This window comes from Cryptomeria japonica, chromosome 9 (assembly GCF_030272615.1).
Source record: "Cryptomeria japonica chromosome 9, Sugi_1.0, whole genome shotgun sequence".
Taxonomy (NCBI): domain Eukaryota; kingdom Viridiplantae; phylum Streptophyta; class Pinopsida; order Cupressales; family Cupressaceae; genus Cryptomeria; species Cryptomeria japonica.
In genome coordinates, this window is record NC_081413.1 from 16,783,829 (window position 1) to 16,855,917 (window position 72,089).

At 35.3% G+C, this 72,089-nt stretch overlaps 1 protein-coding gene across 2 annotated transcripts; it reads right to left on the bottom strand.

The window, feature by feature from the left end:
• Window positions 1-23,757: 23,757 nt before the first annotated feature.
• On the bottom strand, window positions 23,758-29,419 carry LOC131051163 (uncharacterized). 2 transcript variants are annotated; one of them, XM_059211376.1, is made up of 12 exons: window positions 28,987-29,419; window positions 27,354-28,873; window positions 27,200-27,265; window positions 26,965-27,083; window positions 26,685-26,858; window positions 26,525-26,611; window positions 25,738-26,436; window positions 25,400-25,652; window positions 25,253-25,303; window positions 24,912-25,043; window positions 24,417-24,808; window positions 23,758-24,327 (listed from the first exon to the last, which is right to left on the bottom strand). In XM_059211376.1, the coding sequence occupies exons 2-12, from the start codon at window positions 28,609-28,611 to the stop codon at window positions 23,899-23,901; spliced, it is 3,660 nt and encodes a 1,219-aa protein (XP_059067359.1). In that variant the 5' UTR covers window positions 28,612-28,873; window positions 28,987-29,419; the 3' UTR covers window positions 23,758-23,898. The 2 variants fall into 2 exon arrangements, with proteins under 2 accessions (XP_059067359.1, XP_059067360.1); XM_059211377.1 differs by lacking the exon at window positions 25,253-25,303.
• Between the last annotated feature and the right edge of the window lie 42,670 nt (window positions 29,420-72,089).

A 72,089-nucleotide genomic window follows, 5' to 3' on the forward strand; every position in this document is an offset into this window, starting at 1 on the left:
CAAAATTACTCTTATCACCTATTGTATGATGAGAGCATTCCATGTCTATCACCCATTCATCTTTCCCTTCAACATGTGCAACCAAACCTCTTTCCACATTCATGCAACTAGCAGAATTAGTAGACATGGGTTCATCTTCCTTGATAGCAACAAACATCCATTCATTATCACTTGTATTTCCCTTGTCCGATTAATCATTTGACACACCTTCATCAACAACATAATAACACCTCTACTAAAATTTAGGCTTGAAAGTTTTCTTAGGAACTTTTTCCAGACACCTTGAGGCAAAATGACCTATCTTATTGCAAGAAAAATATTTAAGAGGCAAATTTCCTTCATACTTACCGACTCCTTTAGGTAATCTCTTGGCAATCAGTGCTTCAAGCTCCTCAAGACCTCGTTCTTCTTCTTAAACATCCTTTCTCTCCTTCTAATATATGGACATCCACCTTGAAGAACTTTCTCCTGGATTATATCTCTGCTTATCCTTTCTGGAAACAGTGACTTTGAATGCAGTTTCTACCTTAGGTATGGAATCACCAAACTCACTTAATTCAAAGGTTGATAGCTTACCAATCAACATGTCTCTGGTTACATCAATCACTGTATGAATCTCTTCAATAGAAGTAACCTTATATTTGTAGGATGTGGGTAAAGATTTGAGCACTATAGCAACAATATCTTATTCTTCCAACTTTCCACTGACACATCTGATATTGCACACTAGTTCATTTACCTTCTGCATAAAAGAAGTGATGTTCCCATCTTCACCCATCCTCAACATCTAATACTTTCCCTTCAGGCTCTTCAACTTAGCAATCTTCACATAACCATCACCTTCATACAAATTCTCCAACTTCTTCCAAATCTCATGAGTAGTCTGCAATTGCATAACATTTGTCATTTCAAAATATGTTAAGGCACCCAACAATACTTCCTTAGCCCTAATATTGCATTCAGCTTCCTTTATCTCATCCAAATTTGAAGGTCCATTAGTAGGAACAATATACTTATTCTTTGTAATAGTCTAGTACGCTTGTCCAATGCATCTTAGATGACACTCCATGTGGATCTTCCAAAGAGAGTAGTTAGTACCATCAAATCTCAGACTGTCCTTCTTGTAATTCACCATCCTCAATCACCTCAAGCGGTTAAGATTCTTCAGAGGTATCTTCTATGATACTATTTGATGAAACATATTTTTTTCTAGATAGACAATTGAGAGGGGGGGGGGGGGGGAGCTAAAAACTTGCATAAATTAAACTTAATCTTAGATCTGATTATTAAACATGAAAGAATGAATCAACAACACATCATAAGCACACATAACACCAAGAATTTTGGCGTGTAAAATCCTATCAAGGGAAAAACCATGATGGGAACCTACCCACAATATGATGATACTTTGTTAGAAGTATTAGAAATATTACAATGGGGAATGCATATGCATTCAGGAACATTGCCTAGAGCTCACTGCTCAAAAATAGGAAAGGGCTACAACCTAGGGAAGACTCACTATCTTACAAACAGATTTGGATCACATCCAAAAGATCATGAACTAATAGAATAACATCTCCTAATGCCTGGTTATAGTTCTGGTTAAGAACATAACAAATTCTTCTCACACTTCTTCTTTGCCTCTGAAAGATGTATACATTCAATGCACATACATACTTTCTGATTCTCATCCATACACATTCAGACTCAAATACAAAGATATCACATTTATTTATACATGACATTGACCTTGTGAAGATCATCAAGGTCGACTCAACACTCACACCACCTAATTATAATAATATAATCACACATGCTACAATATCACATGCGGACCAAGCAATGTTGGCTAAGACATAGAATAGACCCATATCACATGCCTCGAATGCAAAACACTTCCAAGAATTATGCATAGAACATCTACAACACACTACAAGCATCTGGTCGACCAAAGATATGAAGAACACTAACACATTAGAGAAAATAATCAATTACGTGCACAACGATCAATGCAGACCACCAACACAAAAGGAAAATGATCCAGAAACATCCACAAGCATCATGATTACCACCACAACATCTGCATCAACACAAATTACTAGAATCACATCATCATCATACTGAACTTCAAGAACACCAACTGCAATGACTGAAAATCTAGAAAAATCACTTGTGGAGCTCTAAACTATGAACCATCTGAATTGAAGATATACATCAACGTCCCAAACATATCTCCAAATCTGCAGATCTAGATATTAAAATGGAGATTGTATATGGTGAAAATGGATACAATAATAACAGAATTGAAAGTCTAAATGAATTCAACCACCAAACCCTAGCCTAACAACAACAAAGATCCACCATAACATATGAAGATTACCTAAGACAATGTAAATAAAACAAAATCAAAATGTATATACCATCACATGTCCAATAGGGTTTTGAATCTCCATTCTTCCTATATCCATTGATCTTGCTTGATATATTTGCTCTCAGATTTTATGTGCACAAGAGCTCAACAAAGAACGGAATGTGGTTGCAAGTAGGATCGTAGTGTAGCCAAAATGATCATTAGCCATTAGGGTTTGATAATGAAGGAGGCATCTCCTTAAATAGAAGACACAATATGAAATGGAGGGATAAGATTGAGAGGTGTAAAAAGAGAGGTCGGCTAGGATTAGAGGGTAGGTAGAGGAAATAATAAAATAATGAAAGAGGTAGGTAGTGTAGGAATTAAGAGATGAATGACGTGTCATGTGTAGAAAATGCTTAATGAATTAATTAAATAAATAAATATTTATTTAATTAATGGAAGAAATGGGATCAATTAAATAAATAAAATATTTATTTAATTTAGGAAAAGGATAATTTAAATAAATAAATGTATTTATTTAAATGGGAAATAAGGCTAGAAGAGGATAAATGAATTAATTAAATAAATAAAGATTTATTTAATTAATAGAAGAATTAGGCTAAGATAATTAAATAAATAAAATATTTATTTAATTAAACATGACAATTTTGGGTGTCTACATTTTGCCCCTCTTTGAGACAATGCGGCTTGTCGCGTTGTTTCAAAGAAGATAAGATGAACTGATACAGAGTTGCCCCAGTATGGGAATGATATGCCCCCTCGAGAGATTGGATGAAAATGTCTGAAAAGATTGCAGACAATCTCTCGATAAGAAGAAAAGGCTAGAATGGACTAACCGAATAAAGTGACAAAGTCATGGGATGAAGAAGACTGACTCGGGAAATGAAGGCTAAGGCTAGGGTAGGCTATAAGATAGACCACGGGCAAAAGACATCCTCATTGTCATCTACACCTTCACGAGATCAAAGTGCAGAGCGAGAAAAGAGCAGCAGCAGTCAGCAGCGATGGCCTTCGTGCACAGATTCGACCGTGTTCGCCGAGTTCAGAGACCAGCAGAGGCAGGAGAGCCGATAAGTACCACCAAACCTCCTCGTACTTTGACGCATTTACTTTTGTCATTAATGCATGCTAGTTAGAGAAATAAATGCGCTTAGGAATTGGGTACAAAAAAGTCCAAAACCGTGTAACTGCGTCTGCGTCGGTGTCAGGCACGTCTGTGTCCGCCAGGCGCGTCTGTGTCGGTGCCAAGCACGTCTGTGTCTGGAACCGCGTCTATGTGAAATGTGGGCGCGTTTACGTCATGCAGGGGCGTTTGTGATGCCAAGTCGCGTTTATGCATAATATAGGCACGTTTATGTCATACAGGCACGTCTGTTTTGTTAAGGCACGCTTGTGTAGTCTGTAGGTGCGTTTGTGAGATAAAAGCGCGTTTATGTCCCAAAAATGCAAGGTTTTGTCTTCTAGGTCAAATCGGTAGTTTTGTGATGAACATACGCTGTCGATTGGATAAGCTGCTAAGAGGATACACTCAAGCAGGTCCTCTAGGAAGACTACGATAGGTCAAGGCACTTTGTGATGAACAGGGAACACCAAGATAGAGTACTTTGTGATGAACAGGGAGTACCCAAAGTATGAGCAGCACTTTGTGATGAACAGGGAGTGCAAATGTGAGTAACACTTTGTGATGAATAGTGAGTATCACACACGTAGTACTTTGTGATGAACAGGGAGTACTACTAGGATAGAAGCAACACTTTGTGATGAACAGTGAGTGTCACTAGGATAGATAACCATATGCATTTAGATAAAAAGTAGCATTTTGTGATGAACAGTGAATGCCACCATGACTGACATAAGTGATTTGTTTGACTGCAGGAGTATTTGCCTATGTTGGAGTCATGGGAGAGATTCCCGTCGACTCAGAGATTGTGACCTAAGCTGACAGCTGAGGAGTGAGCTGCCATCGAGGAGATGGGCTTGAGACATGTGCTAACTGAAAAACCAGCCACAACAGAAATATCTATAACTCACTTAAATCTTAATACGGACCTCTAAAAATTACACTGAATCAACTTTGAACAATTCTCTAGAACCCATTTAATCCACAAACTCTGATCATCAACATGCTAAACAAACCAACTCACTGCATCACTGTCATAGACAATGAAATCAATGACAATACATCTCTCAGATATCTCTTAAGCACATATTTGCAGCATACTTACAACAATCTCCAACACCCTTGTCTTGTCAAGAATTGTTGGAACAATCTCAATCTTCTGTGCTAGAAAACATTTATCATTCTTTCTATTCTTAATGTAATATACATTTCCACCTATTCTAACTCCTTCTGCAACACTTCTACCAATCTTCTCTTTTTTTATTACACATCTGGTGCTACCGAACAAAACTTCATAACCTTCTCCACACCTCTGACTAACACTCAACATGCTATGTCTCAAAATTTCAATATAATAAACATCATCAATTTTATGCTTACCATCAATAGAAATACTTCCAATACCTCAAATAGCTAAACCATCTTCTCTAGCAAACTTCACAAATCCTCTATCATACTTCTTGAGATTAACAAACTTGTCTTTATCATTGGTCATGTGATTTGAACATCAAGAGTCTATATTCCATGTATTCGGTTGTATCTTGGCATGCAATAAGATCTTCACAGTTTCTTCTTCTTCCAGTTTTTCCAAAGCATTCTCCTTATCTTCAATTGCTAGAAAGAAAGATTATTTATTCAAGTCATCATCAAGTTCATCTTCAAATATATGTTCTTCAATAGAGCATAAGCCTTTCTTCTCCTTTTTGTTGAAATTACATCTCTTTAATTCTTCTTCTTCTCATCATCATCTGATCTCTTATAATCTTCTATACAAGTGTAATTTGAAGCATAGTGTCCAATTCTACCACAAGAAAAACATTTCAAAGGTAACTTACCTGTATACTTCCTAGTGCCTTGTTGCAATCTTCTCACAAAATTCACTTATGCTTCATCTAGGTCTCTATTGCATTCCAGATCATTAAGTCTTGAAATATTAAATGCTTATTCTTCTTCTCTCTTTTCTCTTCATTTTTGAAATCTTATAGCCTACTAAGGTACTAATAAGTTGATCAATAGTATACTTACTCAAATCATTGCTCTCTCGTATATCACACTTCTGCAACTTGTAGGATTTAGGAAAAGTCAACATGATCTTATGCACAACATCACATTCCTGCAACTATCCTTTGGTGGCTCTAATTCCATCAGCAAGATCTCTCGACACTTTCATCTTTAAGCATTCCGGTGCAGGAGCACCTTGGTCATATTGATATCTTATAAAGGTTTTTTGTCATGATTTATTGATTTGGTGTTGTTTTAAGTTGTAATAAGGTCATAAGGACTATTTTTTGTCATTTAAATCTAGTTGTAATCACTTCAAATCAATTTATAAGGCCTTTGATGCCATTTGAGCCATATAGTCCTACAAGGTCCTGATTGGTCAACATTGGTTAAACCACTCCAAGTGTGTTAAAAATGAGTTGAAATGATGTAATTGGTGTCATATGGTCTATTTTGACATGTTTTAGGGGTAGGTGTGAAGTTTTGAGTCAATTTGTATCGAAGATCAAAAAAATTATAAAAGTTGCTTGTCAACTTTTTTAACTTTCTAATGCTTATTTGAGTTCCAATAGTTACCCATTCAAAAATCATTTGGGAATAGTTGGAAAAGGTCTAAGTGGGTATAAATAGTCTCCCCCAAGTTGAGGCAAGTTTGATTTGTAAGTTTGGAAGAATTTTCAAAATAACTATCTATATTTTCCTGCAATTTCCTACTAATTTGTTGCTCTCAAGCTTGGTGTGTACGAAAAGAATACTGTACAGACTAAAGGATAACATAGTTTAATAGAGGGGTGAACCACCTTTTATTTGGATGTGGTTTGGTGTAAATCCATTAATTTTTGAGTGAGTGATTGAATTTTACTAAAAACAGTCTGAAACCCTCACTATTTAGGGCTTGGACACTAAAATGCATGTAACTTCACATTCCATCGTTGGAAAAATCTAATTCCTGGTGGAATCTTATTGTTATGAGTCCTCTTGAAGATTAAATTGGTTAAAGGTCAAATGGAGGTGTTTGGAATGAGATATGGCAAGCCCTAGGTCCATCATCTCTATGCGACAAACCTAGAAATTGTGATTTTGAGTCCAAATTGGAGTGTTGGGTCAAATTTATGGGGTTTGAACACTGGAAAACTATGAAATACTTGGTTTAGAATAGAACCACACTTGTTTTGACCACTTTTTGTGAAGTAGTGTGACTTTTGAGGGTGGATGCTTTGGAAAATGAGGTTATTTGAGCCCCTAAAATAGTGTCAATTTCAGTTTCGAGCATTTTGTTTTGAAGGAACCTAGGGTAGGGTTCACATATGTTGCCATACATATCAGTAGGTGTCTAGGAAGAGTCTCCTTATGGTTTTGTGATCAGTAGTTTGTAATTTATTGCCCAAAGACCCCCTAAGTAGGCTAGTAGGATGTATGTACCCTTCCAAAGAAAACCATAGAAGCAAGAATGTTGGGGTTGTCCCACTACTCATTGAGGATTATAATGATGTCTCCAATCAATTTTTAAGACTTCCCCAGGGGTTCCTCATCATTTTGTGGAGCTGTGCCAATTTTGTACAAACCAGGTTAAGGGTTGAGATGCCTAGTGAATGGCTCATTAACTTGAACCAAGCGATATGCCTTGATATCTTGCAATCTGATTTTTTTTGTTGATTTTTGAATTTAAAACCACCCTTATGGTCTCTACATCATAGTGGTATAAGATATATTAAGTAGATCTCTTGTGGAAAATTGGTGAAGGATTGCTTGAGAAAAGCTAAAGGTTGTGGGGTCAAGATGCCTCTTAAGAATGTTGGTATTGCTACAGAGTTGCAAGAGTTGAGAGTGAGGAATACTAGGTTGAAAGAGTCTTACAATACTATGTTGGCAAGGATTGAAGCCTTGTAGTCAAATCAGAGAAGAAATGTTGACATAGGAGATGTGAGTGAGGAGGAGGAAGAAGAGGAGTTCCAAGAGGCAGAAGATGAAGAGCAGTTAGATCCTGAAGAACGTATGATCATCACACTTCTCAAAGTAGTTAAAGGTGACCAATATAAGGTAAGGGTTTATTTATTTATATATGGTGATAATCTAAATGAGGAGGAACTACTAGATTGGATTGCAGCCATGGAAACCTACTTTGAAAGTGAAGATGTACTCGATGATCAAAAAGTCAAGGTGGAAAAGACCAAACTAAAGGGACATGAACTTCTATGGTGGAACTATGAACACGATGAGAGGAAAAAGAAGGGAAAATCCAAGATAACATCTTGGGATAGGATGATTACAAAGCTAAAAGCTAAACTTCTTCCTAAAGATTATCAAGTTCAATTGTTTAAGAAAATTCAAAGTTTAAAGAAAAAGGATTTAGATGTGAAGGAATATACTGATGAGTTTAATAAGTTAAGCATAATGGTAGGTAGAGAAGAGGGTGAGGTTGAGAAAGTGGCTAGATACCTTGGTGGTCTTAGATTTAACATACAAGATGAATTGGTTGTTGCTAATCCAAGGACTGTGGAAGAATGTTTTCAATTGGCTATTAGGTTGGAGGACAAGATAAAGAGAAGGCAAGATAAGTCTAGTAGAGGAAGAGGAAGAAATACAAGAGGAAGTGTATCATTTCCTACAATTAAACAACCATATTAGGAACAAGAAGAAACAAGCAAGGGTAAGGAACAAAGTGTTAATGCAAGAGGTGGATTTAGGGGTTCAAGAGGCAGGTTTGGAAGAAGTAGAAACTCAAATACCTTTTCTAGTAGAAGCTAAAGTTTCCAAGAGTTTGGACACCAAGCATTCAAGTGCCTTGAAAGGCAAGGATGTACATCAAGTGGTGGTGAGAGAAGAAATGAAAGAAGAGCTCAAGTAGTACAAGGAGATGGAGAAGAAAGTGTATCCTCTCTTGGTCTTGTTAATGTTTTCTCAAAAGTTGGAGAAGATTTTATGGCAATAAGAAATTTGTTGCAGACACCTAAAGAGCAAGACATAAGTCAACGGAGGAGCTTATTTAGGACTACATGCAAATGTAGAGGTAAAGTATGCAAAGTTGTCATTGATTCAGGTTCACAAGATGACATGGTATCTAGGGAGATGGTAGATAAGTTGAAGCTAGATAAAGTACCTAATGAATCACCATAGAGAGTCTCTTGGGTAAATGATAATCAAACTCTTCTAGTAGATGAACAAGCATTTGTGGAGTTTTAGATTGGTGAGTATAGAGATAGGGTCCTATGTGATGTTTTACAAATGGATTGTTGCCATTTTATATTAGGGAGACCATGGCAATTTGATAGAAAGTCAATGTATGATGGTAGAGAGAACATCTACCTTATCAATAAGAATGGAAAGACATTTAGACTAACTTCTTTGCAGGAGGATGAAAAGGTGAAAGGTAAAAGTAAGATTGTCATGTTTGGCAAGAGAGAACCCATAAGGTGTAAAGAAGTTGAAGCCATATCAAGGCTTGGATACACTAAGACAACAGGGTTGATTGATGGTATACTAGTTGGGACAGTGATGTGCCCATTTGTGGAGAAAAAAATCAATAAACAAGCAGAGTTTTCTGGTATAGAGGGGATGAACCAAGGTGGGAGGATTGAAGATGGCATGAAGAGGAAGCACTTGCAAGTGACAAAGGGCACAAATCGATATGAAACAATGATGGCAAGGGACTTTAATCCCCTTCCATATGATACGTGTTTGTGTGCAGTTTTGTGTCCTTTTGTTGCAAGTGTCCAAGGAGACCAATGGAAGCATGAAGCAGGGTGGTACTCATGGGACATGAGTTCTTCTTTAGGGGGGTTGTATGGTGTGTGAGCACCTTGGTCATATTGATGCCTTATAAAGAATTTTTGTCACGATTTCTTGTTTTGGTGTAGTGTCAATTTGTAATAAGGTCCTATGGACCATTTGTTGTTATTTCAATTCATTTGTAATCACTTCAAATCAATTTGTAAGGCCTTAGATGCCATTTGAGTCATATAGTACTACAAGGTCTTGATTGGTCAACATTGGTCAAACCACTCCAAGTGTGTTCAAAATGAGTGAAAATGATTTAATTGGTGTCATATGGTCTATTTTGACATTTTTTAGGGGTAGGTGTGAAGTTTTGAGTCAATTTGTATTGAAGATCAAAAACATTGTAAAAGTTGCTTGTCAACTTTTTCAACTTTCTAATGCATATTTAAGTTCCAATAGTTACCCATTCAAAAATAAGTTGGGAAAAATTGGAAAAGGTCTGAGTGGTTATAAATATCCCCCCCCCAAGTCAGGGCAAGGTTGATTTGTAAGTTTGGAAGAAGTTTCAATAAAAACTATCTCTATTTTCCTACAATTTCTTGCTAATTTGTTGCTCTTGAGCTTGGTGCATATGGAAAACATATTGTAGGATCTAGAGGATGACATGGTTGGATAGAGGGATTAACTACCTTTAATTTGGTGGTGTTTTTTTGTAAATCCATTAATTTTTTAGCGAGTTTTTGAAGTTTCACTAAAAACAGTCTGAAACCCTCACTATCTAGGGTTTGGACACGAAAATGTATGTCACTTCACATTCCACTGTTGTAAAAATATAATTATTGGTGGAATTTTAGTTTTAGGATTACTCTTAAAGATTAAATTAGTTTCAAGTAAAATGGAGGTGTTTGGAATGAGATATGGCAAGCCCTAGGTCCATCATCTCTATGTGACAGACCTAGAAATTATGATTTTGAGTGCAAATTGGAGTGTTGGGTCAAATTTATGGGGTTTGAGAAATGGAAACCTATGAAGTAATTTTTTTTGAATATAACCACACATGTTTGGAAAAGTGGTTGTGAAGTGGTGTGACTTTTGAGGGTGGATGCTTTGGAAAATAGGGCTATTGGAGCCCCTAAAATAGTGATAGTTTCAGTTTTGAGCATTTTGTTTTGAAGGAACCTAGGGTAGGGTTCACATATGTTGACATACATCTAATTAGGTGTCTAAGAAGACTCTCCTTATGGTTTTGTGATCAATGGTTTGTAAGTTATTTCCCAAAGACCCCCTAAGTAGGCTAGTGGGATGTATGTACCCTTCCAAAGCAAACCATAGAAGGAAGCATGTTGGGGTTGTACCAATGCTCATGGAGAATTTTATTAGTGTCTCCAATCACTTCTTAAGCCTCCCCAAAGGGTTCCTCATCATTTTTTAGAGTTGTGTCAATTTTGTACAAACCAAGTTAAGGGTTGTGATACATACTGAATGGCTCATTGACTTGAACCAAGAGATATGCCTTGATATCTTGCAATCTGATTTTGTTTGTTGATTTGTGAATTTCCAACCACCCTTATGGTCTCTGAATCACATTCTTAGGTACTCATACTTCTTCTTCTCATCAACCTTGCTTTCTTTGTCTCATATGCTAAACACAACTTATTTTACACAACTTTAGCTTCCTTTAAACCTGATATCCTTCTGAACACATAATCACTTATATAACAATGAATTATAGCTCTAGCATATGCATTATCTTCCTTGAAATTTTTCTCATCTGGAGTCTAAGCACCACTCGATGGAGGTGTATATTTCTTTTGAAAAATCTCAAACAATAATCTATACATTAGAGCTGAAGGAGATCATCAATTGATTGTGGTTGTATATGTCGATGACATAATTTTTGGGGAAAGTAATGATGTGTTGGCATTTGTGCAGAGTATGTTGACATGATGATATTATGTTGTCAGGGGGAGATTGTTGGCATTTGTGTAGAGTATGTTGATATGATGATATTATGTTGTCATTGATGTCAATATGCTGAAGAGTGGATCGGTTAGGCAATTACCGGTTAAGCAGCTGACAAAGAGAACCGGTATATGAGCAAAGAAGTGAACCGGTATATTGAAGATTAAGCAACTGGAAAAGAGAACCGGTATGGTGTTGTAAACCGATATATGAGCAATAGGTGAAGCGGTATGTTTGTCCAAATGAACTAGTATGTTGAAATGTGAACTGGTACATGGAATGTGGTAGGACTACCAATTGGTAGTCTTAGCTTCACGGTTTTTGGTTGAAGTGTTCCAAGCCTGTGTGATTCAATCAATGACATCGTGTGATGAGTTAGCATTGTAATAAGAGATCAGATCATGTTGCCACGTTAGCCTTATGTGCGTGCAAGATCTTGCATGAAGGAGATTTATCCTATCTGCCTCGGGAATGTGCGAAGTCCCTTTAAACGATGGAGAACACGTGATGGGTTATCGCCTCCATGAAGCGGTGAAGAACAAATGATGGAGAATGTCTTAAGATCTGTTCAAGACCGTTGTATTCAAATGCAAAGTGTTCAATGGTCAGGATTGAACTGCCTAAATTACTTAACCTAAATGTTTAGGGCTTAGGGTTTATGCTACCGACCTATCTATTTCCTATAAGGTTGATGTTGTGTTTCATGTTGAGGTTTGTTGGCAAATGGTGTGTGTGTATCTAAGTGCAGAGATACGTGATTCTTGCCAGACCAGATAAGAGGAATGATACTTGCATAGTGTGTGTGCAGAAGGAAGGAACTAAAGCGGATCTGCATTGGCATTGAGTGTTATCTCCAGATCATTGTAATACCTGTTGATCTTTAACTACTTCAACAGTTGGAAAATCCCTTAACCGGGTAGCTTTAACCAGCTTGCTGTAAATCCTTTAACAAGGCGACTCAAAGCGATTGAGTTCATAAAATCCTCTAACAAGGTAACCTCTAATAGGGTTTAACCCTTAATTGGGTATTCTAGCCATCCCTTAACCGGGTGATCCCTAACAGGATCAGTTCCTAACAGAACCTATTGTAACAGTCTTTAACCGAACTAGGCTCCTAACAGAGTGAACTTCTAAAGAGTTCAAAAATAGCTTGTGGGTATTCATCCCCACCATGGTTTTTCCCAGTTGGGTTTCCACATGAAAAATATGTGTGCCATGTGTGATGCTTCTTTCATGTGATGCTTTGTTATTTTTTGTCAAGCGGTGAATCATGTTATGCTAGTAAATTATTGTATCTCTAATGATAGATTATTTGTTTATGTATAAGGATAAAGTGGAAATAAGGGAGTAGGTTGTATGGAAAGCTAAGTGTTGCCGATTTATGTCTTTCCATTAGCATCGTGTTTAACAGGTAGTAATCTGGTTCAGACTGGTGTTAGTGATTTCCAGTCAAGGTCACTGTTTGCAGTCAAACCGATTCAAGAAAACTTTTTGTGCCTGTATTGATTCACCCCCCCCTCTTAGCACCGATTTGGTACTCACCGTTCATCATTGAGTTATCAATTGGTATCGGAGTGTCCTCCTGGTCCTCTGTGTTGGAAGCTTAACCGCTTGAGGGAAAGATCCTATTGTAATGATGAAGAGGGAAGGTCCAAAGTTCAATAGAGATAACTTTAAAATATGGAAGGACAGAATGAAGATATACATCAGAAGCATGGGTGCTCAACACTGGAGCTATGTTGAGAATTCTTATGTTATCCCTACCGATATTCTCACCGATGATCAAAAGAGAGAGATTCAGGAGAATGGGCAAGTCATGGAAGCCCTAATCAGCAGTTTATCTGACACTGAGTTTATTGATGTCTAGGATAAAGAAAATCCCAAAGAAGTATGGGATACTCTTGAGAATATCTATGGCGGTGATGAGCATGTAAAACAAGCTAAGGAAGAAAGCCTTAGAGGGAAGTTTGAAAACATGCAGATGGTTGAAGGTGAGACCATTCAACAATATAGAATAAGAATCAAAATTGTTGTTGGAGATATCAAGAGTGCAGGTGGTAAAATGGAAGATTCCACTGTGGTAAGCAATGTTTTGAGGTTCTTATTACCGGTCTATGCAATAAAGGTTGCTGCTATTTAGGAGTTGAGATCAATAGACAAGACTAAGGTATCCCTAGACTCCATCGTTGCAAAGTTGACAACCTATGAGCTAAATAATTTTGATGGCAGTGTTCAAAAGACTGAATCAACTTTTAGAGCATCTGTAGCACCATCCAAAAAAGGAAAAGAAGCAAGAACCAACGGTGAACCCAGACAGAGCAGAGAAATGGATGATGAGGAGATTCTGATGGAATTTGAAGCTCTTCTTGCCAAGAGACTTCCTAAGGGAACCGATAAATACAAAGGTAAGCTCCCTTTGAAATGCTTTTCTTGTAACCGGATAGGACATATTGTTGTAAACTGCCCTAATGGTGACAACAAGGACAAACCGAAAAGGTTCAAGAAGTTCAAAGGAGGAAACCGGAGAAACTGTTTTGTAGTAGTTGATGAAGGAGTCACAGATGAGGAATCAGAAGATGAAGAAAATGAAGATATTGTGTTTGTTATAGTAAAGGAAGATGTGTCAGACAAGAAGGCTCTTGTCTCTCACTTTGATAATTCCAATGAGTGGATTATTGACAGTGGTTGTTCTCATCATATGACTGGTGACCGGAGCAAGTTTCTATCTTTGGAAGAATATGATGGTGGTGTGGTTCGCTTTGGTAATGATGCACCATGTATGGTCAAAGGAAGAGGGTCTATCTCTCTGAATGGAAAGAGCAGTGTTGACAATGTGTATTGGGTGGAAGGTCTCAAACACAATCTATTGAGTGTTGCCCAGTTGAATAACAATGGACTCACTCTAGAATTCAAAAATGGAGTGTGTAAAATCAAAGGAAAGAATGGTGAATTGATGGCCACCGGTATGCAGACCAAAGGTAACTTATTTCGGCTAAATGCAAATATAAGTACATGTCTTATGGCTAAGTTTGATGATAGCTGGATATGGCATAGGAGACTCTGCCATGTAAACTTTGATAACATAATAAAGGCCAGTAAGATCAAGGCAGTTAGATGACTGTCGATGCTGAGCAAACTAGAAAATCCTTTGTGCAGAGAATGTCAACTAGGGAAAATGTCTTCCTCAACCTTCAAAGGTAAATCTTTCACTGCTGACAACTTACTTGATCTTGTGCATACTGATTTGTGTGGTCCTATGAAAACTAGGAGTGTGCAGGGAGATAGGTATTTTATGATTCTTACAGATGATTGCTCAAGAATGATGTGGGTCACATTCTTGAAGGACAAGTCTAAAGCCTTTGGAAAGTTCAAAGATTTCAGAGCATTGGTAGAAAAGGAAAGTGGTAGAAGAATCAAATGCCTTAGAACTGATCAAGGAGGGGAATTCACTTCTGATGAATTCAACAAATATTGTGAAGAGAATGGCATCAAGAGAAAAAAAGTCTACCCCCCAGACTCCATAGCAGAATGGCTTAGCAGAGAGAAACAATCGGACTGTGGTTGAAGTGGCTAGAACTATGTTGATCCAAGGAAAAGTTGCTCACATCTTTTGGAGAGAAGCAGTGAGCATTGCAGTCTACACAATGAACCGGGTACTCATCAAGAAAGGTAAGGATAAGACTCCTTATGAGTATTGGACTGGTAAGACACTAGTGGTAAGCTACTTTAGAGTGTTTGGTAGTAAATGTTACATCAAGAGGAGTGAACATCAAAGCAAGTTTGATGCTAAATGTGCTGAGAGAATATTCCTAGGATATTCCACCAAGAGTAAAGCTCTCAAATGCTTCAACAATAGGACTCAGAGAATTGTTGAAAGCATCAATGTTAGGGTTGATGAAAATTCTGGGAAACCTGAGGAAACCGACAGTGAGCAAGTAGGAGATGAACTGGTAGCAACCTTCTGGGAACCAGTTGCAAATCAGCCTAGTACTAGTAATTGTGCTCCTACACTGGTAGATGTTGATGAAGATGAGGATGAAGAAGAAAAGCAAGAGGAATATTTTAAGAACATACCTAGGTATGTCAAACTCAATCATGATCCAAAGCATATCATAGGAGACAAAGATGCAGGAATTCTTACAAGAAGAAAGGTCAAAGAAAGCTCATGTATGATCTCTGAATTTGAGCCTAAATCATTCAAAGAGGCACATAAAGATGAAGACTGGATCAAGGCAATGGAGGAGGAAATGGACTAGATAGAAAAGAATGGTACTTGGTCTTTGGTACCTAGATCGGAGCATAAAAATGTCATTGGAACCAAATGGGTTTTCAGAAACAAGTTAAATGAGGATGGCACAGTGGTAAGGAACAAAGCCAGACTAGTGTGTAAAGGATATGCCCAAGAAGAAGGAGAAGACTATGGAGAAACTTTTGCTCCAGTAGCAAGATTGGAAGGAGTGGGTATGCTTCTTGCATATGTAGCTTTTAAAGGATTCAAGGTATACCAAATGGATGTAAAATTTGCATTCCTAAATGGAATACTTGAAGAAGAGGTGTATATAGAGCAACTAGATGGGTTTGCCCTATCAGAAGACAATGACATGGTGTGTAGGCTACATAAAGCCTTGTATGGACTAAAGCAAGCACCTAGAGCATGGTATGAACGCTTGCACTCACATCTTGTGAAGATTGGATTTGAAAGAACAAGTGAAGATAGCAATATCTACTTGAATCAGAAGGAGATCAGATTTTGATCTGCGAAGTATTTGTTGATGACATCATCTTTGGAGGAGATGACAAAATGAGTCATGATTTTGTAGATGAGATGAAAAAGGAGTTTGAGATGTCACTTATAGGGGAGATCAAGTTCTTCATTGGACTACAGATTCAACAAATAAAAGATGGAATCTTTATCACTTAGTCCAAGTATGCCAAAGAAGTGTTGAAGACTTTTGGCATGGAAGACAACAAACCGGTTGGTACACTAATGGTGACTGGTTGTAAATTATCAAAAGAGGATGACTCGGCATTGGTAAATGAGAAGGATTACCGATCAATGATTGGTAAGTTGCATTATCTAGTGCAGAATAGACTAGACATTGCACATGCAGTGGGTATTACAGCTCGGTTTCAGCAAAGCCCAAGAGAATCCCACTTGGTAGCAGTCAAGGAAATTCTTAGATATCTGAAGGGAACTATTGACTATGGATTATGGTATCCATATAATAATGATTTCAAACTGAAAGTGTTCATAGATGCTGATTGGGCTGGTAATGTGGATGACTGGAAGAACACAACCGGTGGTGCATTCTTCCTCGGTGGTAGACTGGTCTCATGGATGAGTAAAAAGCAGAGTTGTATCTCTCAGTCTACAGTAGAAGTGGAGTATGTTGTAGCTTTTATGAACTGCACCTAGACTATTTGGATGAAGCATGTATTGAATGGCTTCAAAGTTCCTATATCTGAATCGGTAAGCATATTTTGTGACAATACAAGTGCAATTAACATCTCCAAGAATCCAGTTTTGCATGCTAGAACCAAGCACTTTGAGCTCAAGTATCATTTCTTGAGGGAGAAGGTTCAGAACAAGGAGGTTGTATTGGAACATGTTCCAGTAAGGAGCAGTTAGCAGATATATTCACCAAGCCTCTACCAAAGGCTTTATTTACCTATTTGAGAGGTGAATTAGGGGTGTTGCCCCTTCAAGAGGTGAACTAAAACTATGTGCTCCACATTAGTTAGGTATTGCAGTGTCCAATATTTTTTCAAGATTGATGTGTTGAAGGATGCTACTCCTCAGGGGGAGCAACATAGTGGAACAGGCAAACTTGTGCCTCCACTTTGGCATTGTCGTCAAAGGGGGAGAAGATGTGAAGCAGAGAAGATATCTGTAGCAGAAGATGTGATGCTGAGTGATATCTTTGTATATTGCCATCAATGCCAAAGGGGGAGATTGTTGGCATTTGTGCAGAGTATGTTAACATGATGATATTATTTTGTTAGGGTGAGATTGTTGGCATTTGTGCAGAGTATGTTGACATGATGATATTATGTTGTCATTGATGTCAATATGATGAAGAGTGGACCGGTTAGGCAATTACCAGTTAAGCAACTGGCAAAGAGAACCGATATATGTGCAAAGAAGTGAACCAGTATATTGAAGATTAAGCAACTGGCAAAGAGAATCGGTATGTTGTTGTAAACTGGTATATAAGCAATAGGTGAAGTGGTATGTTTGTCCAAATGAACCGGTATGTTGAAATGTGAACCGGTATATGGAATGTGGTAGGACTACCGGTTGGTAGTCTTAGCTTCAGGGTTTCTGGTTGAAGTGTTCTAAGTTTGTGTGATTCAACCGATGACATCGTGTGATGAGTTAGCATTGTAATAAGAGATCATATCGTGTTGCCACATCAACCTTGTGTGCGTGTAGGATCTTGCATGAAGGATATTGATCCTATCTACCTTGGGAATGTGTAAAGTCCTTGTAAATGGTGGAGAACGCGTGATGGGTTATCACCTCCATGAAGCGGTGAAGAATGAACGATGGAGAATGTCTTGAGATCTGTTCAAGATGGTTGTATTCAAATCTAAAGTGTTCAATGGTCAGGATTGAACCGCCTAAATTACTTAACCTAAATGTTTATGGTTTAGGGTTTATTTTGCCGACCTATCTGTTTCCTATAAGGTCAATGTCATGTTTCATGCTGAGGTTTGTTGGCAAATGGTGTGTGTGTATCTAAGTGCAGAGATACGTGATTCTTGCCAGACCAGATAAGAGGAATGATACCTGCATAGTGTGTGTGCAGAAGGAAGGAACTAAAGCGGATCTGCATTGGCATTGAGTGCTATCTCCAGATCATTGTAATACCTATTGATCTTTAACTACTTCAACAGTTGGAAAATCCCTTAACTGGGTAGCTTTAACCAACTTGCTGTAAATCCTTTAACAGGGTGACTCAAAGCGATTGAGTTCATAAAATCCTCTAACAAGGTAACCTCTAACAGGGTTTAACCCTTAACTGGGTATTCTATCCATCCCTTAACCGAGTGATCCCTAACAGGATCGGTTCCTAACAGAACCTGTTGTAACAGCCTTTAACCGGACTAGGCTCCTAACAGAGCGGACTTCTAAAGAGTTCAAAAACAGCTTGTGGGTATTCATCCCCACCGTGATTTTTCCCAGTTGGGTTTCCACATGAAAAATATGTGTGTCATGTGTGATGCCTCTTTCATGTGATGTTTTATTATTTTCTGTCAAGCGGTGAATTGTGTTATGCTAGTAAATTATTGTATCTCTGATGATAGATTATCTATTTATGCATAAGGATAAAGTGGAAATAAGGGAGTAGGTTGTATGGAAAGCTAAGTGTTGCCGGTTTATGTCTTTCCAGTAGCATTGTGTTTAATCGATAGTAATCTGGTTCAGACCGGTGTTAGTGATTGCCAGTCAAGTTCATTGTTTGCAGTCAAACTAGTTCACGAAAACTTTTTGTGCCTATACTAATTCACCCCCCCCTCTCAGTACCGGTTTGGTACTCACCATTCATCATTGAGTTATCATGATGAGATGTGTAAAGGGTTTGTTGAAGCTATGCAAAATGAATTTGAAATGCTAGTCTTAGGTGAGTTGTCATTCTTTCTTGGTTTGCAGATCACTTAGACTGACAAAGGTATTTTTATTCGTCAAACCAAGTATGTGAAGGGAATGTTATAGAAGTTTTAGATGAAAGATTGCAATCTAGCTGACACACCCATGGTAACAAGGTGTAAACTAAGCAAAAAATGATGAATCTCTATTGGCAAATCAGCCAAGATATAGATCAATGATCGGAAGTTTGTTGTATCTAATTGTTTCTAGGCCTGACATAATGCATGTTGTATACATGGTTGCAATGTTTCAGGTTACTTCAAAGGAAACTCGTGCAAAGGCAGTCACAATGATCTTCAAGTATCTACAACATACAAAAGATTATGGATTGTGGTACCCTAAAGGAAAATATTTTGATTTACATGCCTATATAGATGTTGATTGGGCAAAATGTGTTGATGATAGAAAGAGCACCAGTGGTGGTGCATTCTTTCTTGGAAATAAATTGGTTTCCTGGCACAACAAGAAACAAGATTGTGTGTCTTTGTCCACTACAGAGGTAGAATATATAGCTACTGCTTCATGTTGCACTCAGTTATTGTGGATGAAACATAATTTGAAGGACATCAAGGTAGAGTTTGAAAAACCAGTACCGATTCTTTGTGATAATACCAATGCTAATAACATATCAAAGAATCCTATGATGCATTCTAAAATGAAGCATATAGCTATAAAACACCATTTTTTTAGGGAAAAGGTTGCAGATCAATAAGTTCAGCTAGAGTATGTGGCTACAAAGGATCAGGTTGTAGACAATTTTATAAAGCCACTTGCCAAGGAGATATTTATGTTGCTAAGACAAATATTGGGAGTTTTACCCCTTTCTTCCTTGTGAAATGTTCCTTCAAAGAGGGCTTTTGATTAGGGGGAGTGTCTAGATTATTCAATTTTTTCTTGTTGTAGAGTTTCAGTTCAAAGGGGGAGTGTGGTGACATGGAGCCTAGAGTTACGGTTCATTGCCAAAGGGGGAGTAAGAAGGCAATGTGTGACCCGTCCTTTGCCATTGTTGTCAAAGGGGGAGAAGAACCAAATGGTTGACATCAATGCCAAATGGGGAGATTGTTGGCATCAGATTGTCATTGATGTCAACATCCTCTGGTTAGAGATGCAGAACAATGTGTGTCTCAGATGAAGATAAGGTTGGCAGAGTTAAGCATGGAGCATAACACAAAAGTTGGATAAGCATGGCGCATAACACATTGTGTTAACGCGCTATAATTTTCACTTTGTCATTGATGTCAACATCCACTAGTTAGAAATGTAGAATGACGTGTCTTGGATGGAGGTAAGGTTGGCAGAGTTAAGCATGGAGCATAACACACAGGTTGGCTAAGCATGACGCATAACACACTGTGTTATCGCTACAGTTTTTTCTATTTTGTTGGCATGTCATTAACTGTTATCAAGGTTGCTGCGAAACCATGACATGGGAAATGACTATCACCTTTTCGCAAGTGTTGACCCCATGATTTCCAAGTCACTTGCGATATTGCAACAAAAGATAATATTTTTTGCAGTTTCACAAGTCATCTCAAATTGACCACTAAGTCTTTTGTGAAATTGTGATAAGGCCATGAGAGATACAAAGGATGTTTAGCGCAAAATCACAACAATTAGGACAAACCACTAGGTGATGGCTGTGATATGGTGATAAAAGGTAAAGGCATCATAGTTTCATAGTCAATGGCCAATGATTGCCAAGCCTTCTTTGCATTATAAAAAAAGAAGAGAATGTCATTGCAATTTTGCAAGTTTGACCATGAAGAACATTAAGCCCTTTGTGATATTGCAATAAGGACAATATGGTGAAAGGTTTCAAGTTTTTGATGATGTGGCACGTTGAAATACCATGGTGGCAACATTGAACAAGTATTTTTGGTCAAATCAAACAAATCGATGACCTAGATTCAAAGATATTGAAGAACTCATTTTGGTGTGCTAACAGAGTATTCTGGGAACTTGTGCGAATCGACTTGGATCACTAACTGTTGATTGTAATTTGGGAGTTACAAAATGGGGTAGATTCTCTATGCTAAGATGATAAGATCAAAGTGCTAACTGACTAAATGGACCATTCTAATGCAACATAGAAAGTTATATAGATCATGTTGTGTAAAAATGATGCAAACTATGTTTGTTTGATCTGTTATGAACTATGATCTGGTTGACCTTATGGAGGTGGATGCAAAATATATACAGTGAATGCAAGTCATTAAATGAGTGAGTGTTGAGGTGTATTGTGGATGTTGAGGTATGCTAGACCGAGGAGAGAGAGAGAGAGTTGCAGAGCTGAAAAAGTGAACCAAATTTATGAAGAAACATAGCAAAACTACAGAAGGTTCATATTTATTCATTATTTTATATCAAGATTGTAGTTTTGTATGTTAGTGTACGGGATTGGTGTCTTTTGAAGGTCGGTTCCTTCAAATCAAGCAACTGTACAGGGATTGGTGTCTTCTGAAGGTTGGTGCCTTCAAAATCATTATAATCATTTGATACATTTGTGAGGATGGATTTGGATAGTAGCTCGAAGAAGCATTTTCTCACTATGGTTTATCCCATCCTGGGTTTTCCATGTATATCTTGGTGTTGTGTGATCTATTATTGATATTTTCATTCTTCTACATTATATGTTTAATTTCTTGTGAGATCTAAAAAATGGTTTTAGTATACATCGATTCAACCCCCCATTCTTAGTGTATTTGTCTATTCAACACCTTATTTTGATCAAAATATTGGCTCTTAATGTTGTAGTAAATAGGTTAATCACCTATTCATTAATTAATTACTTAGGACCCCTTTTACTTTATTACAGTTAAGCTAAAATTAGGATAGATTTTCCTATATTTAGGACATCTAAATTTAGTTCATTTTGTCTCATATCATATAATAAGGACACTTGTCATGATCTAACTTAATCCTCACCTAAGGTTTTCATTTATAATTATTCATTTGTGTATTTTAATCATTTAGATATATTCACTTAGATCTACCAATAAAAAGGCATATTAAATATGCTTCTTTAAATAAATTTATTTGAAGCCCTTGATGCATTCAAGAGAGTTTTAAATCCCTTGATGCATTAAAGAGGTTTAAAGCCCTAGTGGAAAATGAAAAAGGGTTCAAAATTCAATTCTTAAGGACTGACTATGGAGGAGGATTTTTTTCAAAAGCCTTTCAAAATTATTGTGATATGAATGGCATTAGAAGGAAGCTCACCACTTCCTACATATAGCTGGAAGGAAAGATTGTACACTGGTGGAATTGGCAAGGAGTATGTTACATACCAAGGGATTAAGTAGTTCTTTTTTAGGTGAAGTGGTTACTACAATAGTACATTCTCAATTGGAGTCCCATTAGTGCACTTGATATGATGAATCCATATGAAGAATAGTATGGGATAAAACCCATTGTTAATCATTTCAAAGTTTTAAGTTGTTTAGCTTATATTCATTTACTTGATCAAAAGAGACAAAATTTAGATCCAAAAAGTGAATCATGCATTTTTGTTGGATATAGTGAGGAAAGTAAGGCTTACAAGCTATATAATCCGCTCACTAATAGGCTAACTATGTCGAGAGATGTCATTTTTGATGAAGTGGGAGTTTATGGTCATCAAAAAGACCATGTTGAGAAGTCAAAATATGTTTTGAATGATGGTATTATTAATGATATTGATCATGAGCAGCCCATTAATATTCTTATTCCAAGTTTTATATATCCACTAAGTAGCCCTTCATCTAGTTCTTCAATTCCAAGGGCAAGTCCAACTTCAAGACCAACTTCAAGTCTAGCTCCGAGTCCAAGTTATACAAGGAAGCTAAAAATTTGAAGAGACATTTATTAGAGTAACACAAGACATTCACGTCAATAGAATCCACTGGGTAAGACAACAACTTTTTCTTTACATTTTACAAATTAAATTTGAACCATCTTGTTTTACAAATACATGTACCAAAGAGGTTTGGGTGTAAGAAAATAAAGAAGAGATAGATTGCATTCACATGAATGGCATGACTTGGAAGCTTACAAAGCTTCCACATGACAAGAAGAAGATTAGTACCAAATGGGTTTACAAGACTAAGTACAACAATAATAGAAGTAATCAGAAAGTAGAAGACACAATTTGTTGCAAAATTTTAATTTCCAAAGCTTTCATATCATATTGTGACCACTCTTTTCATCAAGGGGGAGTATGTTGACAATTGATGCAAGACCCTCTAATTGTGCCATACTGTTGTATTCATCACCATGTAGATCATCTTGAATGTCATGCATAGTTCTACATGCTTTGATAGCTAGTTTGTGATATGTTTAACTTTTATAAATCATTTCGCCCCCTTCGATTAGTTGTTGTGTAATGCAAATAATACATGCACAATTGCATGAATTGTTATCTTCCACATCAAACTTCCATAATCTTTGCATGAGTTGTTTGTTCTTTGATGCTGCATAGTCTATTTGTCTTCGGCCTAAGCATTGTATTTACAAGGCAAAATAAAAAAAAACTGTTGTGTAACAGTTATATAGTTCATAAGATAAGTAAAAAAATTCTACCTTCATGTCTATTGATATATGATCTAATTTTTTATTTTAGTCAAATGATGTTAGTTGGAACAAGTCTTAAGCTGGTCGGTATTTTGGTGATCTTTGTTATTTAATTCATTTGTTGCTGTTATTTGATTCTTGGTGTTATAATTATCAGCTTATTCAAAGATAGATTTGTATAAAAAATATGTTGTTGATCTTTTGTTGCCTTGTTGTACTTAGTGCTTATCAGTTTGATTGTTCAAAGATCTCGAACCTTTCAAAATCTCTACTTACCTTAATCAAAAACATAAAAATATACCACTTTAACAAATAATACAATCTTTTAATTAAAAAAATACTAAATAGAATAGCTAATTATCTTTTATTTAGTACAATAACTACTAACAATAATAAAACATATAATCATTAATTGACAATACAATTAAAATTGCTGGAAAACAAAATTCCTGAAATCAGTCACACAATCAATCAATAGTTTCACTGCAGTCCAAATTACATCGGGACTGGAGTGTCTACACAAATTTAGTTAAACACATCAAATGGAAGGTAGTCGGTTTCACAGTGAAGTCTAAAATGTTGAAATTTCTGAAGGGCTTCCATTAAAACATCTCTAATTTCCAACGCTTGTTTCAGCTTGGACCAATTGTTTTGGGATGTACCTTCATTGTTTCTTTCCTTATCGCTGTATAAGCATAATATAGAAGGATCTTGTTTTAAAAGCCCTCTTTGTTTCAGTGTTGTCTTACTTTCCTCTGGTACCAAACTTTGTGTATATTTGAATTTATCCATAGGTTCAGCGACAATCACACATTTTTCTGGAATTTTGGATTGATCCATAGGATCAGCAATAATTTTATCAACAATTTCACTAAGTAGAGGGCTGCGCCAATATTTTTGCTTTCTATCGTTGTTCTGGTTAGGAATAAACTCAATTGTGTATTTGTGCCAATTCTGTATTACACAAAACAAAATTTCAGCTGTTAGATTTGGTTTTGCAATATAAATCAATTTATAAGAAAATCTCTCGTTATTCTTCCTACCTTGATTAGATGGTTCATTTCATGCTTCCATTGCCAACAAATAAATATCCATCCAATCAATTCCTCCTCCCACGTTGGTAAGCTGTGCACGTTCCCTATTCGGAACAGAACATACCTTGCAAATCTGTGGTAGCTCAACAAGCGCTTCCACTCTCGGGGGAGTTTTTGGTTTCCTGAGGCTAATTCACTCAACTTATAAAAGATGTTAGCTTCTTCTTTGCTATAGTTTGGCATCAATAATTCTCTAATTAACCTTACACCTTCTGCAGATCTCAATGAATTTAAGGTTTCTTCCTCGTATAGCTGTCTAAGTTTGGTTGTAATGTTGCAAGCAACTGTAAAAGCGAATCCCAAAAGCCAACCCAACCAGTCAACTGCCTTTTTTGTAATTCCTGTTCAAGAGCTATTTTTTCAGTAATCGGCATCAATACTCCAAATAGATCATCGTGCAACATCATGCTTTCACTGAAAACAGAAAAGAAAATTGTTTCCTACCTTTGCTCCCTCGTTCCAGTTTTGTGCAATATATATTTAACACTGTATTTTGGCAGCATGTAGAAGCATTTTCCTCCTGCCTTGGAGATCTTCCTCCATGCTCTATTGTAGATGTTTCTTCCTCTTCTATATCTGTGCAATGCAACATTCCATGCACTTATATACCAAACCACATTACTGTAGTAAAAACATTTATGACAGAATCAAATTTTTCGAGGAGCGTTGCCATTATATGTAGTAGCACATGTACAATGGTATTTGTTGAGAATATGAAATTTAATACTTTAAATAGATCACCATGCACACAATGATATTAGTGATGTTAAAAAAAACTGAGTTACCCGATACATATAGACCGTGTGGGCTTCCGAAAACATTCTCCTTTTTCATATCTACGGAATGGAACAGAAGATATGATAAAATCATTTGAGATAGAATGAAACTACATATATTAAAATAAAAATTTTGAGGCCTGCTCCTAGAGTTACCATAAGAAGTAGTGCTATCATGTGGAATTTCATGTCCTAAGTGGCATTTTAGAAAGCTTTTTATTTCTTCTCCTTTGGGTTCTGGCAAGCTGAGTGGAATTTGAATAATTTTGCAGATAAACTTTTCTGCAATATCTTCATCATCTATGTCAACAAATTTTCTTCTAATTGCTCTTGCAATCATTTTTTTATCTATCCCCAATATGACATTGATTTTGCATTCGGCTAAGACCAAATTTACTGCTGATAACACCTGCGTAAGCAAGACAAACTTAATGTGACCCTTCAGAGAATAGCAAGAAAACCATTATATGAGACCAAATTTCGAATTCACATACCTGCAATATAACTTCCTCTTCGCATCTATCTAAGTCGTCCACAAAGGTCACTATTCGAATTTGATCTCCAGAGGCTGGCATGAATTTTGGAATTCTTGTATTTTCAATGACGTCAGCATATAAACCAAACCAGTTCCAACACCATACACCTAAAATGAAAGAGAAAAACCAATGTGGCTCATTTCCGAGCTCTTTCTTCAAGAAATTGATATCAGCAATAACATCTTCCTGATAACCAAGGCGACTTGTATGGTCTGGTGAAGTGATATACCCCAGCATTTGTGTGCTCACGGGTTTGACAACAGAAATAATTGATTTTAATACAACCCATGCAATTGCTATTACAGTAAAAGGTATGGATCCATATTTTAAACCTTGGAACTTTGCTTGCTTTAGTAGCATCCAGACTATCCAAGCAACCCATCCTGCAAGAGATATGCTGAGCAGACAAGGTAAAAAAACTTGTATCCAAATGTTGACTCTGTGTTTGGCCCAAGTATATCTCCAGCATGTACTCATCCATTGAGCTCTTGTCATTGCATTCTCTATTTCTCTGGTGATTGCAACTCCTAGTCCTGCCCAAGCTTCATGTCGATCTCTATAATGCCATGCATTGTATCGAATTGTCAAAATCCGAGGAACTCCTCTTAATGCATGTTCCTGTTGTTGTTGTTGTTGTGACACTGGCTCTGAGTGTAACTGAACAAACACCAAGTGAATAACGCCAGTCATTTGATATCGTATTAATCAACTTGTTTTATAGATTGGATTGTGATTCGACACTTACCATCTTGTTATTATCCATGCATGCTAGCGACTTATAAACAGCATGATATTGAGATTGATATTCCGTGAGCATCGTGACAAGAGGGTTCTGTTTCAAATGAATAGTTATTTAGTTTCTGAAGTACATTAAAATAACTTGTTCTGTTAAATTGAACATTTACCTTTGATTCATATTTTGATGGAGTTAATATATTGTGAACCCCTCTTTTAATCTGTCGATATATTTTTCTGCCTCTTGTACTAAGATAGATCTTTTTAGCTCCACCAAATTGCTCCGATGGAAGAAGATTTGGGAACGTTAGCTGGGCTGCTGTAATGAGTAAAATCTTTTCAATCTACAAGCACACGTAAGTTATTATTTTTTCAGTTTTACGTAAATTTTGTTTTTTTTGAGTTTTGAAATTTATATTACAAACAGTTTTAACATAAGGGTATAATTACCTGAATCATGAGACTGGATTTGCCCATACCCCATTCACCAGAAATGCCTACTGTAATTGGAGATTCAACAAATCGATTTAAAAGCAGAGCAGCCACTCCTTCGGCAAAAGCATGCCTTCCTGCACCAACTCGAGCATACCATCTTGTTATGTCAGCATATACATTTAAAAGTACAAAGGTATTGTTGGATCCATTTAAAAAAATAAATTCGTAGCTTAAGAGAATTTGTATTTACCAAGGTTATCGTCCATACTTGGTTGATCTCGTCCTTGCTCTTTCATTCTCTCAATGTGACTTATTACTTCACACAAACAACCAACTATGAGTAATATCTTTTGGAAAGAGTAAAAAGCATTTCAAATAGAAAGAGGACAGGCCTTCATCATTACCATTTTTAACGGACGACTCCTCTGATGTATTCAGACTTTCTCTCCAGTCGGGATCAAGAATGTCTGCCATGTCAGCGCCTCTATTTAGCAGCTCCCAAGCCATCTCAGCATTATCAGTAACTGAGGCATTTCTTAGCAAATCTTCTCGATATCGTAACTTTTTCCCTCGAAGATAAGCTTCTACACGATCATTCACATTTTTAATCTCGTCTGCTGTACCAATGCCATTTCCGGAGGCCCACAACAAAAGCGACTTATCTTTATCATTTAGTCGCCTACTCTCTACCAGTGCTTTGCACGTGGCAAGTGCTAGCTTTGGATCCTTCACTTGAGCCGCGTAGTGTAGCGCTGTTCTTTTTTGGCCATCGCGTTCTTTTAGTGGTTGGGACCCCAATTCTAGAAGCATTTGGACTAAATCTTCACGGCCTCCAACTGCTGCCATCTGGAGTAGTTTTCGACCAAAGGAATCTGTTTCTTGAAAGTACTTTGTTTTTTCTTCGCCTTCAAAATACAGTAGTAGTTTCTCAATCATTCCGCTGTAGCCTTTGGATGCAGCAATGTGCAATGGTGTCCTTCCTCGGTCGTCCCTTTGATGGCATAGGACTAAGCGCTTATCTGAAGTAATAGACTCCTCTAGTATATTATACACAACTTGTGAGTCACAAACTCCTTTTGCTGCGCAATGAAGAAAGTTTCTTCCAAATTTATCCTGTCTTGTGATGATGTTGTGATAGGAACTTGCATACATTTCTTGAAGTAGCTTAAAGACTTGTTCATGAAACAAGGCATAATGGAAGAGCGTCTTTCCTTTGTCGTCCACTTCAACTGGTAGGTCGGTTCCATTCCTGCTCTTTAATAAGCTTTCCACCAGTTTGATGTACCCTCGATGAACCGCCGCTCTCAAAGCCCGCACGCGTTCATCTGTGGTGATGTGGGCAATCTCATCATCTTTGAACTCCGACATCATCTTTTCCACAAGCTCACTGTACCCTCTCTCAACTGCCTCCATCAAAACCTCTGCAAAGCGTGGTTTAATGTTGGAAATCTGGTCTTGTAGTTGATTTGGAGACAGTGATAAGAGCTTTGTGAATATGGGAACGCTTTCTACGTTTCTGAATGTGATTGCAGCGGCTGTTTCAACGAAGGCCGACCCGTATACTTCTTCAAACAATTCGACCAACGCTACTGCCCAGTCGCAGCTGCCTCTGTGTATTGCATAATTCAATACTGTTGAGACTTCTTCGCTTCCATTTTCCATTTGCAGCTGAGATCTGGGCTCATGAGACCCATTAACCTTCCCATCATTTTCATCAAAGGAAAACCAACATCATAGACAATCGAACGGTTTAAGAAGTCTGAGTCGAGTGGACACCTACGATCATGCCACAACCAATACAGCAGATCCACATCTTCACAGCTGTAGGCATTGAACCATGCAAATTCTCTATAAATCAATGTATCGACATCGATTCCATCGTAGAGTTGTTTTCTCAAAACATTACCATCTGAAGAGTTGAAAGCTGCAATGTGACAATGTATAACATTAGATGATGAAGTGAAAAAGAAATGTAAAACTGACATGTCAATCTGATGAATAAAATAGCATTTAAAGCATTCGCACAGATCCTTGTACCTGAGCAGTTCCGCCATTGCTTTACACCACTATCCCACTCTTTCTTCTTAACCGTAAAGGTTATTTCAGGATGTACTAAGAGTTCAGAGGCATTAAGTAACAACTCTAAATCACCATCCAAAAAATTACATCTGCCTGAACCATCCAAAAATTTAAATCTGCCTGTATAAGAAGGTTCAGTCCCCTCAATGGGCATTCCCCATTTGTCAAAGAGCCCATGATTGTTTATGATTTCTCTAAGTGTTGCGAAACGGTACCCCTGGGGCAACAAACGTGGCCTTCTAACGCGAATGAGCTTGAATTTGAGCCTTACCTTGGGCTCATGTGGGTGTTCCTGTTGCTGTTCCACTTCCGTAGCGATGGGGAAAACAAGACGCGTATGAATGGTTCAACGAAAGAATGGCATGTGGCTTCTGTTTATATAGAAAAGCAGGTAGTTAGCAGCCAGCAAAGGAAAGCTACCTTCCAACCAATTACTAAAATTTGTTGTCGTGCAAAGCATTTTCCTTTCCCTCCAGTCTTTTCCTCTTACCAGTACATTAATCTCAATTCCCTTAAAGAATGCAACTAGCATACTTATTTAAAAAAAAAAATTATGTAAAAGATTGTTCATCATTTCATTCAAAATAATTTATTATATTATTATATTTATATTTTAGTATATTTCAAGTATTAAATTTTTTTCATATTAAAGCAAAAAAAATTAAGATTAAATTATTATATTATATTTTTTTATATTTTTATTAAAGTTTTTATAAAAGAAAAATAATTATTAAGACTAATTTTTTATAGGAATATTTTCATATTATTATATTTTATTTTATATTTGTTCGTATTTTTATGCTTAGTAAAAATGTGGATATTATTTCAATTCCCTATACCCCAGTTGTAATACTTTTATCACGTAATTACTCATACTCTACTTTTATTTTTATTTTTTTCACATATATTAAACATGAGATGAGAGAATAAATTTTGGAAATATATTAGATTTGAAGATCTTACATTAACTTTATCTTATTAATTTTATTAAGTAGATATTATTTATATTAAACATTAAAAGAATTATTAACTATATTATTAAAAATTTTAAAATATTTTAATTATATAAAAATATAAATGTGTATGTATATGTATATATGTATGTGTGTGCGCATGTGTGTGTGGATAGTTAGTAGGCAGCAAAGGAAAGCTACCTTCCAACCAAATACTAAAATTTGTTGTCGTGCTAGGCATTTTCCTTTCCTTCCAATGTTTTCCTCTTACCAGCACATTAATCTCAATTCCCCAACCCTCTCCAAAACTAAATAAATAAATAAAAATAATGTCTATATTTCAAAAATTTATGTAAAAGATGTCATATTTGTTCATTATTTCATTTAAAATTTTTTATTATATTATTATATTTATACTTTAATTTTTTTAATATTAAATTTTTTCTATTACATTTTTTATAAAAAAAAAACAAATTAAACTTAAATTATTATTATCATATTTTTATTTAACTCTTTTTTAAAAAAACATTAAAATTAAATTATAAATTTTTTTTATCATATTATTATATTTTATTTTATATTTGTTCTTATTCTTAAATCTTTTTCTTATTTTATATTTATTTTTCTTTAATGCTTTCCTAAATATCATTTAGAGTCACCATCATGCTATATTAAGAAATATTTAACATCATATGAGTCCATCTTTTTTAAAAATAAATTACCATAAAGATGATAGAAGTCATATGTAAACAATGAGATTTTATAAATACCCACGAGCTATAATATACTCATAATAAAAAAATTAATGTTTTAAAATACTCCACTAAGTAGGTAGAAATATTAAGAAAATGTTTAAGTCATTTCAAGTTTCCTAATATATTGATTAGGCATTGACTAGGTGTAAATTAGGCATAAATATGAAATAATCCAGAAATATGTCGAGCAATTAAATCACCATCAATACGTTTCTATTTTTGAGTGATGTTTCTATTTTTGAATTCTTTTCTTTACAGCCTGATTGAAATTTCAACATGATCACTATTTTTTAAGGCATAAGAATTGATTTACAAATATTTTTACCTAATTTGTGGTAATTCCTAAGTCATTGGCATTAATTTGTAAACTATTTTTTGTTTGCATTTCTCCCAAACTATGATCTTTCGTCTTCCTAATCTTCTCAAGATCGATATTGCTATTTTTACGCTTTGAATTTGGAATCACAATTTTGAAAGAATTACAATTGTTACTAGATATTAATCAGTGAGAAAATAGGAGCACTATTGCAATGATACCATTACGCCACAGGATGTGGGAAGTTTTATTAAATGAAACTTTAAGGTTAAAAACTAATCCCGCCATCCATGGATAATGCCAAAACAAGGGGTTAGACGAATTGTAAAGGGGTTATTTTTTAAAAATCCTTATAATGGCATATTTTATGTATAAAAGGGGGATAGGATTTTTGAAAAAGGTAATTAGACTTGGAAGAATGTCAGAGTGTTCTTGGAGAGAATTTTTGTAAAGGGAGAGGGAATTTTTTTTCTTGTGAGGAGATTTTTTTTTGAAGCCTAGTTCAATCTTCTTTTTTAACCCTATTGTTTTCTTCTTCGTAAAAGCAGGTAATTATTTTTCTGTAACTGATCTTAAAGCTTGTAGTGCTGTGTAAAAGGCTTATATATTTGGACGTAAAAATCTGTTATGATATGAGAGAAATACAGAGCTAAATCGCTGTTAATTATTTTATATCTCAACTTACTAAATATTTCTGATATTCCAATTTAATGTAAGAACTGTTTATTTTCATTTCCTTCAAAGCACCTATTGGCATAATAAAATTGGCAATTAATGTTTGCTGACGATAGTATTGGGACTATGCATCACCATTCATCATTTTCTATTGGGCATATCCACCATAAAATTGGCCAGTATGACTAATACCCATTAAATTGCAGCTAGTTCACTCTATCTCCTTACTACAGATGCGGTATAAAATCATATACTTGACGGTGCTAAGTTTAAATGTGTTGGACATAAAGCTACTCAAGGATAGAATCTGGGTTTAGCCGTTTCTGTATCGTATTAAAAAAATGTCTTAAAATTCTCTCATAGCTTACGACTGCAATAAAAGCAATAAGTAAAATGTGTTGAGTTATAGTTAATCTGGATCAGTTAGGACTCAGTCTAAGATCTTGTATTTACAGCTGGAAAATCTATTTATTGTTGGAGTGCTTTAGCAATTGAGGTATTGGTTTGTCTTAGTCATCCCAATATCGGTTCAGATGTGATTTATTTCCAACATCCTTTTAGTTACAGTGCAGGAGTTTTAGTGCTCCTAACTTAATTGTGATACCAAATATTGAACTAGAACTCATTTGAACGAGTTAACACTCAAACCTAAGACCTTCCATTTACTACTAGATTGCTCCACCAAATAAGATACTGCCCCCTCCTGACCAGTCCATCATTGATGAATGTTACTTATTTCTAGAAGACATAGAAAAGAATTAATATCTAAATTCTGAACTTAAGGAAGCTCAATAATACAGCAGATCATTAATTATTAAGTAAATTAGGCATCTCATTAGCCTTCAACATTTTCAGGTGCTTTTGATTGGTCTTATAGTAGCATGTTTCTTTGATTTGTCTAGGCTATTTTTCCTTCCAAACACTGTTGACCAATCCTCTTTGACAAACTAATAATAATGGTACTCTTACACAGGTGGAGTCTAGTCCTTGATCGTTAGGAACTTAGAATTCTTGTTGCTCGAGTTTTTTATATTTTTTTATTCCAATTTATATTTTTTAAGACTACTTCATATAAATTATGATGTGTTAATTTCTTTATATATTTAATATAAATGGAACTATTTCATAAAAATAAATGATAGAAAGCTGAAGCTATTTAACTTTCTCTCTAAGACTTCATAGACATTTTACTCCAATAAATTTTTATCTTGAGATAGTGTGATATAATGCTTTCAGTGTAAATTCTAGCAATATTTTGATAACATTTTTCTCTCTACTCTAGCAATATTGCATGATAATAGTTATCAAATCTTTTAATACATGTCTATCATCTAGTTGCATGTTTATCAATTTATCTATATCTTGTAATCGGGATTTTCCTCCACCAAGCGAGATTTGTTTATATTAAGTTATCAATTTATCTTTTATCCAATCTATCTAGCTATCTAGCTATCTATGGAGGTGGAAACACCAAAATGGGGACTTGACTGAAGCAAACCCCTATACAAACCCAACATTTTTCCCTTGTCTCAATGTGTGTAGGTGATGAATAGGTCTAAAATATGAAGCCATGCTCGGGGGTGCATTCTAGCAACTTTTGTTCGATGGTCATACAAATGACAGTGCAACGTGTAGACGTCCTAAACCCGAGACTCTGTCTAGTTGACAATCAGACTTGTTTCATATGTAAATGTTATTTATGTAGTTAGTACGATTCTGACAGTACTGAATAGTTCATTATTTACTATTTTCTATTTTCAAGTGTGTAAGTAGTTTTCTATATCTTCCCTTCTTGGCTCACCAGAGTGTCAGTTTAGTGAGGTAGTGAAGGTAGGTTTGTTCCTTGGGATCAATCATCCTAAGGCTAGAAAATACCCTCCACATTTTTGTGAACCTGATGTGAAGCAACCTATGTCAAATCTTTTCCTCCAAGGATTTAATGCATTCTCTAAAGATGATTTGGACACGTTGCATGATGCCTTGGATGATTTCCTAAGAGTATCATCCCATGATCATGAAGATCCTAAGATAGATTAATTTTTAGACTCTCCTTTGTTTAAGGATGAAAGGTCCATGAATGTAGATTAATTTTTAAAATATGTAAGAAGAGAATCTATAGAAAATTGAATGTAGTTTCTAAGCTACTAGTTGTTTTTTGAAAGAAAAAAAAATCCTATTTGATGAAAATTTCAAATTTCAAATTTCAATGCAGTGGTACTTAAATTTCAGGAAAAAGATAAGTAGATGTATGTCTGACCACCCTAATCACAATCAAATCATAATTATTTTTTATAATATTTATAATATAATTATTAGACTCATGTCCGAATGTGACACGTATTTTTTTATAATTTTTTATAAAGTAAATAATTATTTATGAATTTTTTACTACAACTTTTCAGAAATTCAAAAACTCCTACGTCTGACCACCTTAACTTGGTCAAAACCTTATGAAATTTAATTTTTTTTAATTTTTCCCTTTGGTAGACTAAGCATAGGATGTGATGCATGTTTCAGATTCAAAAAATGTTATACCGTTTCAAAGTTACGAGTGTTTTTCAATCAGTCTATCAACCAGGACTTTTGTTAGAAGTCAATTAGAAAATAAATGATAATTATTTATTAAAGTCGAAATAAGACAAGCCTTATATTGTTGGAAAGCTGAGAATGTCATTTAAAAACCCTTTTCGTTTTATCAATTTTGGCTATAAAAAAAGTCGTCAGCCACCAGTGTAAAGTCTGGAAAATCAAAGAATACTAAAAAAACACATTTTTTTAGTTGACTTTCCTGGCTTGTCACTTCCAAGCCAAATCACAAAGCATTCCCGAGCCAAAATTTCAAATTTGAAATTTGTAAAACAAAAATCGGATATCCAATTTTAATAAGTAAATTCATTAACTAAATTTGCACATAAATAATCTATTGTTTATTAATATATTTAATATTTTAATATATTAATTTATAAATAAATTAGTATATGATATTAGGGAGAGAGAGGGGGGAGTGGGGGGGGAGAGAGAGAGATTAGGGAAGAGAGAGAGAGAGAGAGAGAGAGAGAGAGAGAGGGAGACGGGGGAGGAGGTACAGAGAGAGAGAGAGAGAGAGAGAGAGAGGGAGATTATGGGTCCTATGGTGTCCTAACGGGTAATATTATGTCCTACGACCCCTTAGGACACCATATAACCCCTTAAGACACTAAATTATGTCATTATGGGTCATATTGTATCCTAAGGGGTCATATGACACAATATGACCCCTTTAAGACAGCATATGACCCCTTAGGACACAATATGACCCTTTACGACTCTATATGGTGTCGTTAGGGGTCATATGGTGTCATGGGACACCATATGACTCCTTATAACACCATATTGTTGTGGGTCCTATGATGTCCTAAGGGGTCATATTGTGTCCTACGATCCCTTAGGACACCATATGACCCCTTAAGACACCAAATTGTGTCGTTATGGGTCATATTGTGTCCTAAGGGGTCATATAATATATGACCCCTTAGGACACAATATGACCCTCTACAACTATATACAACGTCGTTATGGGTAATATGACGCCTTATGACACCATATGGTGTCATTAGGGGTCATATGGTGTCCTATGGGGTCATGGGACACCATATGACCAATAAGGACAACATATGACCCCTTATGACAACATATGGTATCATTAGGGGTCATATGGTGTCCCAAGGGGTCATGGGACCCCTAAGGACAACATATGACCCCTTATGACACCATATTGGGTCGTTATGGAACCTATGGGGTCCTCAGGGGTCATATTATGTCCTACGACCCCTTAAGAAACCATATGACCCCTTAAGACACCAAAATATGTCGTTATGGGTCATATTGTGTCCTAAGGGGTCATATTCGGTTATATGACCCGTTTAAGACACCATATGACCCCTAAGGACACAATATGCCACTTTACGACTATACGTTGTTGTTATGGGTCATATGACCCCTTATGACACCATATAGTTGCATTAGGGGTCATATGGTGTCCTAAGGGGTCATGGGACACCATATGACCCCTAAGGATAGCATATGACCCCTTATGACGCCATATTGGGTCTTTATGGGTCCTATGGTGTCCTAAGGGGTCATATTGTGTCCTACGACCCCTTAGGACACCATATGACCTACTAAGACACCTAATTGTGTCGTTATGGGTCATATTGTATCCTAAGGGGTCATGGGACACCATATGACTCCTAATGACAACATATGACCCCTTACGACACCATATTGGATTGTTATTGGTCCTATGGTGTCCTAAGGGTGTCCTAAGGGGTCATATTGTGTCCTACGACCCCTTAGGACACCATATGACCCCTTAAGACACCAAATTGTGTTGTTATGGGTCATATTGTGTCCTAAGGGGTGATATTGGGTTATATGACCCGTTTAAGACACCATATGACCCCTTAGAACACAATATGACCCTTTATGGCTCTATACAGTGTCGTTATGGTTCATATGACCTCTTATTACACTATATTGGGTCGTTATAGGTCCTATGGTGTCCTAAGGGGTCATATTGTGTCCTACGACCCCTTAGGACACCATGTGGCCCCTTAAGACACCAAATTGTGTCGTTATGTGTCATATTGTGTCCTAAGGGGTTATTAGACTCGTTTAAGACACCATATGACCCGGTAGGACACAATATGACCCTTTTCCGACTCTATACAGTGTCGTTATGGGTCAAATGACCCTTTATGACACCATATGGTGTCCTAAGGGGTCATGTGACACCATACGACCCTTAAGGACAACATATGACCCCTTATGACAACATATTGGGTCGTTATGGTTTCCTAAGGGGTCATATTGTGTCCTACAACCCCTTCGGATACCATATGACCCCTTCGGACACCAAATTATGTTGTTATGGGTCATATTGTGTCCTAAGAGATCATATTGTGTCATATGACCCCTTTAAGACACCATATGACCCCCTAGGACACAATATGACCCTTTATGACTCTATACGATATCGTTATGGGTCATATGACGCTTTACGACTCTATACGATGTCGTTATAGGTCATCTGATTCTTTATGACACCATATGGTGTCGTTAGGGGTCATATGGTGTCCTAAGGGGTCATGACACACCATATGGTGTCGTTTTAGTGTCATTAGGGGTCATATGGTGTCTTAAGGGGTCATGAGACACCATATGACCCCTAAGGACACCATATTGGGTCGTTATGAGTCCTATGGTGTCCTAAGGGGTCATATTGTGTCCTACGACCCCTTAGGACACCATATGACCCCTTAAGACGACAAATTGTGTCATTATAATATGACCCCTTCAAGACACCATATGACCCCTAAGGACAACATATGACCCATTTTGACACTATATTAGGTCATTATGGGTCCTATGGTGTTGTAAGGGTCATACCGTATGACCCATAACGACCCCTATATGAGTCATAAAGGGCCATATTGTGTCCTAAGGGGTCATATGGTGTCTTAAACGAGACATATAACCCAATATGACCCCTTAGGACACAATATGACCCATAACAACACAATTTGGTGTCTTAAGGGGTCATATATTGTCCTAAGGGATCGTAGGACACAATATGACCCCTTTGGACACCATAGGACTCATAACAACCCAATATGGTGTCATAAGGGGCCATATGTTATCCTTAGGAGTCATATTGTGTCGTAAGGGGTCATATTATGTTGTAAGGGGTCATATGGTGTCTTAAAGGGGTCATATAACACAAGACCCATAACGACACAATTCGGTGTGTTAAGGGGTCATATTGTGTCCTACGACCCCTTAGGACACCATATGACCCCTCCCATGATCTCTCTCTCCCCTAATCTCTCTCTCCCCCCTCTCTATATGACCCCTTAGCACACCATATGACCTCTCCCATGATCTCTCTCTCCCCTAATCTCTCTCTCCCCCCTCTCTCTCTCTCCCTCCCTTCCTCTCTCTCTAATGCTTTGTTGAATGCTCATACTGGATGTTCCAATGCCTCCAATTTGGCACAAGCTAAATGTACACTAACACATGTGAACTGACCAGCCTAGAGACCTACTTGTTGCATTTAGTGACAGTGACTATTGTGTGAAGGTTTTCATGTCCTTTATAGGCTACAATTATTGTATTTTACGAGATGTTAACAACAAAGATTTTTTCCTCTTGTAAAAGAAGACATGCATACATGTATTTGTTTTTGTGTGTTGTAAAGAGGAAAATAACATCTGTAACAATAAAACAAGACAATGAACACTAGCATCTTTAGCAAATCCTTCTACAAACACAGTCCTTGCATTCTTTGGCAAGAACTTTGCTGCTCTACAACTCTTTTTGTACAACATCTTCCCATGGAGGTGTCCCACCATGGCAATGAACAAGATGGTTGAGATCATTGGAATGCATACAATTCATGTTTATGAAGGTACCACATTTTATTCAATTTTCAATAGAGCAATTTTTATAATGGATATCAATGGTCGAGTTCCTTGGTAAGAAATAATTTCTTTTGAAGTGGTGATCAAAATTTTAAGTTTTAGGAAACTCTATTATTTTTGGTGGTTATAAGTTATACATGAAAAATATCATAGCCATAAAAATGGTTTAGTTTAAGTCATTTACAAAGTTAGTTTTGATTGAGATATATAAGGTGAAGAGTTTAAATTTGATAATATTGAAGTGATCTTTACTTCTAAGGAAATATTTGTAAGGGTGGACTAGCAATCAAAACTAATAGTTTTGCATAATGGCACTAGAGGATGAAGAATTTCTAGAGGCTAGTGGCACTAGAGGATGAAGAATTTCTATCTCAAGCTAGCTTGTCACTTTGAGATGGTTCTTTGAATGAATAGCATTCTTAATTCCGTTTTTCTTTTCCTTATTTTTTGATGATGGATTTGAGGGTTACATATATTGTGAAAATTTTTTTGAAGACAAGTAAGGGGTTTGGTATTGAACTCAATATGGATTGTTAACTAGAGATTTACAGAGACTATGATCTAGAATGATATGTTTATGAGGGTGAAAAGACAACATGATGGACCCATGTGCGTGTAGAGATTAGCATTGATTTTTGTCAAATAATTTGGTGTTTGTGATTTAGGATTTCAAGGAGATGGTAGTCTAGGAACTTAATAATGCAACTTGAAGCCACACCCTTACGGTTATGAGGTAGCTTGATGGAGTTCCACCCACATCAAGATTTTCTTGTTCAAAGAAATATCATCTAAAAAATGTTTATTTATTCTATGTAATTTGCAAGTTTTGTGATGTAATTCTTAAGAGGGAGGTCCCTTGGCAAGGTGAAATCTATTTTTAGGAACAATGCAATTAGCGTGAATGCTAGCATAGATGTCATATTACTTTTTTTAATGCATATGCATATGCAATTATTTCATTGCATTTTCTTCTAGATACATTTTTATAAAGCTTTAAGGCAATTTCTTGTACAAATTTCGTGTTTGTTTGTTTCATAAGAAAACCAACATCAAGGTAATATAATACAAAGAAAAATTATGTGTTGATGAGGGAGCTTCATTAAGCCTCTAATCTTTGTGTACTTACGAAATTGATTAGAATCCAAAGATGACCCCACTTAAAATCTCTAATATTGTCATTGGTGTAAAAAATAGATGGTTCTAAAAATGCAAATTGGAAATGAAAATAATTCTACAAATGAAACTACAAATAAGAAAACTTACATATGAAAGAAAGCATGAATAATAAAATAAAATGGATATGAATGAATGGACAACTATTCTAAAGTAGATTAGTCCTTTTTAAAAATGAGGAGAGCATATAGCATAAATGATCACATTGCAAACTTCAAGAATCTAAGAAAACAACTTGTAATCATGGTGGTGGAATCTGAAGACTTATGAATTGTAGAACATTTAATTGAATCTTTTTAGATGGGTAACATAATCCCCCCCTCCCATGCCCGAGAGGCCTTCCAAGACAACAAGGTTGCCAAGAAAAAATTTAAAGGAAATAGAAATAGTTGTATTCTTCCTAGGCTTGATGAAGATCAACAAAACTTCAACTTGCATATCGAAATGCCAGTTGAACTGGATAAGAGTACTCTTGTGGGTAAAGACATGGGTTCCTCAATAGTGGATATAGGGGCTGGTGAGAAAGTGGTAAAAGTTGCCATGGATGGACAACCCAATTTCTTCAATTGGGTGGTTGCAGAGATTTCAAGGTTGTAATGCAATCTAATCAATGACCTTATTATTGGACAAAGCACTTTAAACACCCCATCCTCGGAGAATACGAATAACCTGTTGGACCTTAGCAAGAAGCTAGTGATGAATGTTAAGGCCATGAAGAATGATCGTAAAGAAAAAATTATGAACTTGGAGGTGGCTTTGGATAAGGTTAATGAGAAGTTGAGAGGTGTTATTTCAATTAGCAGAACTACCATGACCAATAGCATGAAGGGTCTTTGAAGACTTAATAAAAAAGACCAATCCCTTAATGTCTCCCCCTTGGCTACTCAAGCTTCCCCCTCCATCTAATTTTGTGGCAAGGACAAGGAGATGGTGTCTATTCCAAAAGGTGATACCTAGAGCAAGCAAGGACCATCGGCTCGCACACGCAACAAGGATAAAGGTAAGTAGGTCAATGCTAGTGATATAGAGGATCTTGTTGAGATCAATATGATTTTTATTGATAAAAATGTTCAAAATTTTCAAATGTTGAACAATATTGTATAATCTTTGGGTTGTAAGACCCTGGTTTTGTTGCCACTAGCTTGCTATGGCTTGGCATCTAGTTTGTCTTTGCTGACCGGTTATTTTTGTTTGGGTTTCGAGTCCTTGTAAAACTTGTTTTACTCTAATAAAAAGCATAACTACATACATACATTGCAACTAATAAAAAAAATTGACAACAACAAACAAGAATTATATGAAGCTTTGTTGAATGAAGATGATAGAATTACAAACTTCTTAGGGGAGTCCAACAAAAGTTCAAAATAATTTTTAGCTAGAGAAAAATATAAGAATTACAATCAAGATAAATCATACCAACATCAAAGACAAAATTAAAAAACTCCACACAAAAATAATCAAAAGCAATGAAATAAAAACAAAACATTTCTAAAAAGAAAAAAAGAAAAAAAAAAAGAATCAAATTAACAATTCTAAAACAAAAAGCCATCACATGTTACAATTTTGAAGAAGAAAAATATAAAAGTGATCATCCGTAATAAAAAAATAATCATAATAATTTAATATTTTTTTCTTCTCAAAGAAATTCAAATCATGCATGGTACATTGAGTTAAGTGCTAGCTAAGATATGACTTACAATACAAATTTCTTTAGTTCTTTAGAACTGGAAGGTGCAAAGACATTTTTTGGAATAGGTTTAATTTCAATAAAAGAAAATAGATGTGAGAAATTAGAAATAATAAATGTGAATCCTGTATCTAAATTACCAAATAATCTTCATCCAATAAATCAATATAATTATAATATGGAGTTTTATTTAAATAAAACATTTAATACAAATTCAACATTTTCACTGTAAAATTTGAGAGTGATGGCATTTATACAACACATATTCTCCCATATTTTGGCAAAATAATTATGCCTACATTTCTCAGTTCGAAATGCAATTCAGTTTCATACATTAAAGAAGTCACAGAAAGATAACTCATATACTTTGATTATGTTTCTCAATAAATAAAAAATAGAAAACAAATATACAGAAATTTGAACTTCGAAAGCATTTAAAAATAACAAAACTGAAGAAAGCAGAATAGACGAAAGGGAATTAAACAACGAAAACCATAACATTGTAGACGAATTGTCCTTTTCTATCGTACGGAAGATAGGAAATCAACATTGGTTATAATTTTTCACTTGATTTGGAGGTTATTTTGGAATAGTAAGAAGTAACCATGGCTCTTTGCTTTAACTGAAGCTAAATATATTATTAAGTTGTTAAGCCATATAGATTAGAAGAATCTTCAAAGAATTAAAATCGTTACTAGATTATATTATTAAGTTGTATTCTATATTAGATTGAAACACATACAACTTCGATATCATTTCATTTAGTACAAAATGGACAAATATGTTAGGTATATTAATCTCAACATTTCGCATAAATAGTTGCATGAAGAAAACTGTTTGTGAAGTATGCAGATAAAAATAAGTGTTCTATATATTAATTTTTAGTTGAAGATATATTTTTCTAAAATATAATTTGCATAAAAAAACTAGTTGTTTCTGATCTTTGTGATCAGTTGATCCTTGATCTTGTAATCAAAAGGTTTTGAAGTTCATATGAATTAATATAGAATTTTCTTTTGGGCAATGTTTTTTGTATTTATGTTTATTTAATTTTTTTCATTTGGTATCAGATCTATTTATTTCTGATCTTTGTGATTAGCTGATCCTTCATCTCGTGATCAAAAAGTTTTGTGATCCATTTGAATTAATTAAAAATCTACTTTTGAGCAATGTCCTTTTGTAATTGTGTTTATTTGACAATAAACTGGGATAAAAATTTATTCAAAACAGAAAAAGAAATACGTCAAAAGAAGGCTACCCGCCCAACTAAGAGAAGACTGGAAAGAATTATCCTGATCAACAAGTTGATCCAACATGTGAGACAACTCCAAAGATAGTTGTCCCCTATCCTCAATAGACCAGCCCTCCATAAAGTCGAAAGCCCATTTGACAAGACAATCAAACCCCATTCCATTCTCTAGGAATATGACTGAAAGTGAGTGACTCTAAAGAATTACAAAATGAAAGAATTTGTTGAACAACCAATTGTAGCTGCTAATTAACACTATCAAAGTGTTGCTGATTCAACAAAGTCACCACCACTTGGGAGTCAAATTCAACAACAATTTCTTGCCAACGAAGAGAACAACGACGCTCCACCGCAACCAAAATAACAAGAGCCTCCATATAGTTATTCATGTAAAAACCTTTGTCTAGATAGAAAAAAGAAACTGGATTTGCCTAGAACTATCACGCCCCACTCCATCAATACCAGCATGCCCAGGGTTATCCCTAGAAGACCCATCAGTATTAATTTTCAAAACACCAAGAGGAGGGGGGTTCCAGTGACCCACTCTAGATATCCTCCGTAAAAGATGACGACACCTATTCCTCATAAGCTGCTGAGCCATCGACATTCCATGAATAGGAGCAACCCCATGAAGAGAAAAATTAAACCGACTACATATATCAATCTACTAAGGAGCGACACCCCTAGCAAGGTCACACTTAGTCGAAACAATCTCTCGAAGAGAACGCAGAATTTTCCACCACACATGTTGTACTACTAACTTGGCATCCTCAAAAATCCAACAATTCCTCACCAACCAGATGTGCCAAATACTAAAAGTGGGTCCTAAAGACCAGGTAACCTGAAGAAAATGAGTGTGAACAGGAGATCTATTTTTTTTCTGCAATTGATATCAGAGCTACATAATATATTTTCTTCATTTGATATTAGAACCATGTTTGAGAAATTATCGAAGTTAAATCCTCTAAGGTGCAAAAGAGATCCAAGGAGATCCGACCGATAAGAAAGAAGATCAATTGAATTTGCTGGGTTAAATCGAGGAGTCATCAAAGCTGGCCCTGTTTTAAAAAAATAAATCACTCAACAAATAAAAGAATAAGTCATAGCTTTTTTATGCAAATGGGCCAAGATTCGTAAGACGTCATTGTGTTGAAGGCGCTACAATAGTAGGAAGAAAGAGGAGTTGGTAGCCCTACATGTTGCCTAAAATTTTTAAGCCACCATAGAGGAAGAGATCACAGACATCACTGCTCTATAGATTGCAATTCATAAAGACGCAGAAAAATGGGGGATGCCCATTTGAAAAAACATGCAGTATTTGTTGAAACTGCTGGAGCAGCAGGAAGAAAAGATCACTGCCATCACCAGTCATGTGTAAGGAGCGGTTAAAGAAAAGCGGACCCTAGAAAATTGATGCCTATGTTGTAGGGAGTAAGAAGTCTGTAGAGTGTAAATTGCATAGCCATGGCAAAAGGAGATCAAACCTATTTTAGCCATTGCCCAAGTCAAGTTTTTACTAGTGAAGAAATCCCTGTTTGTAGAAGTAAGCCCCCAGTGGAGATCGCCAAAGATCACAAGTTGTTTTATGTGATATTTTTTTCAGCCAAGGAAGTTGCTCAAGATGAAAGGGCCAAGGTTTTCAAAAGACAATGAAGTCAATCTTGCTATCAATACAGAAGCCACCTCCTAAACAAGAAGCCAATCTCATTGGAGGAGATCAAAATCAAAGAGATTCACAGTCCAGCAAGAGGAATCGAGGTTTTTTATATAATTTCATGATTAAAGAAAATTTTGTTAAAAAAAAAAGAGGAGATCCGATCAAGGTCAATGAGATCAAAAGATTATTGTTTTCAAGATGAAGCTTTTCTGTCACGTTTGAAGTCGCAAGGAGATCACAAATCATAAGAGGTTAATTTGCAAGATGAAGATTGTGGATCTTGTGTAAGCCACATAAATTAGCCTACCCCACCAATACAAAGTTGTGTGAGAAAGTCAAATCCAAGCCTTACAAGAAGGTTTGAATCAGTTGAGCCAAGCAAAGTGCAATTCAAGTAGAGATCATCACAGTAGGAGAAAATCCCGTTGAAGTCACAAGAAGACATCAAAATTTTTGTGTTGAAGCAATTCAGTAGTGATTGAAATTAAGGGGGAGATTGTTGGGATATTAATTGCATAGATAGTTTTGCATGAGGTGTACTGGTTGTACAATTTAGGATGGAGATAAAAATAAGTATTCTACGTATAGAGCTGGAATATTAATTTCTCTCACTTGAATGGGAAGAATAGTTAAAGATATATTTTTCTAAAATATAATTTACATAAAAAAGCTAATTGTAGTCATACATGAATATGCATGTTTTTTTTTCTATTTTTAGCTAGCATCCAATGTGTCAAAGACCTCCTCAAAGACCTCTATTTATTGAGATAAAATTGTAATGTTTTCTTGTCTCTGATCTTTATGATCAAATGATCTTTGATCTCGTGATCAAGAAGTGTTGTAACTCATTTGAATTAATAGAAAATCTACTTTCGAGCAATGCCTCTTGTATTTGTGTTTATTCAATTTTCTTCATTTCATATCAGATCAATGAGAAAATAGAGCAACAGAGTAGAACACAAACAAACACACAAAACAAAGGAATTGGATACTTATTTTATTGAACAAGTAATACATACATATACTAGCTCAGACAAACAACTTTCGTAATTGTTTGCTAAATAGACTGACAACAAACATAGAAGATTGACAGGTAACTAGAATTGATAGACAACACATAAAAGCAAATGGTAGGAAAATGACTCTTTGATAGCTAACTAGATTTGTGAGACAGATATTCAGTTATTAGTTATTTATTTTCTTCTATTGATATCAGAACTACATAATATATTTTCTTCAAAATATAACTGCTCTTTTATCCTACGTAACAAATAACTGATGTCTTCACCAAAACTCTTCGAAAATAATTTACAGATTTGATACTAATTAAAGATCACCCCATTAACCATGAAGGAAGAGAAGGAAGATATTGTTGATCCACATATTACAAACAGCATATAGCTTTAATTTTTTATAGCATGTTTCCTGTTTTCTAAGCCTAGCCAATCATCTTTTTTTCCCCTATTTTTTTCTCGTTCTTAAAAGCAGGGAATCAATTTTCTGTAACTGATCTTAAAGCATGTAGTGTTGTGTAAAAGGCTTATATATTTGGACGTAAAAGTCTGTTATGATATGAGAGAAATACAATGTTAAATCATTGTTAATTATTTTATATCTACACTTTATTATTAAATATTTCTGATATTCCAATTTAATCATGAGCTCTTTATTTCGCATTTCCTTCAAAACAACTATTGGCATAATAAAATGTCAATTAATGTTTGCTGACGATAGTATTGGGACTATGTATCACCATTCATTATTTTCTATTGGGCATTTCCACTATAAAACTGGCCACAGTACTACTAGTACCCATTACCTTGCAGCTAGTTCACTCTATCTCCTTAGTACAAATGTAGTATAAACCATGGACTTGACGGTGCTAAGTTTAAATGTGTTGGACAGAAATCTAATTGATGCAGGAGCATCCAGGAAGGTCTTCGAAATTCGCACCAATTTAAAACATGTTTGTAGTTATTTTTAATTTTGTAATCTTGGTGGTGATTAAGTTTAATAAAATCTGTGTTCCATCTACAAGCCAATGGAATTATCGTAATCCTCTCTTAAACTTTTGAGCTTCAAAGGCAACATTGCAAATGAGTTGAAGAGACATCGAAAGAATGGAAGAGAAGAGACACAATGTAAAATTAAAAAGAACGTAAGAAGGGCGTAGATGGGAGAGGGCGCTTGGCAGAGTAGAGAGAGGCACATGGTTTTACAAACTAAGTGATTTGCATATTGACAAGGTTTAGAAATTTACAGAATAAAATAGGGGCTGCGTAGAAGAAGAGCCCAACGGAGGGGAATGGAACAGGGGTTTGCACAGGATAATAAATAAAATGTGTGGAAAATTTCAGAAAAGAATGAAATTACTTGAAAGTCCATAACAGTGTGGAGTTGAGAAGATATCTAAGAGCTTTTTTTAATCGAAGATTGCAAAAATTTCATTGTTGTTGCTGCATAAGAATTACATAGATCAGTCTTTGGCATAGAATGGTAGATGGAAAAGATTGTTGCACAAGAAAGTAAGTAGAGAATGAGTTGTGAAGGAATAGTGTGTGCGGATTGAATATAGACATTCCAAAAACATGAAATAGCTGCACCAAGGTGGAAGTCTTTATTCATTTCAACGTGGTAAACCAAAGCGAATATCCTACCTTAAATTGTTTTGCAGACTCTGAGAAAAGGAAGGAAAGAACCATAGTGTGGGAGGTAGGGTATTTGGGGAATGCACAGATAAAGATTTGTAATATTGCTCAAGGCAGATTTCAATAAAGAAATTTTGAATTTCTTAAGATTTTTTCGAATTGACTTGTGTGAGACATTCATTGAATTCAAGATTAAAATAAATTTGCTTCAATATTCTTTGGTTTGACAAGATACAGGTTGGTAAACGATCTGCGCTACTAATCAAAGATAGAATCTGGGTTTAGCCCCTAGGGTATCGTATTAAAATATGTCTTAAAATTCTTTCATAGGTTATGACTGAAATAAACGGAGAGTTAAAAATGTGTTGAGTTATAGTTCATTTGGATCAGCTAGGACTTGAATGTAAGACCTTGCATTTGCTGCTGGAAGGTCCATTTTGTTGGAAAAGTGCCTCGAATTCTGTCAATGGAACCGCATTGCTTGTTCATCAGGGAGTTCTCCCGATGAGTGGTGACTTACCACAAATGTCCATGCGGACAGTTAATGTGGTTACATCGGTGTATAAGAATACGAAGCGACTCGCCTCCTGGTGAATGTGGGATAATATGTTCTCACGAGTTCATGAATGGACGGACAGTTGAGTTTCCCGACAGTTGAATGAACAGACAGTTGAACAAACAGGGATCGTTTCAGAAGTATATGTACCCAGGGGAAACCAATATTGGTTGTTGGCTATTTGCTATGTTCTGCATTTGAATGATACACTGTTTTGTTCTATTAGTCTGCGAAAAAGAGTTTTGAGAGTGAATGTCTGAAAGGAAAGATCTGAAACTTTATTGTAACCATATGTTAAATGAAATAAGGTGATCTCTTTTAGGTGGTGGGTTTTTTCCCTAAAGGGTTTTCCCACGTAACTCTTGTGTTCTTTCTCTGTCGTCTTTTGTCTGTTTGGTTTTTCTTTATCCATTTGTCTATGCACATCTTTAAGTTTTGTAAATTGAATTTAATACATGCTTGCTTTATTTCCTTGCAAATTGACATTTGGAGAGTGTTTTCCGCACTGTGCTTTCCTTGCAAGTGGTATCAGAGCCTGGCCAGTTGTGTTATCCTTGTTGGGTAGGGTCGTTTTTTTGTGTCAATTTTGTTTCAGTGCGAGTCTAGCAAAGAGTCTACTTGTTCTATTTGCAGATTGAGATGGCGAGCACTTCTGGGCGAATGGACATTGAGAAGTTCAATGACTCAAACTTTGAGTTGTGGAAACTAAAGTTGAAGATTTGCTAGTTGACCCTGATCTTTGGGTTGCTATGTCTGGATAGAAACCTTCAGGCATGAAGCAAGAGGATTGGGACTTAGCAGACCGAAAGGCCAGAGGACTGATAAGATTAAGCCTTGCAAATTCTGTTACATTGAACGTTCATGAGGAGAAGACTGCTTGTTTTCTACGGAAGAAATTGGGAGATATTTATCAGGGCAAATCCTTGGTGAATAAGCTTTTCTTGAGAAAGAAGTTATACTCTTCGAAGATGGATGGAGGGACGTATGTAGCAGATCATTTGAATGCTTTCAACATGGTTCTTGCACAGTTAACTTTTGTGGGAGATACAATTACGGAAGAAGACCGTTGTATGTTGTTGTTGTGTTCCTTGCCTGACACGTGGGACCACTTGGTAATGGCCATTGGGTGAGGTGGTTGCTTCTCTTTTATCAGAAGAGATGAGAAGGAAATATTTTGAGGTGGCTAAAGAGGCTCTCGCTGTTCGAGGCAAGTCAAAGGAGAAAGACAAAAAGTCCAAATCCAAGTCACAAGAGAGGTCAAAGTCTCCTGGAAAGAAGTCCAAGATGAAATGCTGGAGCTGTGGACAAAAAGACCATATCCGAAAGAATTGCAAAGAGGAGAAGAAGAAGAAGAAGAAGAATACTTCTGATACTGAGTATTCTCAGAGCGATGCAGACACCTTTGTAGCAGCTCTGGTAGTGCCTACATCTAATGATGTATGGTTGGTTGATTCAGGGGCATCATTCCATATGACATCTCATAAAGAGTGGTTCTCAAAGTATGAACCGTATGCTGGTGGAAAGGTGTTCCTAGCAAGTGATTCAACACTAGAGATCGTAGGGAGAGGTAGAATAAGAATCCAGTTCCCTGATGGTAGAATAAAGGGAATCGATGGAGTTCTTCATATACCAGGTCTGGCTAGAAATCTACTCTCTGTTAGTAAGTTGAATGATGTTGGAGTTCAGGTAACTTTTGTGTCTGGTGGTTGTAAGATGACTAGATGGTCTATTGTATTGGCTAAGGGTGAACGCATTGTAACTTTGTATAAGTTAAATGCTAAACCTGTGTGTTGTTATAATGTCTTTGTAAAATCTGAAATAACTACTGTGTTAACACATGATGTAAACTCTATGGAAGTTAAACTTCCTGCAGAGAAAACAATGTTATGGCATCATAGGCTTGGTCACATTGGAGAGAAGGGCTTAAAAGCTTTGAAAAATAAGAATCTGGTAAAGGGGCTTGATGATTGTAATTTTGAGTTTGAATTTTGTGAACACTGCATATATGGAAAGCATCACCGTGTCACTTTTTATTCTAGTTCTCATAGATCTTCTGGTTTGTTGTATTATATTCGTGCTCTGGTGTATTTGGTCCAATAAATGTTCCTTCGTTATCGAAGTCTAGATATTATGTTTCTTTCATAGATAATTATTCGAGAAGGGCATTTGCATATTTTTTGAAAAGTAAATCAGAAGTGTTCAGTTGGTTTAAGGAGTTTAAAAACTTGGTTGAAAATCAAGCTGGCAGGAAAATTAAATGCTTAAGGACTGATAATGGTGGTGAGTTCTGTTCTGCAGAATTTGAACAGTTTTGCAAAGATCATGGAATAAAGAGGCATATGACTACACCCTACACTCCACAACAAAATGGAGTTGCTGAAAGGTTGAATCGGTCTCTGATGGAGAAAGCAAGAAGCATGTTGAGTAGTGCTGGCCTGGAACAAAAATTCTGGGCTAAAGCGGTTGCTACAGCATGTTACCTGCTGAATCGTTCTCCTACTTCAACATTGGTAGACAAGACACCTATGGAAGCATGGTTTGGTAAGAAGCCTTCTTTAAGACACATTTGTGTTTTTGGTTCAGAGGCATATGCACATGTGCCTGAAGTAAATAGATCTAAGTCGGATAACAAAGCAGTCAAATGTATTTTCATTGGCTATGGCATTGGTATGAAAGGATACAAGCTTTGGAATCTTGTGACTGGAAAGGTTGTGTACAGCAGAAGTGTAATCTTTCATGAGCTAAAACCTGTGTCAATAGATCGACAAACAGAAAAGAAAGAAAAAGATGTGGTTGAAATTCCACTAGAAGAGGAAGTACAAACTCCAAATGTACCTGAAAACGTAGAGAGTTCAAGCAACTCAGAAAGTTAAGAAGAAGAACATGATGATGAACCTCCTGTTGAATCTTGTGAAGTCTCACCACAGGTAGAAAGGAAACCCACACAAGAGAGACTGCAACCTAATAGGTACGGTTATTCACCAACAAGGTTTAACTACTCAATGTTGAATGTTAATTGTGCCTATGTTTTGCTTACAGATGCTAATGAGCCTAGGACTGTGAAAGAGGCTAACAACATGTTTGATTCAAATTCTTGGTTGGAAGCCATGAATGATGAAATGACATCATTGGAAAAGAATGGAACCTGGGATCTGGTACCATTGCCTAAAGGCAGGAAGCATGTGGGTTGTAAGTGGGTATTTAAGAAGTATGGTCTAGATGGTAGCATTGATAAGTACAAGGCGAGACTGGCTGCGAAGGGGTACTCTCAAAAGGAAGGTATTGACTATGAAGAAATATTCTCTCCTGTAGCTAAACTAACATCTATTAGATTTCTTTTGTCACTCGCAGCAACGTATGATTGGGAAGTTGAGCAGATGGATGTGAAGACAACTTTTCTTCATGGTGATCTTGAAGAAGAAATTTATATGTCCCAGCCAGAGCACTTTGTGGAAAAAGGTAAAGAACATTTGGTATGTAAACTCAAAAAGTCTCTTTATAGTTTGAAACAATCTCCTAGAATGTGGTATCAAAAATATGATACCTACGTATTATCTTTAGGATTTGTGAGATCTAAAGTTGATTGTTGTGTGTACTACAAAACTGAAGGTGATAGGATTCTTATCATTGCTTTGTACGTAGACGACATGTTATTCATTGGAAATGGTAAAAGTATGATCTCGGATTTGAAATCTCAGTTGTCCTTGAAATTTGAAATGAAAGACTTGGGGGCAGCAAAGTACATTCTGGGAATGGAAATTAAAAGGGACAGATCTAAGAGAAAGCTTTGGCTCAGTCAAAGCAAATATATTACTAATGTTCTTGATAGGTTTAATATGTCTGACTGTAAACAACAAGTTGTTCCGATCCTGCAAGGAACAAAGTTATCTATGCATGACAGTCCCAAATCTCAAAAGGAGATTGATGACATGAAGGATGTACCATATGCAAGTGCTATTGGCAGTCTTATGTATGCGATGGTTTGTACCAAACTAGACATTTCCCAACCAGTGGGAGAACTTAGTAGATTTATGGCAAATCCAGGAAGGCTGCATTGGGATGCTATGAAGAGAGTGTTTAGATACATGAGAGGTACTTCTCAATATGCTCTGTGTTACCATGGACATTTGGTTGGATCACAGAGGACTATCAGCATTCAAGGATATGTAGATTCTGATTGGGCAGGGGACATTGACAGCAGGAGATCCACCAGTGGATATATATTCATGTTGAATGGTGGTGCTATAAGTTGGATGAGTAAGCGGCAACCTGTAGTCGCTTTGTCCACTACAGAGGCAAAATACAAGGCTGCCACACATGCTTGTAAAAAAGTTGTTTGGCTTAGGTGTTTGAGTTCTGATATTGGTTTTGATGCAAGGCAAATTGAAGTTTGTTGTGACAGTCAGAGTGCCATTTGTTTGGCAAATAATCCTACATTCCATGCCAAGACTAAATATATTGATGTGCAATATCACTTTGTTCATGACATGGTGGAAGCTGGAAAAGTAAATCTGAACAAGGTAGACACTCTGGAAAATGTTGCAGATGCCTTAACGAAACCAGTAAGCACTTACAAGTACAAGTGGTGTTTTAGCTCTATGAGTCATAGTACCCATGGTTCTCAGTAACGTCTAAAAGCGTTAAGCAGTCCAGTGAACTCCTCGTCAAGTGGGAGTTTGTTGGAAAAGTGCCTTGAATTCACTTGACCTTTGATCATGTTGATCGGAGTAACCTATATCGATGGACTCGTTCTATCGAAGATCGGAGTAGCTCGATGGAGATTTGTCTGATAGCAGGCATTATGCTAATGAAGTCGCCTATTGTCGATCGGGGTAACCGTTGAGGGTGTTCTGTCGATGGTGTGTCTTCTGCCGATGGAGCCGCATTGCTTGTTCATCGAGGATCGGAGTAAGTCGAAAATGGTCTTGCCGGTAGAGGGAGTTCTCCTGATGAGTGGTGACTTAACACAAATGTCCACACGAGTCAATGGTCAAAAGTTTAATCATGCGGACAGTTAATATGGTTGCACCGGTGTATAAGAATATGAACCGACTCTACTCCTAGTGAATTTGGGATAATATGTTCTCATGAGTTCATGAATGGACAGACAATTGAGTTTCCCGACGGTTGAACAAATAGATAGTTGAACAGAGAGGGATCGTTTCAGAAGTATATGTACCCAGGGGAAACCGATATTGGTTGTTGGCTATTTGCTACGTTCTGCATTTAAATGATATACTGTTTTGTTCTATTAGTCTGCGAAAAGAGCTCTGAGAGTGAATGTCTGAAAGGAAAGATCTAAAACTTTATTGTAACCATATGTTTACTGAAATAAAGTGATCTCTTTTAGGTGGTGGGTTTTTTCCTGTAAGGGTTTTCCCACGTAACTCTTGTGTTCTTTCTTTGTCGTGTTTTGTCTGTTTGGTTTTTCTTTATCCTTTTGTCTGTGCACATCTTTAAGTTCTGTAAATTGAATTTAATACATGCTTTATTTCCTTGCAAATTGACATTTGGAGAGTGTTTTCTACACTATGCTTTCCTTACACATTTATTGTTGGAGTGCTCTAGCAATTGAGGTACTGGTTCCTCTTGACCAACCCATCACTGATCTAGGCGTGTCCTATTTCAAACACCCCTACTTAAGCTACACTGCAGGTGCTTGAGGCTCTTAATTTGCTTTGATACCATATGTTGAGCTACAACTTGTTTGAATTAGTTAGGACTCTAACCTAGGACCTTCCATTTGTTGCTGAAGTCAGGCCTACATGGATTAGTGTGAATGGTGCATGTATCCTATTGTGCATAGAGAGGATGTGAAGTCAAGTCATGGAATTAATCTCTCAAATAAGTACGAGGGTGGCAGGTAGACTCATGTCGAAGATTGATGGTGAATAAGAGAAGTTGAATCTTTGATTAAGGGTGCATGTGAGATGAAGTGTTACATCCCTCTTTTCAATAAGGTTGCGAACGGATAATGCAATCGAGATCACTATATTATCTGTGTTTTATTTTTGTTTTTGTGGATGTGAAATCTTTATTAAACAATATTAAGAGCATGAATGATTAATATTGACAATGTTATTTCATATATTTGTAAATACTGAGAAGAAAAGAATAGTCTAACCATTTTTATATTACCCAATATATGCAGCATTAGCAACGCCTCTAAAGAGATGCAAAGTATCATCAAGGAGAGGTTTGTAGACATTGGGGTTGATTGAATTTGTCATCAAACCTTGAACCTGGAGTTAGGTCATTATGATGATGTTGAGTTGTCACCTTGACATTTAAGGTGGTTGTTTTGTCTTGTCAATTAGGAAGTAATTGTTTGATGTTAATGATATTAATTGGATCATAATTATTCTTATAGCAATAATTTCTTTTATTTTATATAAAATGTATACTCAAATGAGAACGTATATAGCAGATAGATATCTACACATATATGCATAGATGACTACATGAATTCAATTATACGTACACACATAACTATGATACCGACTCTTTAGTGATGATATGTTTATTTATTAAATGAAGAGAATTGAATATTCGAAATAAAATTATGTTACCAGCAGGTGAGCTGGAAGCCCTTCTTAGTAATGGTAATAGAAGAGGGGAAGGCATTACTTCTCTCCCCATCACCTCAAGAGGCTTTCTTGCTTGAACCACATTTCAATGGTTTTCGCCATTATCTTGGGTGGCGGTGTTCCTTGCACCACCGTATCCTTTGAGGGAGTTTCTTTTCAACGACGTTTACTTTCCCCTCGATTCTTCCTCGCCCAGGACGGCAATACTCTCTCATAGGGGAAAAAGAAAACATCCTCTCACTCTGCAAGTATATCTTGGCATTTGTCTTTGTTCACGGGGGAGAAAACGATGGCATGGCTCTCTCATTATCTTGGGGACTCGAGTATTTTTTTACATGGGGAAAAACTCAAGCTAGAATCAACGGCTTTTCTGTACTATATGTATTCTCGTTTTCTGCTCTTAAGGATCGGCATTCTCTGCATTTTATTGTCTTACTTTATCCGTCCTATAGCACGGAATTGTTGAGCATAATCCTGGAGAACTCTATATTGTTCACTATGGAATGCATAGAGTATAGATGCGGGTTCACCGATAAGGAGGTGATTCAGAATTAGTATCTCAGTAACTCCAGGCATGTTTTCCTTTTGGGTTTAATGTAACTCATTCCGCTAGTTCATTGAAATGAATTGCTCTGAATTTTTTAGCTAGCTTGTGCATTATTATCGCATTGCTATGAGGAATTTTTTTATATATCTTATAAAGATCTAAGAACCGAAATAGATACCCTTTCCATGGTATTCCAGTGTGGTATATTGAAGTCTCATTCTTTTTTTTAAAACTTAGTCAAGAGAGGGAGAGAACTTTGAGCCGCTTGGAGGTTCAAATGATTTGTAATAATGAATTAACGAATGCGTATTGTTACAAGAAAGAGTAGATTATTGTAATGGTAACTGTTCGAATTTAATAAAGAATATTAGTACAAAAAATAGTCTTTTATATAGAGGAAAGGATCCAGTAATTGAGTGCATTCCAATTCTTGTGATGGAAGTTGTTGATTTAATACTCTCATACTTGCTGATTTAATGTCCAACTTTTGTACAACATTGCACCAATAGTTATATGATAAGTACCAATAATTGAATGAAATATACAATTTGTTGTGAAAAGTAACCAATCATGTGATGCCACATCAGCTGCACAAGTATTGGGGCCGTTTTGCATACCTATTGGTCTCACTTTTTTTTTGGGCTGTTTTGAACACCTTGGCAAAAAGCATGCTAATGTAGCATCATGTTTGATGATGTGGCCTTGAAACATTAGTTATAAGCAAGGGACTTGCCAAGTAAGCTACTGTAAAAAATGCGGAGTGATTAGAAATTTTCACATAGGATTTTGAGAAGCGCGAAGTCGAGGTGCACAACAACTGGTTCCTCTCCCCTATATTGATTCAGACCATTATGAATAAAGATATTTAATTTGAAAGATGTCAGTACTATACTTATGTCAGATCTTTGTAGGAACCCGAATTTATTGTTCAAGAAGTTGTCGATATAGGTTAATGAACATAGAAGAAAGTTGGGTTAGTTAACTCAATATGACAGCAATTGGCTGGACTGTTTGAATCACCTAATCGTGAAGGTCGTTGAAGACCGTTAATGTTAGTTGACAAGTGACTATTATGTATCCACTTCGTTAATGTTTTTCACTAGGTCAATTGTACCTTGATGTTTTATGTATTTGTAAGTCGGTTGGGTTCGAGCATATGTATTATTCTATGATGGTCGGTCATGATCATTATTATCAGTAGACACTGAGCAATTGGCTATATAATTAATTAGTAAAACAGTGAGCCAATTGGGCTCGTGTATGTCGTTAATGACCGTTATTTTTATTAGATATTAATTAGTTGGCTTGATAGGAATTTGGCAGCCAACGAGTTAGTTGGACTCAAAAATTGAATGTGCAAGTCCTACAAGGGTGGTGAATATTGACAGAGCATTGAACATGCTTGCAAAGTTAAAACCTTGGCCAAAGTGGTGCTACTTTATGCAAGCAACCATCAGATCACATGAACCGAATACAATTACTATTCAAATGGTCATACTAGTTAGGGGGTACCTATAGTGTGTGACCAACTAGATACATGTAGGTTCTAAACACCAAGCTCAGATCACAAGATGGAAAATAGACCTAGTCCCTGGTCTACACCCTTGTGTTAAATTGAGCTTTAATAATCCTACCTCGGGGGGACACCATACACTGTTAACTCTTTTGGCAGCTGAGGACTTGACTCTAGGGACCCCATAAACTAAGGGAATGAGAATGGCATGTCAGGATTTGAGCATCATACCATCCTAGGATGAGAAAACATTATTCTTCATTAGCTCATTTCTTGAGAAATTATTGCCTCACTCCTTTATAGCTCCCTCTAGTTTACTTAGGAATGACTGAAAACCAAGGGCTTTGTCATGGAAAATCTCATGGTTCTTTTGTTACCATAAATCCCAAAACATGATCAAAGGAGAGACACACCAAAGGTCAACAAAGAAAGAATTCATATATAATAATGGTCATGCTTTGAAGAGATTAGTTATGTCGTCTAGCAAGGGTGAGGGTGATGCATGTCTAACATCTATTGTAAGATAGATATATAGTTTTAAAAAAAAAAATGCATTTTCATGCATTGCTTTGGGAATTTTGACAAAGTTATCTTTTAGATGTACATTTAATATTATCATCATATAAAAGATCTATCTATTAGTATTTTATATGTACATTGATGCATTAATTTATGAATTTCTTTTCTACCAAATTCTTCACAACATTTGACAAAGTCAAATCTATCTTCAATAAAAAATTCACCTCTTCTAATTTGAAGAAGCAACTTTTATGAATGATCAAAATTGATAACCAAATTCTTGTAATTTGATGCTTCACTCAATTATGTCATATTTTCATTTGAAAATAAACTACTATGAAGCAAAATATGCATCGACATAGTTCTATTACCCCCCCTCCCCCAAAAAAAATAAAAATTACTCTATTAAATTATTTGTAATCAGGTGAGGAACTAGCAAAAGAAAGCTAAGTTCTATCAGTTTTTTATATTTACACTAACATAGTCAATATGAAAGAAAGCATTTATACACATTTAATTGTAACTTCTTTACATTATTTTGTTTCTAGATGCCTAAAAAATTCTTAGAATTGATTAGAAGCTAAATTTATTCTCTACAAAAAATTTCGATATAATTCTCACGAAAAAACTAGCTGAAAATCTATTTCCATTAATACAATTGTGTGAGTAAAGGGAAATAATTTATCTTTACTCAATTACTTGAAATTATATGAATTCATTTATATAATAAATACAAACATAAGTAGAATTATATAAGACAACATAAAAAATGAAGAATGTGTGTTGCTTCTAGATTAGATTGTGTGAGTGTTTATGCATCATCGTTTCAGATCACACTCTATGGATCACAGAGTGTATCTTTATCTCATCCTAATGATGGACCACAAAGTGTGATCCAAAACATTGGTGCAAAAATACTCACACAATCTCTATCTCATCCTGATGATGGATCATAGTGTGTAATCTGAAGCGTTGATGCAAAAACACTCACATAATCTAATCCAGAAGCAACACACATTCAATCTCATGGATTGTGGAAATCTACATGCATTGATAAAGTGATCTAGATCACACTTTATTCTCCTTATGATCTCTTTCTCATCTTGATGATGGATCACAAAGTGTGATCTGAAACGTTGATGCAAAAACACTCACACAATCTAATCCAAAAGCAACACACATTAAATCTCATGGATTGTGGAAATCTACTTGCACTGATAAAAGATGATGTCAATTCTTACTCTTTTAATTATTAAATAATAATTTGTTACAGTATAAACTTATTATACATTTCTTATTTTTCTTCAAATAAATTGATAGAATTTATGGATACACTTACCCATGACTAAAAAAATACTATTAAAAGAATCTCACATAATGATAACCATTTAAAGAGAGAAAACTATCTAATAACCAATGTTCCATAGGGACACGTCTCCCTCCCAGGCCCACGTCCTCGAAACTCGTCCCTGAAACTTAAGCCCTTTGTCCCCGCATCCTCGAAGGTCGTCCCCGCATCCCCAATGCTCATGGAATATTGCTAATGACTACTACTTAGTCAAATTGGAAAGTAGAGAAATAAAATACAACATTATAAGTCTAACACAATCTCAAGATGCAATTAGAATGGAATAAAAAGCTAAAATAGGTCATCATGCTACCTTTTATTCATGAGAGGGCTTTAATTATCCATTAATCACTAGCTCCAATAAAAAACATAACCTCTAGGAATAATCTTCTCATTTTAGATTTTTATATCCTAACAATCTTTAAAGAATGTGTAAATACCTCTAAACCCAAAGGAGATGATAAACCAACTTCCTAATCTTACTAAGTAATTGAGAAAACTACTTAGAGTCAAGCCTCTCATATGTAAAGCTTTAATCCCACAATCCTCAATCTCTTCTCCTCTCGAAATCTTTAATACTTTTACCAAAAATAACTTTAATAAGTAGTTGATTACCAACCAATTTCCTCAAACACTCTCACTAGATTTGATTTCATCCCCCTTAATTCCCATGCAATCTATTTATCTTGAGAGGAATTAGATTACAAGGCACTAGTTGAAACATCATTACAATAAATATTGTTTTCATCACCATCTAGGTAAGTGTTATAGTCACACATCTCATTATAATATGTAGGATCTAAGAGTACAATAATACGATCTTGGTGACTCCTCAATTGAGTAGGGTATTTCAAGAGATTTTATAAGTTTCCAAGGCCACATTGAATGATCTACTATTCTTTATTATTGGTTAGTTGATCCAAAAATAATTAATTTTCTTAATTTTTTTGAAAAAAGATTTTCCTAATTACTTTAGGAATTTTTTTGAGTTATTATGAATTATTAAAGTAAACCTAGTTGTGTGAAGATTTATTTTCAAATGAAAAGGTATGGTCATGGCTCTCTATATCATATTTGCATTAATTTTTGCACATTTCATTAGCCTTTGAGTTTATCACCTAATGAGATTTTTCATGCAATCCCTCATTAGTCAGATGATCAAATATTTTACTTAACATTATTCTTCCATCCTCTATCAGATTAGATGTAATTTACCTTTATAATTTACCTTTATAATTTTTGTATTTCCTAAAATTGTGGCTTAATTTTATAACTTCTACTTACTCCTTTTAGAATTTAAATCTAATTATACACATTTAAAGTCATTTAGACTATATGAATTTCCAAGTTGTACATAAACAAAAAAAATTTAAAGGAATTAATACTTAAAAATTTAAACCATCTTATATTTCTACATTTATGTTTAATTTTTTATTAAACTTATGTAATGTGAGTTTAGTATATTTGCGAACTTTGTTATACATTATGTTTTTCTAAATGTGTAATCATTTCTCTTTAATTTTCATGTATCCTACCTCTAAGAATACCCTCTTTGACCCTTATCTACCACAATGCACTCATTATTTTGTATTATTATTTTATATTTACATACATCCCATGTTTAACTATTGTAGGCACCTTCTAAGATTATGGAATCATAGATTTATTTCTCAACAAATGACACACTATTATAGGGGTTTGAACCTTATTATTAATATAGTGTGAAATGCTAGCATATGGTTTTGTTATTTTAATTCTATATCATATATATTCTTATCTAACAATAGATTACAATATGATTGATCATGTGTTTTTTATACAAAACTAGGTTATAAATATTATTCTTAAAACCTGAGTTTTTAAATCCAGGTAAAATAGACTTTAATTAAGAGCCATGGTACCAAAAAACTAAAAGAATACTTGAATGAGAAAAATGTTTAATGTAGACATAATTAAACTAGAAAGCAGCAATAGGAAACTAGAAGCAATTGAAAAAGGAGATGGAAACAATAACAAATTCTCAATGAGATGTCTTCAATAAATAAGGAAAGGCATACATTGAACTATTAGAGCATTCTAAGAATAAGGACATGAAAAAGAATGATGTCTCTAATAATGTAGTGGATGATAATGATGATGAAATTGGAACAACCATTCAATTGTTATTAATTTTTTTCAATTCAAGTCATAACTCCTAACTCAACCAATTTGTCCTCTCCCTACTTGTCCATTCATTATTTTATTTTATTATTTTATTCTTAAATTTTCAACTATTTGATCACTAGGATGTGAGATCCTTCTCCCCTTGGGAATAAGCCATCTTGACTTATAAGAAGGTTGTATTATTCAAAAATTTTGAATTACTTGTCAAGTTGATTGCTTTTGAACCTATCATCCTCACATTTTAAATAGTTCCCTTACCCTCAATTTGATCAATTCGGAGTCATTTTTATAATATTGAAGAAGCTACATACTAAAAATACACCCTTAAGTAACCCATTTTTGCTTAAACCAATAGTCCATTTTGAATTTATGGGTTGATTTTTCTTTAGAGAGGTTAATTTTATACCACAGGGCACACATACTTACTAGTTATTCATTAGAAGTACTAAAGTATTATACGTCAAAGGCCACTCCTCATAGTCAAGTAGACTATATATGTTCTAATTAATTTCATCAATTTCACATCAGTTCAATTGGTATATTCAAATTGCTTGCTGCATGGGTTGACAACACAAGAGAATGTCCCACTAATTCAACATTAGCAAAATGTTAAATCAAGAAAGTATATTTATATATTAATGAATAAAAACACAAATCTATGCATTCCTGATAAGTTACCATTTACATTGCTTCATTCCATGCAAATTACCATACAAGCTCATTTATAAATTCATGACTACATTTTCAAATATTAAGGTTATTACAAACTGCCCATTAAGGATAGCGTTAACTCCATCTATTACATAGTAATCTATTAAAACATACACCCTTGGTTATTGTAGTTTACATACCTAGCAATTCATATTATTACCATAAAAATATTTTTAATACTCTTAAATATGCAACAAATGTTTCCACACGAAAAAGGCCAAAATCAAATCTACCAAGTGGATTAGGAGCAATCACTCTATAATATGATTTTATGACTTTGTGTTGCTTTAAAATTCATATATTCAAGTTTTCATTTTTCAGCCACTTAAGAGTTTTTTGGTTAGGACTAATCATACATCTCAAGAGCCTAAAAATCTTTGTTTAAGGCAATTATATTCATACCGAAAGACCAACTTAGTTAAGTTATATTAGTAATGCAAGACCATATCATTTAATCCAAAGTCATGTGGACATCATAGATCTAGTGTTTGAACCCCTATTACCCTTGACAACTTAAGAATCAAAGAGACCAACTTGGTTAAGTTATATTAGTAGTGCAACACCATATCATTTAATCCAAAGTCATGTGGGCTTCATAGATAAGTGTTTGAACCCTATTACCCTTAACAACTTAAGAACCACCCTAGATTTGCTATTTTTTTCTCCTTTTTCAAATCACAATAACTCTCCACTAATTTTTTCTCCTTTTTCAAATCACAATAACTCCCCACTAAACCAATCCGTCCTCACCCTGTCTTGTCCATTCATCATTTTATTATATTATTTTCTTCATGAATTTCCGAGGCCTTGACCACGGTAGACCAGATGATTAGAGGGACATGCGCTTAAAGCAACTATAAAGCCCTTTCAGAAAAGCTGGATGATATCGTGAAAACATTAATAAAAGAAATAGGACAAGCATTAATGCACCTGGATGAGAAGAACAAAAGGAATCAGAGGCCCAGAGTAAACAAAATAGCAGACAGGCAAAAATAAGAAGAATAATGAGAAGGAGAAAAGGAGTATAAAAATGAAAGCAGTACTGAAATGATATAAAGTTCTAATTAAGAGTATGCAAGATTTTCAAATTATTAATTTAACTGCGTAAGTGGCAATCTCTGATGGCCATAGAATAAACTGAAGATTCCTAAATATCATACAGGTATGCAATATTAAGGGTGTGTGCAATGTGCAATGTGCAGTTGGAAGGAAATTCAACGATCATACATATTCCAATTTAGAAAAGAAAATCTCCCAACGAAAACCTGCTAGCATCCTTCACCAAGCAAAAAAATTTACCAGATTCATTTAATTGTGGAATTCACTAAACAACACACATACAGAGAAATAAATATAGTAGTAGATTATCCAGCTTGTTATGCGATTAACAATCAAGACACTTGTGTAGTCGATAGCAAATAGAGGCGTGGTCAACATTTGGATTAATGTTCAATCTATAAGAACCCCATAACAAAAAAGGCAAGATGTTCGTCATCTTTGATGCAAAACAGAATGTTCCGTACTTGTTCTGCTTGATTTTCTTCTTCGCCAAATATTGTCTTGTGCTTTGTATATGAATATTACTATTTGCGGTCTTATGAGAAAAATATAAAAGGAAATAGAGCTAAAAGAGCCAAGATTAGTAGGGGAAGAGCAGAAGAGCATCACCAGCGAATTGTATACCAATAAACAATCATTGTTTGTGCATTTAATCCCTCAATTACTAATTATAAAAGAGTCAAAAAAATATAATCAAAAGTTCATTAAGAAGTTTCAATCATTTTTTAGCATTTTTAGTTTTTTTAATTCATAATTGGTCTATTTGTGCACCACTATTGGGATATTTGTGCATAACTATTGGGGCATTTGTCCACAAGTTGAAACATCTTTAAGTAGGTATTGGGTGACACTTTGAAATGTGCACTTTTTGACCCTTGTGCGCATAACTGATCCCACAGGGTGCATCACTATTATCCAAAAGCTAGATGCTTAGTTATAAGCAGTTATTAAGTCACATACGGAAACGAAAAAAAAAAAGAAAAATCGTCAAAATTCGATGTATTTTTTAGAAATTTTAGGTGCACAAAGTTAGCTATATCCACTATTGATACACTTCCCTATGTCATAATAAACACTAGTTGTATAGGCTTGATGATCATTTGTACGATTTTTCCATCGTTTAGAGCAAAAGACTAGATATTCATTTTCTTGTATACCATTTATTTGTTTTGTTCGAAATCGATGCTTCAAGCATGCTTAAAATCCAATCCTTATATTTACAGATGAAACTAAGATGGAATACTGGCAGCAAATTAGTTTCATGAGAAAATTTTCCCTCAAAGAACATGAATAATTGACAGAGTTAATAGAAGAGAACAAACACATCTCAACAACATTCCCAAAACTGGATTAATCCCAAAGAAATCTATAATGGGTATATAAAATATACCAAAACAACAAATTTCAAAGTAGGAGAAATAAACGTTGACGATCAAAGTGATGTAAAAGAAAATCTTTGCGTACGGGGGGGGGTTAATATAACAATCAATATTTCCTCTTTTTATTAGTGATATCAAATTTCAACAATCCATAATTTGATGTAATTCTAATTTTTAGATTTGATTGTGTAAAAGTTTTTTGAATCAACATTTCAGATCACACTCCATGATCCATCATCAGGATAAAGAGCAATGAGAAACATAAATGATAAGTTGCAAACTAGAACCATGCATAAAAAGAAGAAGAGGTTATAGAGATGACACGAGGTCCAAGGATGGATCCAATACTAGGAATTATGTGACAAGCACAAAAAAAAAAAAAGGGGGAGAACTAAAATAAGACAACTATAAAAACAAAGAAACACAACTAGCTCAAATCAGTAAAATAACAATAAATAAATAAGTAGGAGAACAAGAAGCCAACAACAAGAAAAACCAAGGTTTTTTGGATTCAACCTTTGGATTATGAAGGGATTCCCTTCAGATGTAGAAGATGCTTCAAGATTGGGCATGTCGCAGCTAAATGTGATTTAGAGAAAGTTAAAGTGAAGAAGCCCTCTTCATGGTGGAAAGGAGCCTCTTCTCAGTATTATACGGTATTCAAGGGCTCTTCTCAAATGGTTGGGCAAGATCTTCCCATCAATGGCTCTAAAGTGCCTATGGTAGATTCTGCTAGACCTGTCCCCTTGGTCCTTGGGACAAGATCTGATACTCCTTCAGTGGATGTTGTTGTTGGTGATGTCCCTTCTGTTGACGTTTCAATTGGTGTTCCTACTTTGATTCCTTCTGTTGGGTGTGACAGGATTCTAGATGGTATGTATGCTAGTGCTGCCCCTATACCTATTTCTCCTTCTGATGTGTATGTTGGTGTTGTCCCTTTGTCTGTTTCTTCTTCCAGGGATGTGCCTGGCCTTGGATCTGTTGGGCTTGCTGGCTTTACCGTTGTTTGTTGGTCCCTCCTTGGGCGTTGAGTTTCCTGCGTTGGATTCGTTGGATTAGCAAGCCGAAGCTGCTAAGGTTGAAGAAGGTTGGATTTCAGTTAAAAGCTAACATTCTAAAAGGTCTTCGCCTTCTTTTGACATGACACTTAGATCCCAAAAGAAGGGATCCAAAGGGAAATCCTAATGTTGGGTTTGCTCCAAGTTGGGGGGGGCTGATGTTAAAACCCCTTTGGGCAGCTAGAATTTTTTACTGTTTGCTTCACCTTTTGGATATCAGACTACTTGTAGATTTCCCATGCATATGTTTTTATTTGTCAGGCAGCTTTTCATTTTGGAGGGGTTTGTCTTTTTCGATCCCCTTGTCTTTGTTTCGTCTCGTATTTGTTCAGTTTCGTTTAGTGGTTATTCTTGAATATCTTTGGATGTGGGTTTCAGGTTTCCCCAAATTAACGTGCTTTGTACAAGGTTTCAGGTCCCTTCAAAACTTGTTTTTCCTTATTCAAAAACAAGAAAAACAAAAAATAGAAGTCAAAGGAAGAGAGAAGACAACAAATAATAAAAACAAAAACAAAAAAGGAAGATATATATATATAAATATAAAATAATAATTAGGAAGCAAATAAATTGAGGACTAAGAAACAATAAAAAGAAATGAACAAGAAAAAAAAAAGTAGACAAACGCAAAGAAATAATAATCAAAGAAAATTCAAAGTAAGGAACAAAGTATGAACAAGAAAAGGAGACAAACACAAACAAATAATAATCAAAGAAAATTCAATAGAAGGAACAAAGTATAGAAGGAGAGAAAAAAGATGCTAAAGATTAGATAAAAAGAAGAGAATTAAAATGACAAAGATTATCTAGTTAGAAGGAAGGAATAAAGAAAAATGAAGGGACAAACAACTAAAAAAGAGAAGGGGGGTCTTTAAGAGGACAACAAAATTAAAGCGAGAAGAATGAAAACCGAAAAAACCAAAAAAATAAGAAAACTAAAATACAAGGACTACAAACAAGGAAGACACAAAAACAACCAAGAACAAAAGGGGCCAACTAATTTAGGAGATGGGCAGGGAGATCAAAGGGGACAAGAGAGGAGGGGAACCAGGTAAAGGAGCAAACTAACTTAAAGGATCCCAAAGCGAGAAGGTCATTACGAGAATGAAATTTTCTAATGTGAGTTAACAGAGGTTGCCAAGACTAACTGAGACTCCAACCATCATCACAGTTGAGGTTAGAGGGATGATTGTTGATGGCAATGGCTTCCTTAAGCTTTTTTTTGACAAAGTCCTCTTTAGACAAGATTTGAATGCTTTCCAAACATATATGATGCTTGGTCAAGACAGAGTGCTCAACTAGCGCGGATTTGGAAACTCGATCATGCGTGATGTGCAAACAACCTTGTAGACACCAGAGTCTAGAAAGATGTCTTTAGGGTCTTTGAGGGATGACAAATGACTCGTCAATGTGGTGAGAGGATTGAAAGCGCAACGAAGACCTTTCCTAAGAAGAATATTGTTGATTTTATGGGAGAGGCCTTCAATATAGAGAAATGGATCCACCTAGGGGGTTGGTTGGGTGGGGGGTAGAGTTAGAGAAGAACTTGGCCCTAGCTTGGTGGAAAGCTCTAGAGATTTGCCCATTTGAGCACCCATTTAATCTAAAAACTTTATAAGATGGGTTAACTCGAGGCTAAGGTTATCATTATCACAAATATGATAGGCACGAACGGAAAGGGGTTTGAGGACACCCACTTTTTGGCTAGAGTGGTGATGAGAAGAGGAGTTAAGGTAGAGATCAATGTGAGTGGCTTTGCGGTACACACAACGGCCTAGAGAGCTGTCAGATCTTTTAATGAGTAAAATGTCAAGAATAACTTTAGAATAACTTTCAAAAAGTGAACTCACTCAGAATTATCGTTTAGCAAAATATCGATCTGCAAGTCCTCCATTTTCTATGTTTTGCAAAAAACTCATAAATGCTAAATTTCACAGCTTAGGAAAAGTACATCCAGTTTATAAAAGAGTATAGATACTTACAATTTTCAAACTTTGAATGGAGTATACACTATTAGAGACATGCCAGTATCTTGCAAAATCATGCTTCCGTGCAGAGCAACCCTACACAAAACCATTGCGAAGGTCCTGACTCACACAACCTCTTCAGTTCTACTACATCAGAGAGAAAATATTATTCAAAAACCCTTGGTAAAAGAGTGCGGCTGAGTCAAAAAAATCAAATACAATCATACGTGAGAAGCTGTTCAACTATAGCAGAGATGCTATGTAGCATTTTTTAGCGCTTATAAATTGATGGGAGAAAACAACAAAGTATTTAAAACAACAATTTTTAGTGGAGGGAGAAACATACCTGTTGACAACTCCAGCGGCTCCTCCAACAAGCATTTGGAAATAAGAATGAATGTTCAAAGCACCAAATATATAATAAAAAGTACGGTGGTCAAAAATCATTTGAAAATGCGTAGAAAAATGCAACACACCTACCACTTAAGAAGGACTATCAAAGCACGACATTGAGTGGACGTTAGAGAGGATTTATTTCTCAACAAAAATTCAATAGAAATGTGGCTGTCATGGCAGGATATTTAATGGATGCAATTATCTTGTACTGCCCAACTGAAATACAGCTGGTTTAGGTACGCTAGTTACATCAACTTTTTGAAGTAAGCCATGTTAAAAAAAATGTATATTTGACTACAGCGATGGAGTAGCTATGTCATTAATTACAAAGCTCTCCAGCACCCTGTCCTCCAGATTTCTTTCAAAACTTCTTGTACCAACCTCCAGTTCATTGTATATAATATCTTCTACAAATCTCTACTAGTTCTATAAATACAACATTCTCCTTTCCAGTATGTACGTAAGTGTATAAGAGTATATCGTTGTATGATTATATGCAAATAATACAATTTCTAATTATGTTAAGTTGTTTTGTTTTGTCTGTGCAAGTGTTTTTTCTTGCTTTGCTTTTTACTGTCATTTCATCTGTTCAGTATGGTATCAGAGCAAATTTGAACCTTGGCCAAAGATATATGGATTTTGTAGTGTGAATTTTAATTTCGCAGGTTGCAATTTGGTTGTGAGCAGCACCAGCAATATTCTGTGGTAAGTGAACAATACTCCAACAAAAAGAAGAACACAAAAACAGAAAAATTGGAGTTTAAGAAATTTTCATTTTTTTAATTTGGGTGTTAAGGATTTTGAAGTTTGTTTCATTTGCATTCAAAAGGAGGGAATTACACAACAGATTTTATTGGTATTTCTTTGCCAACAATTAAATTGAATAGAAAAAATTATTATGATTGGGTGTCTTGTATGGAGATTTTTCTAACACTTCAAAATTGTTATGAAATTGTTATTGGAAGTGAAAAAAGACTAGCAAACTCTAGAAATGATTAAGAAGATTGGGACAAAAGCAACAAAAGAGTAGCAACATTGACTAAGCTCACACTTTTGGAGGAATTTTTAACAAAAGTTCGCAATGAAAGAAGTAGAGTCAAAGTATGAGATATTTTGAAGAGCACATATGAAGACTTGGGGGTATTTGAATCCTAACTCTCACCATAGAATCATATAATACGAAATTATTAAATTCAAAAGAGCTAGTCCCTCATTTAAGTAGATTAAAGGAAAAGAAAAATGAGCTTGCTTCTCTTAGAAAGGATATAGATAATAAAGATTTTGTGCAAATAATTTTACAAAGACTTCTAGGATCCTATCAATCATTTATAAGAGGGCTAGATACTGCTGATAAGTTGAAAAATATCAAATATGAAGAATTATGTGCTCACTTAGTGCAAGAAGAAACATGTCAAATTAAAAAAAAAGAATCATGTAGTGATGAATCCCAAGCATTTATAATGAAAGGAAAACAATATTACAAAAATAAACAAGATAATCAACCTAAAGAAAAGAATTGGAAGTATGAAGATAAAAATGAGCCATCCAAGGATTATAATAAAAGCAAATGAAAGTGCAATTATTGTGGTAAGTTAGGCCACAAAGCAAGTGAATGCCACAAAAGAAATAGAGATGCAGAAAGGAAGACAAATAAGTTTATAAAATCTTTTGATTCTAAAAGCAATGCTCTTTGTGTTTCATTTAAAGCAAATAATTCTTTTAAGGATGATTGGGTTATTGACTTTGGTGCTACAAAACACACGTCTCACAATAAGGAACAATTTGAATCATTAAATGAAAGTGTAGTCACATAAATCTGTCCACTTAATGAAATAAATATTTAGTATTTATTTGATTATTTAACTATCAATCAATAATTAATTAAATTAATATTTAATTAATTCATCTTAACCCTCTTCTCTTATTAATTAAATAAATTATTCAATTTATTTGATTTAATTCACTTAACCAAATTCAGACCATTAATTAAATAAATAAATCATATTTGTTTAATTAGATCTTCTCTCACATTTAAATAAATTAATCCCCCAAAATCCCATATCTCACATTTAAATAAATTAATATTTATTTAAATCCCCCAAAATCCCATCTCTCACATTTAAATAAATTAACATTTACATTTATTTAAATCACCTTTATCTTCCACCCACTTGCATTTTCCTACAAATGCAAGTTGCACAACTATTTTAAATAAATGATTTATTTATTTAAAATCTTATTTATCCTCACCCACTTGAAACCTTTATTGGTTTCTCTTAAAGTCTTCAAACTTAATGGCTTCCCTCTAGAGTCTTCTCAAGCCTTTAATGGTTTCCCTTAAAGTCTTCAAACTTAATGGCTTCTTTCTGGAGTCTTCTTAAGCCTTTAATGGTTTCCCTTAAAGTCTCCAAACTTAATGGCTTCCTTCTAGAGTCTTATCAAGCATTTAATGGTTTCCCTCAAAGTCTTAAAGCATTTAATGCTTTATCTTCATTTTTCTCATGTAAATAAATTAAGATTTATTTAAATAAAATCCAAAATTCACATTCACATTAAATAAATTAATATTTATTTAAATATCTATCCAAATGCAAATTACACCATTTAATTGAAATAAATGATTTTATTTCAATTGAAAATCTCAAAATTCCTCCCACTTGCATTCTCCTACAAAATCCACTTGCGTGTCTAAATCCCTTCTAGATTCTTCTAACTCCTTCTAATTAGCCTAATCCTATCCTAATCATTGTCACATTCCTAAATAAAAAGAAGTCACTTCTCAAAAACTTCCAAAGTCTTCAATAACCATTAAAGGCTTTAAGTCTTCAAATGGTTAACCTCTAAAGTCTTCCAAACCATTAAAGGCTCTTACATAAACATTTATGGTTAACTCACCTTTTACCTTTGGTTAGAGACTTTCCTCTAACTTAACCATCCTTTTGATTCATGGGTCTCTTCAAAACATTTATTTCTTTGACTAAGGTAACCATTTAACCCTTGCACATTTATTTATCCCTTGGATAAAAGGAATATCCATTAACCTAACTCTAACCCAACCCCTTAGGGTAACCATCATGTCCCCTCAAACATTTAATGCTCCTTATCTCTCCTCTCAAGCCTCCTCATTGTGACACTTGTCAACATGGGATTGGGTTGAAAGTCTCACATTGATTGAATATCTTTCAATCCTAACCCTTGTTAAGAGTGCTCAATCTTAACCCTTCATTTCCCAATTTCTTCTATAAATAGAACCCTTCTCCTCAAGCAAAGAAGGAAGAATTAGAGTATTGTTGTTATACTGGTATTAGCATAGAGCTTTTTCATAGCATAACTATCTACACTTGCATAGCATTTGTTTATCACATCCAACCATCTTGAATCTCCATATGGCATCCATGGCTAGTGCTAAAAGTTGAGAGCTACACTCATGTGGAACTTAGAGAGGAGAGGAACAAGGGAGGAGCAACTATGAGCATCTTGATTAGCATTTGGAGGAGTATAGTTTATCTATTCTATGTTTATATGCTTTCTATTTCATGCTTAATATCTCTCTTGATATGTCTGTTTAGGATAATCTTTTGTTGCTAACACTAACGTTTATTTCTTGTACTCGTGTGTGTTGTCATCAAACAAATTTTCTAATCCTTTTTGTAGAGCATCAGAAAGTAGTGCAGAAAAAATATATTTGGAAAATAGTAGTACCTTAGAAGTTAAAAGAACTGGAAATGTCCAAGTCGATAATGGAATATTTAAAAATGTCAAGCTAGTTCCTGAATTGAAAACAAATCTTATTTCTATATCTCAAATTGCAAATCAGGAATATAAAATAGAGTTCTACAATGACAAATGTTTAATCAAATATATGAATGATAATTATAAAGTGATTGCAATTAGTAAAATGGAGTTCTGGATTATATAAGTTTCAAGAATTTATTTCTAAATGTGGAGATGAGTATATGTGTGCTACTGCCCAATATGATGATATGAATAGGTTATGGCATGAGCATTTGGGACACGTCAACTATTAAAGCCTCAAGCTTATGAAAAAACTACATATGGGACATGAGCTTCCAAAAATCTCACCTAGACATAAGGTATGTGAAGGATGTGCAATGGGAAAGCAACATGTAGAAAGTTTCCCTCAAGGAAAATCATGGAGGGCAAAAACTCCTTTACATTTGGTTCATAGTGATGTAATGACTCCTTTTAGAATATCTTCACTTAAAGGATCAAGGTATGTTCTTACTTTTATAGATGATTATACTAGAAAATTTTGGGTATACTTTCTACAAAAGAAGGATGTAGTGTTTCATAAGTTTATAGAGTTTAAAGCTTTGATTGAAAAACAAAATAAGAAGAACAAATAAAGGTACTGAATATATGAACAAATATTTTATTGAATTTTTAAACAAAATGGTATAAGAAGGAATCAGTTGTTTCTTACTCACACCAACAAAATGGGGCTGCAGAAAGAAAGAATATAACTATAATAGAAATGGCTAGATGCATGCTACACTCTAGAAGTAATGAAGTTAAAATTTGGGCTGAAACAATTCACACTGTAGTATATATTTTAAATAGAACACCTACTGTAGACACCTCAAAGTTGCACAATGAATTAAATGAATTTTATTCATTTAATTTTTTTTTTGATCGATAATTTTATTCATTTAATTATTCTCAATTCTTCCCATTTATTTAAATTAAGATTTAATTAATATCCCTATTCTTCTCATCTTCTAATTAAATAATATATCATTCTTCTATCTAAGCCATTTAATTAAATTCACATTTAATTAAATCCCCCCCTCTAGCAATTTTAATTAAATTCACATTTAATTAAAAATATCAATTTATCCTCTTTCTTATTTTAATTAAATCTACATTTAATTAAAGTCTCATTTGCATTTAAATAAATCTAAATTTATTTAAAAATCCCCCCCACTTGCAAAATCCTACAAATGCAAGTTGCAACCACAATTGAAATAAACTAATTTTATTTTAATTAAATTATATTTTCCTCACCCACTTGCATTTTCCTACATCTCCCACTTGCACCCTAACCCCTTTTCTAAATTCTTCTAGAACCCATCTAATCGTAATCAATTAGCCTAAACCCATCCATTATCCCCTTTCCCTAAATTTGAGGAGGTCACTTCTCAAATTTGGAGTAAAGTCTTCAAAAGGCATTAAAGCCTTTATGCCTTCAACAAGCTAACTTGTTGAATGTCCCCAAAGTCTTCAAACCATTAATGGTTAACTAACCCTTAGTGGTATGGTTAGAGACTTTTTGCCTAACTCAACCTTCATCTAACCCAAGGGTCTCATCAAGCATTCATTGCTTTGACCATGATTATTCCTTTAACCCTTGCACAAGAGTTTATCATTTGGGTAAAATCTTTATCCAATGGGTAATCCTAACCTAACCTTGACCCTTACCTCCTAGGGTAACCACGAGGTCTTCTCAAGCATTTAATGCTTAATGCATCTCCTCTCAAGCAATATCTTGTTGACAATTGTCACCATTTCATTGGTGAGAATTGAAAACATGGATTGGTTAACTCTCAATCCTGGCCCTTGATAAGATCATCCAATCTTGACCATCCATTTCCCTATTTTCCCTATAAATAGAGCCCATTCCTTCTTCAAAACAATCAAGTCTTTGTGCATAAAACTTATAGTCTCATAAC

Bases quoted from the DNA above. Each gene is read 5' to 3' on its own strand.
- LOC131051163 (XM_059211376.1), bottom strand. From the start codon at position 28,611: ATGGAAAATGGAAGCGAAGAAGTCTCAACAGTATTGAATTATGCAATA. The intron at 25,653-25,737 runs GTATGTGAATTC...TTGCTTACGCAG, and splicing joins AAGAGGAAGTTATATTGCAG to GTGTTATCAGCAGTAAATTT. The intron at 25,304-25,399 runs GTAACTCTAGGA...TCCATTCCGTAG, and splicing joins TGATAGCACTACTTCTTATG to ATATGAAAAAGGAGAATGTT.